The sequence below is a fragment of the Tamandua tetradactyla genome, chromosome 4 (genome assembly GCF_023851605.1).
Source record: "Tamandua tetradactyla isolate mTamTet1 chromosome 4, mTamTet1.pri, whole genome shotgun sequence".
Lineage (NCBI taxonomy): Eukaryota > Metazoa > Chordata > Mammalia > Pilosa > Myrmecophagidae > Tamandua > Tamandua tetradactyla.
The window spans coordinates 86,353,280-86,425,368 of NC_135330.1; the positions used below are offsets into that span (position 1 = coordinate 86,353,280).

Genomic DNA, 72,089 nt, shown 5'->3' on the forward strand with positions numbered 1-72,089 from the left:
AAGATGAGAATATGACATTTTCTGAAGGCTAAAAATTATATTAGTAAGAAACGAATACTTATTTTAGCCAAAATATAAGGTTCAACTGACTTTCACGTTCCTCTTGAAAATATTTCTCTTTATTTCCACTCCTAGCCATTTCTTGTTTCTCTGCTGTTGTATCTTAGACCTCAGCTATTTTGACTTGTCATCTCAATGTGTTCTCAGTCTCTCTTCAGTCAATTAATTCATATTTCTTTCACTCTAATACCTCTTCCAACAATCCATCTCTCTTTTAAAAAGTTTGTTCAATAAATCTTCCTAAAATATCAGTTTGGGGTATTACCTCCAGGTCCAAGAACATGAAATAGCTTACAATTATATGGAGAAAGGTGAAGTTATTCAGCGCTAAGTCTGGATTCAAAATTTCTTTATTGAGCATCTAGCTATATGCAAGTTCTAACCAGACTCATTTCTTTGACTGGTAATAGTGCTTTTACCTTAAGCTGGAGAGTTAATTTGTCCATATTCAAATCCTGCCTCAACTGAATAATCTAAGGCAAGCATTTATCTTCTAGATATTTCAGCCTCTATATTTTTACAATTGAAATAATAATAGCACTACTTAAATCACTAGATGTTGTTAGGATTAAAGAAGGTTTATGTAGATAAAATGCTTTATAGGTAAATGCAAGTAAAATGCTTTAGAGTGATTATAACAAGTACTTACACATATTGTTTACTTTTATCACTTTATTCCTTTTAATACAATTTTATTGAGATATATTTATACACTGTATAATCCATGCAAAATATGTAATCAATGGCTCATATTATCATCACATATTTTTGCATGCATCATTACAATTATAGAATGTTTTCATTACTCAAAAAAAGGAACAAAAATTAAAAACAATATATCTCAGACCCCTTGTTCTTGTTTGCAAGCTGCCAGAATGTGATATTCCTGAAACAGAACAGCTTTTAAAAGCAGAGTTTATTAAGTTGCAAGTTTGCAGTTCTGAGGCTGTGAAAATGTCCAAATTAAGGCAAGGCAAGGCTATGCAAATGTCCAAACTAAGGCATCCAAGGAAATATACCTTTGTTCAATTAAGATGATGATGTTCAGGGTTTCTCTCTCAACTAGGAAGGCACAATGGCAAACATGGTGATGTCTGCTAGTTTTATCTCTAAGCTTCTTGTGTCATGAAGCACCCCCAGGGACATTCTCCTTCTTCATCTCCAAAGTTCTTTGACTGTATGGGCTCTAAAGCTTTTCTAAAAATGGTTTCTTCTTAAAGAGCTCCAGTTAACAACCCCACTTTGGATGAGTGATGACACATCTCCATGGAAACTATCTAATCAGAAGTTACAACCTATAATTAGGTGGGTCACATCTCCATGACACAATCAAAAAGCTCTCACCCAGCAATATTGAATGAGGATCAAAGAACTTCACTTTTATGGGGCATACTAAAAGATTCAAACCAGCACATTCTACCCTTTGGATCCCAAAAAGAAATGTTCTTTCCAAATACAAAATAAAATTCATTCCATAACAATATCAGAAATCTTTAAACCATTTCAGTAACATACAAATAGAATACAAAAACAGAAACAGTTCAGAATCTCATTAAAGCCAACTACAGTCATGGTTTATCCTAAGGTAAAATTTTCCTCTGGCTCTCGATCTGTAAAACTATAACAAGTTGTTTGGTGCCAACATATTAAGGGGGGACAGTCATAGGATAAATATTCCCATTCCCATTAGGAGAAATTGGAAAGAACACAAGGTCACCAGAGTCAAGCAGTTTGAAAATTTGCAGGACAAACTCCATTACATTTCAAATTCTGAGAGTCATTTATCTTTGGGGCTTTAGAGAGTGGCAGCCCACCTTTTCTTAGAGCCTACACAGTGGCTTGCCATTTCTGAATGAAATCTTGGGGAACACTGAGGAGACCACCTTTTACTCAGCTCCACCCTTTCCAAGCATTGGGACCACATCTGGGCTCTCTGCCATTTCTGGGGCACAATCTCAACCTCTCCAAAACAATGGGGTGACAGCCAGGCTCTATCCAATCCCCAAGGAATGTGCTCCACCCTTTCCAAGGCCTGAGGTGGCAGAACTCTTCCACTGCAATGAGGTGGAAGACCTGCCCTCTGCCTTCAGGGCAAACTCACCATCTCTGAGTGCTTACCTGAGTCTGCTCTCTTGGCCTGGGATTTCTTGACTTCAGGCCTTAGCTTTGATAGTTCCACCTCTGAGGACATTTTACCTTCAATTTGTCCCTTTGCTGAGTCTTTTAGTCCATATTGGCAGCAGTTTCATTTATACATATCCCACAACACTCTTGTTGGCTTTTTATGTAGTAGGCAAGGATCATGCCCATCAGACTAAAGGAGTTTCCACAAATCCTACCTGGATAACTTTATTTTCAGTCCTGTTTTTTTTCTGAAATGGCTGACTGGTTCCACTTTTGGTTAAATCCTCACATGCAGCACTATTTTTGGGGGTCTTACTTTCTGGAAAGTCAGAATTTTCCAGAATATAAATTTCTCATTTCTTTGTACCCAAGATTACAGTTCTCAGCTTATCTCTTTGCTGTCACATTTCCCAATAAGCTGCAAGGAGAAACCAGGCTGCACTTTCCACATTTAATTTGGAAATTTTTTCTGCTAAATACCCAAGTTCATGGTTTTTAAGATCTGCCTTCCAGCCAAAACAACTAGTCAATTCTGCCAGATTATCTAGCATTTTAAAACAAGGATCACCTTCCTTCCAGTTTGGAACAATACATTCATCATTTCAGTCTAAAGCCTTATCAGAAGTCTTTTTAGAGTCCATATTTCTATCAAGAGTCTCTTCAAGGCATTCTAAGCCTTAACTATCAAGTTTGTCACAACTCCACCAGAATCTTCCCATTATCCATTTAAAAAACTATTCCAACATGTTTGGTATTTGAAATTGTCACCATACCCCACTCTCAGTACCAAAATCTGTTCTAAGTTTGCAAGCTGCCAGAATGCAGTATACCAGAAATGGAACCGTTTTTAAGATGGGAATTTATTAAGTTGCAAGCTTGAAGTTCTCAGGCTGTGAAAATATCCAAATTAAGGCAAGGCTATGAAAATGTCTAGTCAAAGTCATCCAGGGAAGGATAACTTGGTTCAAGAAGGCTGATGATGTTCAGGGTTTCTCTCCCAGCTGGAGAGGCACACGGTGAACATGGTGACATTTGCTAGGTTTTGCTCTAAGCTTCTTGTGTCATAAATACCCCAGCGGCATTTTCCTTCTTCATCTCCAAGGGTCACTGGCTGCATGGGCTCTAAAGCTTTTTCCAAAATGCTTCCATCTTAAACAGCTCCAGTAAGCAACCTCACCTTGAATGAGTAGAGATGCATCTCCATGGAAACCATCTAATCAAAAGTCACCACCCACAATTGGATGGGTCACATCTCTATGACACAATCAAAATATTCCCACTTAGTAATATTGAATAAGGATTAAAAACTTGGATTTTCTAGGGAACACAACAGATTCCAACTGGCACACTCTTATCCCCCCCTATTAATTTTTGATAATTTTTCTCACACACAATTCAATCCATCCTAAGGGTACAACCAATGACTCCTAGTATAATCACAGAGTTATGCACTCACCACTACATTTAATATGAAAGCATTCTCTTTTATTATGGAGAAAAATATCTCATATACCTTATATTCCCCTATTATTGACATTTACCTTTGCCATAGTGCTTTTGCTACCACTAATGCAAGAAAATTTCAATATTACTGTTAACTATAGATACTAATTTATACTAACTGTATATTTTCCAATGTACTACGTGTTCTAGTTTGCCAGCTGCCAGGATGCAATATACCAGAAATGGAACAGCTTTTAAAAGGGGGGATTTAATGAGTTGCTAGTTTACAGTTCAAAGGCTGAGAAAATGTCCGAATTACAAGTCTATAGAAATGTCCAATCTAAGACATCCATTCAGGGAAAGATACCTTGGTTCAAGAAGGCTGATTAAGTTCTGGGTTTCTCTCTCATCTGGAAAAGCACATGGTGAACACAGTCAGGGTTCCTCTCTCAGCTGGAAGGGCACATGGCGAACACAGTGTCATCTGCTAGCTTACTCTCCTGGCTTCCTGTTTCATGAAGCTCCCTGGGAGGCATTTTCCTTCTTCATCTCCAAAGGTCACTGGCTGGTGGACTCTGCTTATTGTGGCTATGTTGTTCTGCTCTCTCTGAATCTCTTTCTCCAAAATGTTTCCTTTTTTATAGGAATCCAGTAAACCAATCAAGACCCACTCAAATGGGTGGAGACATGTCATCCCCTAATCCAGTTTAACAACCATTCTTGACTAAATCACATCAACCAGGGAGATGATCTCATTACAGTTTCAAATATACAGTATTGAATAGGATTATTCTACCTTTAAGAAATGGGATTTATATTAAAACATGGCTTTTCTTAGGGGGCATACTTCCTTTCAAACAAACACACTACCCTATCAACACCTTATAATTGTGGCATGCATTTCTTCTAGTTTTCTAATATTTATATAATTAACTACCACCATTGCCTACTCCAGGTTTTGCTAAGTTATACAGTCCCAGCTTTTACCCTCTAGGTTTCCTTCTGATGACACTACTCTAGCCTTTCTAATACATTACTCTAGCCTTTCTCTTTCAACCATACTCATAAACAACTTTGTTAATTACACTTAGAGTATTGTGCTGTCATCACATAGCATTGTGTTATTCATTTCTGAGCCTTTACAATCAACCTTATTGAACACTCTTTATTCCTTAAGCATCAGTTGCCTAATCTCTGCCCTCATGTATCTCCTGATAACCTCTGCTCATTAAAATTAGTTCATATGAGTAAGACCACACTATATCTATCCTTCTGTTTCTGGCTTATTTTACCTAACATAATGTCCTCTAGATTCATTCATATTATTTCATGCCTGACACTTTCAATCAGTAATATTTGGGTTGTTTTTATTGATACATGGAGCCAAACAGTAATCCATTGTATGTAGACATCACAACTTGCCCTTCCACTCATCAATCTCTGGACCCTTGCGCCACCTCCATACATTAACAATCATGAATAATACCACCATATACATTGTTGCACAAATGTCTATTCATGTCTCTGCCTTCAGTTGTTCTGAGTACATACCAAGTAATATGGTTGCTAGATACAATGGCAATTTTGTACTTGATTCCTGAGGAACCACCACACTGCATTCCAGAGGGGATGCACAGTTCTACTTCCCTGTGAGTAGTGAATAGGTGTGCCTCTTTCTCTGCATATCCTCCAGCTCTTGTAGTTTTCTATTTATTGTTTTAAACACTTTTATCCACACACCATAAAATCATTCTAGGTGTACTATCAATGGCCCCTGGCATAATCATATAGTTATGCATTGACCATCACAAACTATATGAGAACATTTCCATGTCCTGAGAAATTTTAACTAGACAGCCACTAAGACTCAGTAGGTATAGTGTGAATTATGAAATCTATATTATACTGCAGTTTTTAGACCTTATAATACAATTAAAGAAGTTCTACTAATTACAGCTAGCCTTTTACTGTGAATTTTTAGTGGAGCACAGTAATTAAGTGTATGATAAGACATGTATTAACCAAGAATGTTGTTGCAAGACTCTTGATGCTCTTTGGCATAAGACACTTATCTTTACATCTTGTCAACTTCTCAGAAAACAGCTGCTGATACCACATTCCACAGAAGCCTCCACTTCACTCACCCATTTATGCTAGAAAATATTATTTATCAATTTCCAGTATTGATGATAATAGGTAAAAATTTTGAGCTTCTATGAGATTTTTTGATAACTTAATTGGCAGCAGTTAACATTTTTAAACATTTGAATTATTTGCAAACATCTTCCACAGAAATGGGGGGTATTTTTTAGCACTCACTCCAGGTATCAATAAAAGCAACCCAAACATTACTGAAAGGAAAGTTTGTATTCTAATTAACAATAAAGTGTTTCTCTTGTAATTACATAAAATTTATTTTAGAGAAAAAAATGTGTAATGTCAGTATCCTACAAATTATTCCTTAGGTGCACTTTCAAAATCACCATGTTTAGAATCCTTCAACTATTAGGTCCTCATTGTCATAAGAATGCATGTAAAAATGCTTTGCTGTATTAGTGAAATTATTCACATAGGTGCTTGGAAATAGCTCCTTCTGGGTAAGTAGATTCTGTTGTTATTAGACTGGCTTAATGGTGTATAAATTGGCTTTTTTGGTTCTGAAAGCAAGAATCAATGATCTATGTACAAACAGTTGTGGAAGCACTTTCATTATTCAGTTATGCACTTACAAAGTAATCTAATTTTTTATCAGTCTTTCTGATGTAGTTTTTCTGGGACTCTAAATATATTTTGTTGAAATAAGTTTCTATTACAGTTAAAAGAACTGAAATATGATTGGCTTTCTGATAGTTTTATTTTCTATCCTATGAACATGTTGTTACTGACTGGGAAGAATTTAGTGAATCGTGGCAAGTGATTACATCATAGTATTTTATTTTTATTTTTATTTATTTTATTTATTTTTTTTTAAAGAGGAAGTATTTATTTATTTTTTTTAACATGGGCAGGCACCGGGATCAAACCCAGGCTTTAAAGTCAGGAGCTTGTTTTCTAATCTTGTTTCTATAAATAAGCAAAAATTATAGTACTTTACATCAAAAGTTTCTTAGTTTTATTATGATGATTGTGTAAGTTATATGTAAAGTGCTTAGACTATTGTCTTGCACATGAGAAGCATTACATAAATATTAGCCATTATTAATGCAACCTTATTCATAGCACTGTCCATAAGGTGAGAGTAGTGAATAATAGTGTGACAATTGAAACTATTTTTTGTTGTTTGGCTACTTCTGTTAGTCTCTATAAAGAGTCACTATATGGATGGATATATAGGTAGGTAGGTGGGTAGATAAGATGATCAGATAGATGATAGATATTTCCCTCATTTAATCCATTTAATTTAATGGAGTTTTGTTGCATTTTTATATTAGAGATAAGAGAACTTATGCTTAATATTCCAAGATCAAACAGCCCACTTGTGACCAAGATGCAATTTCTACCAATTTTTTTCTAAGTCTAAAGCAAAGTACTTATCTTTTCTAAATATAAGGGAAACAGCAAAATTAGGTAACTTGTCTTCTGTCCTGGTTTTACTGTATCTCATTCACACTTTCTCAGGCAAGAACAGAAGACAGAACATTGAAAATGTGATTAACTCTTCTAATACCCAATAAATTTCATTGTACCCATGTCTAGAGGGTTTTAATGATTTAAATAGAACAAGAAATAGAGTTCTTAGGATTATTACTATCTTAGTATTTAATACATAAGTAAGAGAGTGAACCCCAATTTTTTTAAATTCTATTTCTGGATCTCTTTTGCAACACTAATATAATTCATTGGATGCTTTGTTTTGCATATTTCCAAGACATTTTTCAAGGTCAATTTCAAAATCTTTGTACTTTTAAAGTCAAGTTCAAATTCCTTTTACTTCTAGAAATATTTTGAGACCCCAGAAACAGTGTTTGATAGATTTTTCATAACTAAAACTCCAAATTATGGTAGCCTAAAATATACAGCAGTTATTGTTGTTTACTAATTATATTTTATCAGTGAGAGATAATATAGAGTAAGTAAGTCATATAACTATAACATAAACTTATTTATTTGGCTACTTTGTTCATTCATCAACTAATATTAATTGGGTGCTTACTAGAAGAAAGGCATTGTGATAGCTTGGTAAAGATAATGGCATTTAAATTATCATTGTTATCAATGTCAGCAGCATTAATCATAACAGACAAAATGTATAAATATCAACTCAACTGTCCATCAACTGATGAATGGATAAATGAAATTCATATGCCCATACAATGGGATATTATTTGGCTATATAAAGAAATGAAGTACTGATGCATGTTACAACATGGATGAAGCTTGGAAACATAGAAAGTGAAAGAAGTCTGACACAAAAGTCCACATATTATGATTCCATTTATTTTAAATATTCAGAAAATAGAGATTAAAATAGTTAGAAAGCAGATTAGCGGATGGTAAGGACTGGGGATGGGGGAAATCAGGTTGGAGATTGACTGCTAGGGTGTATGGGGCTTCTTTTGGAAGTGATGAAAATGTTCATAGATAATGATAATGGCTGCCCAAACTTGTGAATATTTTAAAATACTAAATGATACATATTTTAAAGTCTGAATCTTATAATATATTTTTTACCTCAAAGAAGTTTTTAAATTACCATTAAAGTGCAGTGGCATTTCTAAATAAAGAGGTGAATGAAAATGTTTCATAAATGGAAGAAATAAAATGAATAGTAGGAAGGAGTTAGAGGTATAAGTACAAGCAGCTGTTCTCTTTGAGTTTCACTGGAGAAGAAAGGCATATATGTAGGTCTGACTGGAGAAGGAAGGCATTTATGTAGGGTAGCTGTAAAGCATAACATTAAAATCAATTTCAAGTTAAAAAGAAATGAAGTTCTGATTTATGTGATGTCATATTGAGTGAAATAAGCCAGACACAAAAGGACAGATATTGTATGATGCCATTGATATGAAATAATTGGAATAAGTAAGCTCATAGAATCTTAATCAAGAATATATGTTTCTGGTGGCTAGATAGGGTGTAGAGATTGGGGAGTTAATGCTTAAATTGCACAGAATTTCTATTTGAGTTGATTGTAAAGTTTCAGTAATTGATGGTGGCAATGATGCCAAAATATAATGAATAGAATTAATAGCACTGAATTATATATGTGAATGTGGTTAAAAGGAAAAATTTATATTTTAGATGTTATTAGAATAAAAATGAAAAGTAGAAGCATAGGAGCAAAACAGAGGATTCTACTGCAATGATGGACTATAGGTAATAGTACAATTACAGAAATGCTCTTAAATAAATTATAACAAATGTACACAAATTAGAACACATGTCCCACACTAATGCAAGGTTTTAATGATGGGGTGGTACATGGGAGCTCTGTGTTTTATATATTTTATGTATGTTATTTCTGCAAACCTACAATTCTCTAACAAAAAAATATTAATCAAAAATAATTTGTATGTACCTTTCCTGGTAATGACCTATTTGGTGACAAGAGTGAAGAATTAAAAGCTCAGTATTTTGAAATCATTGCAGTATTCATGGGAAAAGAACAGAACCAAATCTAATTAATCTCATGTTTTCATTACACAGAAGTGTGAGGGCAGGAGCCTGAGAGATTTTTAAGTCCCAAGTGTAATGAGCAAAATAAAATGTCATCTCCTTCCAGAGACAAGGACAGAAACACCTGTACAACTCAGATAGGTTGACGAGTTACCAATTTAAATAAAATAATGGAAACATATTTTTGGAAAAATATATTTTGGAAAAATGTACAAGAGATTTGGAAATGAATCATTTTATTCTTCCTTTCTTGGGTATAAAATAATAAAATCTGCAAACTAAAGGTCCCCAAAATATTTTCTACTTAAAGGTGAAATAATTTCATTGATCACATTACTATCCATACACACACAAAGTATTTTTAATTTGTTTTTTTATTTATCATCACAATCAACTTTGTTTTTCTGTTTCATGAAAAGTAACATATACATAAAAGCAGTAAATTTCAAAAGCACATCACAACAATTAGCTGTATAACAAATTTCAGAGTTTGGAATGGTACACAATTTCAAAGTTTTAGCTTTTTACTATGAGCATCTCCAAGACACTGGAGATTAAAAGGAATATCAATATAATGATTCAGCAATCACACTCATTTGCTAAACACTACCTTCTCTGCATAAATCCACCATAAATTTTTATCTTTCTCCTACCCTTTAGGGATATTTGGGCTATGCCCATTCTGATTTCTTCATGTTGGAAGAGGCTGTCAGTAATATGTGATAAGAGGATGGAACTAGTTGATATTCTGGAGAGTTGGTCTTCTTCATTTTAGAATTTAACTGGTCTAAGGATGAATTGGGAGGTTTTAGGTTTCTGGAAAGTTGCTCTAGTTCATGGTACCTTTGTAGAATCTTATATATCACCCTGGGTGTTCTTTAAGAATGGTTTGGCTTGGGTTGGAAAGCTATGATAGGTAGCGATGTCTAACTTAAGCTTACATAAGAGTGACCATCAGAATAGCCTCTTGATTCTCTTTGGACTCTCAGTCACTGATACAATATTTGTTACACTTCTTTTCCTCCTTTTGCTCAGGATGGCATTGTTGATCCCATGGTGTCAGGGCCATGCTCATCCTTGGGAGTCATTTTCCATGCCACCAAGGAGACTTTCACCCCTAGATATCATGTCCCACATAATGGGGTAGACAATGATTTGTGGGTTGTGCTTAGAGAGGGAGACTACATCTGAGCAACAAAAGAAGTTCTCCATAAGTAACTCTTAGGTATATCTATAGGTAGGCTAGGCTTATCTACTACATACATAAGCTTTACAAGAGCAAGCCACATGGTCTATTGACTTGGGTGTCCCTAATGTTTGACACAGTATCTGGAGCTTCCCCAGTGGTAAAGTTTAATAGTTCCATATTTTTCTTCCATTCCTCAAGGGATTTTGCCAATACTTTTTGATGATCTGCTTAATATACTCTGGGATATATCCAGGCATTACATTAAGCTATACAGGATTAAAGGCTTTCATTCTTATTCTGGGCTCCCTGTCTTTGGATTTTTTAAATGATTTATCCAGACAGGTTGAGTTAAATCAAGTGCTATAGAAACTATAGATTCTGGACAAAATAAATTTTTCCTCCTTTGGTCTTAAATAATAGATGAAGTTCTAAAATACAATGTCGTCCTTACCCCTGTATTCTGAAATACCTTAATCTCAACCTGGTCTACTTCATTCTTATCTCTAAATATCAGATTAAACATGTGCAAAACAACCTTCCAAAATCCAGAAATAACAATTAGGACTCTGAACTAAATAACAATTATCACTCTGGACTAAATAAGGGCTTACAATCTAAGCCCTAGTTAACTTATATGTATTTTCTTGATGAGAACATACAATATTTTTTCTCTTTTGTTTCTGGCTTATTTTGCTTCACCAAATGCCCCACAGGTTCATTCACAATGTTGCATGCCTCACAAGTGCACTCCTTTTGTAGTTTGAAATCCAAGCACAATATTTGATCATGTGTATACACTCTTGTTCACCCATATACTTCTCAGTCAGTTCATCTTTCAATCACCTCCATCTATTGGTGATTGAATGTCCAAAGTCAGTATCATATGTATGCACTATCATTTGCCAATATACTTATCAGTCAATGCATCTTTCAGCCACCACCATCTGTTGGGCCACATGTATAACACCCAAAGTCAACAGTCCATTGACATTCTCAATTTTACACAACTGCATTGTTCCCAACAGAAAAGACAACCAACAACACACCCTGACCAGACAGAAAATCCAAATCCCCCTTAACTCTTGTTCCTCCCTGCACCATCTGCCCCTGGTATTTCTGTGGTATTGATGATGCTTTCCTGTTGAACATAGCCTATAGCATGTAACAGCAGTTTTCCTCCATACCCTCAAATTATACACTCTCTACAAGATTCATACTTTTGCAGTAGTTCATGCAAGGTCTTATCTATATTTGCAGTGTTAACCAATGGGACACATGAGTCTATACAGCCGCTCTCAATTATGTCCACCTTCAATATTTAATATTACTTATAGACCCACTAGTGAACCACCTTCACTTCTATCACATCTATTCTTCCCTTACAATTAAGTTCAACCTCATTAGTAAACCATTCACCCACCTCTAGCTTCTGTAGGTCCCCTATAATCTGTAACATAAACCTCTGATTTTACCTTTACCACAGGCATAACATTTAAATCACACAGTATCTATGCTTTTGTGTCTGCCTTCACCCAGCATTATGTTTTCAAGGTCCTTCCATCTTGTTATGTGCTTCAAGACATCATTTCATCTTACTGTTGCCTAAATATTCCATTGTATGTATATACCACATTTTGTTAATCACTTATCTGCTATGAACATCGGTATGCAAATGTTTGCATCACCACTTTCAGCTCTTCTTGGTATATACTGAGTAGTGAGTCAAAGGGTAACTGAGTCAAAGGGTAACTTGAGATTTATTTTTCTGAGGAACTGCCAGACTGACCTTCCATAGCAGCTGTACCATTATACCCTCCCACCAGCAGTGCAAGTGTTCCAATTTCTCCACATCCTCTTCAACATTTGTAGTTTCCTGTTTGCTTAATAGCAGCCATTCTAATAATATGTGTGAGGTTGCATCTCATTGTAGTCTTGATCTGCATTATTTTATTTAATTTAGATTCATAAGAAACCTTACTACTTTTATCATTGTACAAGTGTATACCTGACTTTTAGATTTTGTTTTCAGTTTTATCTCAAAAGTAATTGAGGTGCATATTACAAATATCACCTTGTGAAAATTCAATTCCATATGGATCACATGCCATATTTACTTAGGTCTAAAAGCTAAAATAAAATCATCATACACATTCTAAATCTCATATCAACAGAGAGAGTGTACACACATACACAATCACAGCACACACATTAACATAAATGCACACTTACAGAAGAAATGGAACCTTACATATTTCAGAAACACTTATCTCATTTCCTGTATCTTTTTAAAATGGAAATGTCAATGTAAAATCCAAAAGAATGCGAATGTAGGTGTAGAATTTCACCATTTCTATGTTTTTTTCAGCACTTCTATTTCACTGGTCAGGAAATGTGTCCTTTTGTACTAGACCACTTCTACAAATAGGTGATGAATATTGCAGCAAAGCAGTAATATCTTTATATAGAAAAACTCAATATAATATACTTCATATCTCACTAAGTAGTAAAGACAACATAGACACCAGTTACATTGTATATTTTTAATATTGTCTAAATGGTAAATAATAATAATAAAATAATATTTTTTCTAGAGCTCTCATGTAGATATTTTAATGCAATTGTGATTTTGTAGGTACAGAATAAATGTGATCATAGTTTTTTGACAATGTAAATACTTTCAAGCATGTCAGATCGTTGATCTCGCATCTTTGAGCTTTGTCTCTCTAACATGGGTGTCTTTATCAAAATATTTTGATAATGGAATGAGATTACAATTAATTCAATTAAACTCCCTAATGTAAAGAAGTGAAGGCCAAGAGAAATTGAGAACATGAGGAGTTGCATATCACATGAAAGGCATCCACATATAGGTCAAAGGTTCTCAATTCTGATCACAGGTAACTCATAAGTGTGAAGTGGCTAAGAATGCTTATTTGGGGACTAACACTTGTCTGGATAATAGTCTGAAGATAAAGAAGAAAATTCACAGGAACAAGTAATTTCTTGATTTAAAGATAATAGTTTGTGGATGTCCAGAGTGTTAAACATGGATATACCATTTTCTTGATTATCTTTGCCAGAATTTAGTCAGCAACAAAAAAGAATGGATGAGTAAAATTGTTCCTCTTTGATTGAATTTCTTTTCTTGGGAATAACTACTAACTCTGAGATCAAAGGGACCTTATTCATCATCCTCATGGTTGTTTATCTCATTGATATTCTGCCAAACTTGGACTGATCATTTTAATTAGAATGGATTCCCAGCTTCATACACTGATGTACCTTTTTCTCAGCCACCTCACCTTCTGTGACCTCTGTTATTTCCCAGAAATTGGACCCAAGATGCTACATGTCCAGCAGGATGTGCTCCATGTTCATGGCTGGGGTTTACCTGACGGGAAGGATGGATGCTCTGACACATACAATTTTAGCATTCCACTTATGTTTATGTTTCTGTGTGTCAAATGAGATTAATAATTTCTTCTGTGATTTACTTCCCCTTTACCTCCTTTCATGTTCTGATACACAGGTCAATGAACTGGTATTATTCACCATGTTTGGCTTCATTGAACTGAGTACCATTTCAGGTGATCTAGCGTCCTATTGTTATATCATCCTATCAGTTTTCAAGATCCGATCTGTTGAAGGAAGATTCAAAGCTTTCTCTACCTGCACTTCTTACTTGACTGCTGTTGCAATTTTCCATGGAACAGTGGTCTTCATGTATTTCCAACCCAGTTCTTCCTGCTCCATAGAACAAGACAAAATGACATCATTGTTTCACTTCCTTGTGATTCCCATGTTAAATTCTTTCATTTGTAACTTGCAGAATAAAGATGTGAAAGAGGTTTTGGAAAGGCTGAAAAATGAAAGCTAATATTAAATATGCATAATAAACATGTATGTATGTGAACAGATGTGCATGCATTTATTTGTGCTTGTTGATTTCATAAAATCATGTGAAAATACGTAAGAAATGAGTTGCTTCATATACTAATTCTTGAAAAGAGTGTACCAAATTGCAATCATCAAAATTTTGTGTTTCATTAAATGGTCATGCTTCATTATAAGTCCTGAATTTATATATATAAATATCTCATTGAATAAAATTTACCTGATATTTCTTGCCATGTCAAATTTTATTTGTTCAAACTTTCATTTGGGTGTTATCTCAATTATTGTAAAATGTAATGCATGTTTATTACATTTCTTTTGTACATTTAGGTGCTTAGTATTTCATGATGAATCCAGCTGTTCTTATATTAATGGATAATCTCATGGAAAAACAAGCAGCAATTAATTTAGCTTTCAAAAATTCACAAATTGCAAATCATCACAAAATAAAAAGACAGTGAAAATCTAAAACATAATGCTGACTTTTGTATGCAGAGAAAAATTTCCCTCAATGGAGTAATTTTGTTACAGGTTTAAAAGATAAGCAAAGATGCAAGTTAAGGAAATGAAAAGATTATGTACAGAAGAAATAGCAGTTAGAGAGGACTTGAGGAGGGCAACAAGTTGCCTGAAAGAAATCCAACATGCTTAGAATGTTTCTTAGAATAAATAAAAGCAAGAGCCTGAGGAAAGTAGTCCTTGAATAGTAATTTTTAACTCTTCCATCACTTCTGGCAAAGAGCTATCTTTCTCTTCCTCTTTCTCAATCTATGTTAAATGCTACTTTTTGTATTCATAAGCAATGATCTCCTCAAGGCATTTTTACAATGTTATTCTTTTTATTAAATCATTTTCTCCAATATGTGAATATTTTGTGCTTAATAATTAAGTTATTCATTCCCAATATACAAATAAGCTCCTTCGTGTTTTTGATACAAAGTGGGAAATCAGGTAAGTACTAAATTAAAAATGTTAATGTTAAGTGCTGATTAAATGTTAGTCAAAACTAAATATATATTGTAGCTTGTAAGTACATGTATTTCATGATTACTAGAAGTAATAAATGTATAAATGAATACATGTATACAATTTAGGAAAAAAGAACATTCATTGATGCACTTTCTTGATATTCATCTGCTTTTTCTGCTTCAGTTCTAGCAATGCTCAAGGACACTCCTACTTATATAGCTATAATTGTACAAGCTAAAGTCATTGAATGTCTTAGACTTGACAGCTAACATTGTAAAATTACCTGTGTGAAAACATTCTAGCATAGGAACAAAGCCCAAGGACTTCCTGTGTTTTACAAATCAGCATTTCTTTGTGAAACACTTGGACATGTTAGGAGAAAACATAGAAGAAGAAAAGGCCTATGGAAATGATTGGTTTAAAAAAAGCTTTAAAGTGTTCCTCCTCCACCATATTTTGTCAATTAACTGATGCTCTGTTGAAATTGTTGTTATGAGCAGCCTCATGGCAGAAAACTCTGTTTGAAGTTGAGAAATTGAAGTTCAAACAGTGGAAGATGTGAGAAGATTGACAATATTTTGGAATATCTAAACATGACATCTAATTAATTCATTTTGCTTCCTATGCCATTATATATTACCACTTCTAAAGGTCAATTTGATCTGCAGACTGGCTCCTTTATGCACCTCATGTGTGTAAAATAGGGGGAGAGATATTTTAAGCCTATAAATGTTTGACCATAAATGAATTGATTACTTTGATTGTGTTTTCTCTAAAGGATTTGAGTATGTGTATAAAACATCAAATAGAAAGACACCTAGTGTTGATTACCCTGCTTGACTACATTAGTGACAATTGAGAAGTACTAATGTTCAGTGACTCTGTAAGTAGGAGGTATACATTAAAGCCAGAAGCAGCAACTTTGTCTCCCTTAAGGGATTTCTTCTCAGTTCTCCATTAGTGCACCATTCTTTTTTCTACATGGGCAGGGAACAGGAACTGAACCTGGGTCTCAAGCATGGCAGATGAGAACTCTGCCTGCTGAGCCACTATGGCCCAATACACCATTTTTTCTCTAATACACCATTCTTATGTGTAGGGATTTCAGTGACAAGATTCAAGGAATACATGTAGGAATATGTCTATAAAACATTCATGTACAAAAAATTCACGGTAGAGTTATTTACAATAATATAAATCTGAAAACAACTGAAGTTTCTATCAATAAATTAGATCAGAGTTGGGATTTTTTGCATGTCATTAATACTATTTTAGAATTTGCAGGCACTAACTTTTCTGTCACAAGCATTCATGTTTCTTCCTGCATTGCAACAACCAGAACCAATATTAAATGAATTGGGGATGAATGTGTTCCCATAAATTTTTATGGTTGATATTTACAAATCACTGTTCTATATAAAACATAATGATTGATGTGGCTTATTGGACTACTATACAGCAGTGAGAATGAAAAATGATGACAACAAACAGTAACATGGAGAAATGCCACAAACATAAGCTTTAATGAAAGAAGCTAGATATAATTGTATATAAAACAATGATTTCACCACAAGGTTAAGAATATACAAACAAATGACTTAAATTGGATGTCAACTTGTGATTGGTGTGTGGATAATTTCTGAGATGCTTAGTGATGTCCTATCTTATGCTGTGGGTTATGGGTGCACAGAATTTTCATTTCTGAAAAATCACTTAATACATACTAATTATATGATTATTTTCTAAAATATTTCCAAAATCAAAGACTATTCATTATCATATTTAAGCAACTGTTTCCTTTCATTAATATTTTTTCAATGTGTGGTAGATTCTTATATGTAACAAGTATTCAAATATATTTGTAAATTTGATGTAGAGTACAAATTTCATAGAATATATCAACCAATGCTCATTCTTTATTTTATTCAAAATGTCCTGTCTTGTAAACCAATAATGTTTTCATCAACATATGGTCACTTCTACAGATTCATCATTATCAGTGAGACTAAAAGTAGTTTGTCACTAGTGTCATGCTGTGAACTCTGTTTCATAACAGTCCACACCTTAGGGACAGAAAACAATTCCCTGAAGAAGGTGGTCTTGTATATAGACAGTTGAATACATAATGTTCTTTTAGGGGCAATAGGGTCACCCAGAAAGCCTTAAACCTAGACATGTGTTTCTCATGTACTTGCCTTGATGTCTAAATTGCTCCTAAATACACTGATTTGCTCCAATCTTCAGTAAGCCAATTATGATATCCAGTTTGTAAACATGATGTAACTATGCAAGCATGGGTGTTAATGAGAAGAGCTAGACGGAAGTGAGGCAATGTGTTCTTAAGGGCAGTTGTGTTTAAGAAGCTTGGTCTGGGTCCAGAATAGAGTGCACCCCGAAGGGATTTACCATCCCTAGAGAAGGAGAAGCACCTAAAGGGAAATGAGATTGGAAAAGAATCAGAGGGTGAGTAAGGGTGACCACACTTCCTCCAAACATGCACTAGAGAAGTGCATAATGGAAGAAAAGCAGTTGGGTAATGCAAACGTATCAATTTCTTGTGGTTGCCACTGGACAATTATTTACCAGTTACTCAAGTAGTTTGAGTTTTGCCTCAACACTATTTCCAACAGGTATATATTTGGCAATTTAGTACCAGGATCATTAAACAAAGAATGGCAATGAAATGTGAAAATGCATTAAAATTGTCACCTAAATCACTATCTCAAAAGTAAAATTATACTAGTTTCACAGATCTTAGTCTGATAAGTTTCCTAGCATTATAGAGAGAACAATAAACAATTACAGTAACAAAACCATGTTCCTCTTTACTCCAAAGTCATATTTTGAAAGAAACAGGAAATGATCTTCAGTGTTGGTGTGCATAAAATTTCATATGTGTAATACCTTAATTGTGACTGTTTGTTTACATGCAAATTTTGCATTGATTGGTTCAGTGGCATTTAAATCAACTGCATTAAGATAGATTTTACAAGATGTGTGCTTGGCTTTTGTACATTATCTCAAAATATAAGTCTAGACTAGATGTTTAATGAACACATAGCAATCCTTGCTTGTGGCTATAAGGGAATGATTCCACATTATAAAATACCACACTAAATCTGAGCAATACAGAAGTCAGTATACCCTCTACACTACATTATACCCTCTGTAACTCCCCTAAGGGATTTCTTCTTAAGGGAGAAGAAAGATACCATCTTCAGAGGATACCATCTTCCTTATTTTTCATTTGCTCCCTGGAATGATGTAATTTAGTAGTCATCCACATCACTTAGTCTTCATACCAACTTTAATAATATTTCAGTGTCAGCTAAAATAAATTAAACTATTTACTTCCAATATAACAGCCTCCCTATTTGCTTCTTTCTACCCTTTATCACCTTTATTGCCTTGGTTTAAATATGTTACGTAGGTGACTTTTTGTTCACTTAGAAATCTAAAAATCTGTGGAACACTAATTTTGAATTCCCAAGCAATAATTTAATGTAAACTGATATTACCCTCACATTTGAAAAGTGAATTACTTTTTTTTTGCTCTGTTTCAATTTGGAAGCTCAAGTTCTTATCTTAAAATCTCTACCATTTTTTATCTGTTTCTTTTTTTTTCATGGGCAGGCACCAGGAACCGAACCTGGGTCCTCTGGCATGGCAGGCAAGCATCCTTGCCTGCTGAGCCACCGTGGCCCACCCTTTTATCTGTTTCTTAAAACCAAAACAATAAAAAAAACTAACAGGTAAGGCAATTTATGAGTTCCTGCTCATGTGTAAAGAAAAAAGAGAATTACTTTTTAATGTAGAATGTGTATACAGGAATTTATTGAAAGCAACTGCTTTGCTTTCCTCAAACATTTCATGCCTGTAAGATTATAAACATTGCCAACTATATTGGTATAATCAGGGTGTTACTAAAAATTCTGAATATATGAAATAATATATGAAATGTAGAATAGACTCTGGAGACATATTAGAAAATATGTGAGAAATACCTAACATTTGTCATGAACTCCAATTTGGTCTCTACTTAAGTCCATTTTATAAGGGCTTATTTTAAAGAGACACCTAGAAACAATAAATTATGTATGCATAATTTTACTCATCAGTCTTGTTTATAATATGAAGCATTGTACATATACCATAGCATGGATGAAGTAAATTACTTGCATTCAATAGACAGGAATACAATGCCTCTATTCATAATATTTTATACATATGTGTGTTTTATTTTCACCTGTTGGTTAAAAATTTTAAATCTGATAGCATGTATTAGAAAACATGGTTATCTCTAGGAAATGTGATTAAAGGTAGGTTTGTCTATCTATATAAAAAACTTCCTGTGTTGTCTCAATTGATTTAATTGGAACATGTATATGTGTATGGGCGCATTTGTAATATGGAATTTAAACAATGCCTATATTGAGATTGGTGAAGAAGAAATAATAAATGTTGCTTGACTAAAGATGATGTTATTTTCTTCTATAACCTCAAATACCTCAAGTTTCAATAGAATAAGTTATATTATTTATAGAACATCTCAATGACTGTTCAAATCCTTTCCCAATTCAGTGTACTCTATTAGAAGAAATTATTAAATATATTCATGAGTATACAAATTAAACATACTCATGTTATCTGAAATTGACACCACTGCCCATCTTTCACATATATGTGCAGGAAAAATACATTCTTTGCATTTTTTTCTGCCTTTTCTTTTGAGGATACTCAATGGTCTTTACACATGAGTGGGAACTCATAAATTGCCTTACTTGTTAGTTTTTTATTGTTTTGGTTTTAAGAAACAGAAAAAAATGGAAGAGATTTTAAGATAACTTGAACTTCCAATTGAAACAAATCCCAGTTAATGTCTTGTATGCTACCAATGACCTGTTAATTGTATGTCCTCAAGATAATTAGCCTTATTAGACCTCAGTTTCCTCTTCTATTTAAGAGATTAAAAATGTATCTAAAGTGAAGAAAACTACAAAAAACTGTTAAAAGAAATCACAGAAGACCTAAATAGATGGAAGGACATACTGTGTTCATGGATTTGAAGACTAAATATAGTTAAGATGTCAATCCTACCTAAATTGATTTACAGATTCAATGCAATACCAATCAAAACCCCAACAACTTATTTTTCAGAAATAGAAAAACCAATAAGCAAATTTATCTGGAAGGGCAGGGTGCCCCGAATTGCTAAAAACATCTTGAGGAAAAAAAACGAAGCTGGAGGTCTCGCGCTGCCTGACTTTAAGGCATATTATGAAGCCACAGTGGTCAAAACAGCATGGTATTGGCATAAAGATAGATATATCGACCAATGGAATCGAATAGAGTGCTCAGATATAGACCCTCTCATCTATGGACATTTGATCTTTGATAAGGCAGTCAAGCCAACTCACCTGGGACAGAACAGTCTCTTCAATAAATGGTGCCTAGAGAACTGGATATCCATATGCAAAAGAATGAAAGAAGACCAATCTCTCACACCCTATACAAAAGTTAACTCAAAATGGATCAAAGATCTAAACATTAGGTCTAAGACCATAAAACAGTTAGAGGAAAATGTTGGGAGATATCTTACGGATCTTACAACTGGAGGCGGTTTTATGGACCTTAAACCTAAAGCAAGAGCACTGAAGAAGGAAATAAATAAATGGGAGCTCCTCAAAATTAAACACTTTTGTGCATCAAAGAACTTCATCAAGAAAGTAGAAAGACAGCCTACACAATGGGAGACAATATTTGGAAATGATATATCAGATAAAGGTCTAGTATCCAGAATTTATAAAGAGATTGTTCATCTCAACAACAAAAAGACAGCCAACCCAATTACAAAATGGGAAAAAGACTTGAACAGACACCTATCAGAAGAGGAAATACAAATGGCCAAAAGGCACATGAAGAGATGGTCAATGTCCCTGGCCATTAGAGAAATGCAAATCAAAACCACAATGAGATATCATCTCACACCCACCAGAATGGCCATTATCAACAAAACAGAAAATGACAAGTGCTGGAGAGGATGCGGAGAAAGAGGCACACTTATCCACTGCTGGTGGGAATGTCAAATGGTGCAACCACTGTGGAAGGCAGTTTGGCGGTTCCTCAAAAAGCTGAATATAGAATTGCCATAAGATCCAGCAATACCATTGCTGGGTATCTACTCAAAGGACTTAAGGGCAAAGACACAAACGGACATTTGCACACCAATGTTTATAGCAGCGTTATTTACACTTGCAAAGAGATGGAAACAGCCGAAATCTCCATCAACAGAAGAGTGGCTAAACAAACTGTGGTATATACATACGATGAAATACTATGCAGCTTTAAGACAGGATAAACTTATGAAGCATGTAATAACATGGATGGACCTAGAGAACATTATGCTGAGTGAGTCTAGCCAAAAACTAAAGGACAAATACTGTATGGTCCCACTGATGTGAACAGACATTCGAGAATAAATTTGGAATATGTCATTGGTAACAGAGTCCAGCAGGAGGTAGAAACAGGGTAAGATAATGGGCAATTGGAGTTGAAGGGATACAGACTGTGTAACAGGACTAGATAAAAAAACCTCAAAAATGGACAGCACAATAATACCTAATTGTAAAGTAATCATGTTAAAACACTGAATGAAGCTGCATCTGAGCTATAGGTTTTTGTTTTGTTTTGTTTTGATTTTACTATTATTACTTTTATTTTTTTCTCTATATTAACATTCTATATCTTTTTCGGTTATGTTGCTAGTTCTTCTAAACCGATGCAAATGTACTAAGAAATGATGATCATGCATCTATGTGAGGATGTTAAGAATTACTGATTGCATATGTAGAATGGTATGATTTATAAATGTTGGGTTAATTTCTTTTTTTCCGTTAATTAAAAAAAAAAAGAGAAAGGATAATTGGAGCTGAAGGGATACAGACTGTACAACGGGACTGGATATAAAAACTCAGAAATGGACAGCACAATACTACCCAATTGTAATGCAATTATGTTAAAACACTTAATGAAGCTGCATGTGAGGTATAGGTTTTTTGTTTTGTTTTTTTTTCTTTCTATTATTGTTTTAATTCTTATTCTGTTGTCTTTTTATTTCTTTTTCTAAATCGATGCAAATGTACTAAGAAATGATGAATATGCAACTATGTGATGTTATTAAGAATTACTGATTGTACATGTAGAATGGAATGATTTCTAATTGTTTTGTTAATTCTTTTTTTAATTAATAATAATTAAAAAAAATGTATCTAAAGTGGGCCATGCTGGATCAATGGAAGAATTCTCACCTGCTATGTCAAGGACATGGGTTCAATTCCCAGTGCCTGCCCATGCAAAAAAAAAAACTATATATATATATATATATACACATTTAACTCTTCAGGGTATGTGACATTATTTAAAAACTCAAAAAAATGCTGGTTATTTTCACAGGAACAAACATTTCAAAGACAGTTTCCAAGATTATACAGAGCACCTAACAATGAACTCCCTACTGCTAGCTGCCAGAATACAATACAAAAGAAATGGAATGGCTTTTCAAAAGGGGAATTTAATAAGTTTCAAGTTAACAGTTTTTAGACCATGAATATATCCCAATTAAAGCAAGTTTATAGAAGTGTCTAGTCTAAGGTATCCAGGAAAAGATACCTTGATTCAAGAAGGCTGATGAAGTTCAGATTTTCTCTCTCAATTGGAAAGGCACATGGCAAACACACTCATGGTTTCTCTCTCAGCTGGAAGGGCACATCGGAAACACAGTATCATCTGTTAGCTTCCTCTCCAGCTCCCTGGCAGGCATTTTTCTTCTTCATCTCCAAAAGTCACTGGCTGGTGGATTTTCTACTTTGTGGTGCTGTGGCATTCTCTGCTCTCTCAGAATCTCAAGTGGAACAGCACATGGAGAACACAGTTAGAGTTTCTCTCTCATCTGGACGGGCACATGATGAGCATGGCGTTGTCTGCAAGCTTCTTCTCCTGGCTTCCTGTTTCATGAAGCTCCCTGGGATGCATTTTCCTTCTTCATCTCCAAAGGACACTGACTGGTGGACTCTGCTTCTTGTGGCTATTCTGCTTTGCTCTCCCTGAATTTCTTATTCTCCAAAGTGTTCCCTCTTTTATAGGACTCCAGAAACTAATCAAGACCCACCCAAATGGGTGGAGACACATTTCCCCCAATCCAGTTTAACAACCATGCTTGATTGTGTTACATCTCCAGGAAGATGATCTAATCACAATTTCAACCATAGAATAGTGAATAGGGATTATTCTGCCTTTACAAAATGGGATTTTGATTAAAACATGGCTTCCTAATGTCCATACACCCTTTCAAACAAGCACACAGAATATCTACTGTTTTGTGCTATAAGAGTGGGAAAATAACTCTTTCTACATATCTGCCTCCTAAATTGAAGGCAGAACTCTGATTTTATCTTTTAAAGAAGATTTAAGTAAGTGAGATTTTAACAAGCTTTATAATTTTCATTTAATAACTCTCACTAAAGCTTGCCCTCCCTGTTTTTTATAAACTTCTTAGGAAACAAAATGGTTAATATGTCTAAATACTACATAAAAATTCCATTTGAAGATAAGGAAATGGCCAGATTTGCCTTTAATCAAATAGAATAAAATGCTTAATCACATTTAATTAATTATTAAAATATTCACTGATGGTTAAGCATGAAAATTCCGCATTTACTATTTCAAAATGGATTATTCATTATTGATTTCATTCAATGATAGAGTTTCAGTAGATAAGGAAATAAATAGGGTTTTGAAAATTACTGCACAATTGCTACACAACTGCTATCACAAAATGAGGAGTTAAACAATTTCTTTGTTTACATTCAGTCAACAAACATGCAAAATTACATAAAAACCAATAAACTTAAGACATAAAGATTTAAATTTTTTTAAAACAGCATAAAATTCAACATGAAACATAGAATATAGTAAAATGATTTATACTGCTTTTATTCTTTACATTGTAAAAGAAATTAATATAGGTACTTAAAAAATAAACTATGCAATAAGATATATGCATACTATGTAACATTAATTGACAAATACCAAATTATTATAATTTCTCATTATATTCCTTAGGAGTCAGTATTCTTGAAATATAAAATATCTTGCAAGTCATTATGAAAACATTAATACCAAGTGGAAATAGGGCAAAGTGCTTGAATGGAAATCTCATAGAAAATGATTTAACATATCATTGAGGGCAGGCCGTGGAGGCTCAGGAGACAGAATTCTCACTTGCCATGTCAGACACCTGGGCTTGATTTCTGGTGCCTGTCCATGCAAATATATATATATATAATTGAAAAGTTAATACTTCAATTTTATTTGAAAAGTTAATACTTCAATTTCTCAAATTCTTCCCTTTATTTTTTATCTTCTGTTCCAAATTTTCAAGTTATCACATAAATGATCTATTCTTTTGGGTAAAATCAACATTAGAATTTTTCCAAAACCTTATGTTACTCCAAATATATTGTTATAGTGAATATGGGTCCTTATATATTTTTCTTGGTGAATCATGCACTTTGAATATACCACTTTAACTGCAGATACAATATGAGAAAGTACACAATTATAGTGAATGGGATTTATGGTTCAGTCATTAAGTCTCTCCCTCATGCCCTACCTAATGCTGAAGCATCCCTTCAATTCTGTCATATCACCGAAGTCACTAACTGCTAAGAGAACATTCCATTGATGAGGAAAATTTCCTTTGAAACAACCTTCCCAAAGGAACATCATCTTAGTGACTATGAACATCAACAACCAAGGAAACATACAATGCTGCTTATATTATAAGAATTGTAGGGAAAGCCTTAGGTTTACACTTTGAAATGGATCCATGTAACTTCACTTACCTAGATCTTAAAGGGTGACCATCAACAACAGCACCATTTTCTCCATCATATCTGGTTTACAAATGCTACAAAGTAACAATTGTATCTATGATTTATATAATGGGTAAAGGCTGAAGAATCTTGATGCTTATTTAAGTGGTCAGATCTAGAGAGATTTATTCACTCTGGAGAGATAATAAGTAGCAAAAGTATCTCTTCCTTGCATTTAGATTTCTTGCAATCTAAAGTTGTTTTGGTGTCCATTGTTTCATCTCTATGTCTTATTTTCCATTCTTCAGTATGTGATAATGTTTCAGGGAATCTAAACAGTTCATTCTCCTTACATCTTGATGTCTGTCTTCTTGTTAGACTTTGCTAAGTGGAGGAATTGGAGGTGGGGGTGGGAAGGAAAGAGAAAGGGAGGACTGTAAAGATGTGGAGAAAAGAGAGGAATGGATTCCTTTTAGTTTTCCAATGACCATTTAGGTGAATCCAGCAGAAATAGACACATGGTGTTGGCTAACAGCTTTTCATTACTTCACTATTCTCTTCAGAGGTTGGAACAGTAGAATTTGTTGTTCAAAGTCCCTATTGGATATGCCACCAGAGGTGTGAAAACTGCTGAGTCCTAACCCACCCTGTGTGGCTCAGGCACCCTGAGAGCCAGGACTCTTACTCAAGGAGTTAACTGCTGAGTGCAGAGCTTCCTCTAAGCTCTGAGATTCTGATAACAATATCTCTTTCTCTTTTGTCACCCAATGTCAAATATAATAGCTGTTTCTTGCAGGTAACAATCCTTCAATTAATACACAGTATCTCCTTTGTGCTGTTTCAGCTTCTCTACATCTAAAATTTCATGTATTGAATCCCACTAAGGATTTGTTTTAGTAAGAGGATCCTAAATGATATCATACTCATGAAAATGTGTACAATTTTAAGCCAATTCATAATCCTTGAAAGTCAATATAGTGCCCTCAGTTCATACATTGTCTGATACATATACCATTTATTCCATTGATGAGGAAAATTTCCTTTGAAACAACCTCCCTAACAGAGCTTCTCCTTGGTGAATGAATATCAACAACCAAGGAAACATACAAGGTTGTTTATATTATAGGAGTTGAAGGAAAAGCATTATTCACCAGTATTTATTCATTAACCATTTAATAAAATAAAAACGAAAGAAAACAATGATATGTTAATGGTAATGAAAGAATAAAAGGAAAATAGCCCCAGGCCACAAAGACTTCATTTAAATAGACATTAAGTAAGTACCTCCTCTGGTCCAGTGAGCTGTCATATGTCAAATACATTCTCAAAATGTAATCTCAATATAATGTTGTGAGGTTGGCAATATTATCCAACATATAAACTTCAGGAAACTGAAATTGAAAGTGATAAATTATGTAACAAAAGAAAAAATTAGGATCAAAATCATGGTTTCATGGACTCAAGCTCATTATAATTCTCACATCATTACTGGCATAAGGAGAGAATTTTTTTTTCAAAAAGTAAATGAAATGTAGAAACTGACATGAAACAGAAAAACAATTAAAGTGTCAATTCATGCATATTAATAGTGACTGAATGGAGAGGTGTGATTTAGGCATGCAGAGAAAGGGTGAAGAAAGGGGAGTTGAAGAAAAGCAGATGTTTGCAAAGAGTGTATGCAGAGGAGAGGTCATCCATTTATGAGCTATAGGAGGAATTTGATTCACTATGACTAGATCATAGTAATTATGAAGACCAGAAGAAAAAATAAGTGACAAGATAATCGGAAATATTGCTAATGATAATAATAATTATACAAATGAATGCAACTATGTTACATGGAAAATAGAAGCATGCTTTTGAAAAGAATCCTAGTTTCCATGGTGGATACAGAAAGAAAGTGTAGTTGTCATGGGTTATTTATTAGATTCATAAATGTTTTGCAGCATATTAAATGCCTGTTTCTTAGCAGTGCCCTTTCTCATTTCCTCTTAGACAAAACACATCAAAGAAAGCAAAATGTGGGATGAACATTTTGAAATACACTCAGTCCTACTGTTTGTAGGCATGGAGTCATGAAGGATTCCACTTAGGACAGTGAGTGATAGCTTAACAGATTTCCTGAGGGAAGAAAGCAGGTGGAGTCAGTGAAACCTGCCAGTGAAAAGAAAGGAACTGCCCCAGCTCTTTCTGAGAGCTGTGGTATTATATGAAAAAACATGCTAGGAGGGGAGAGTTATCAAGCAGGGACAGGTCTTGACTACATGACTGTTTATCATTTCTGATGGGTGTGGTGCCTTCTGATGGGTGCCACACCAGCATGCCTGGGGATTTTTTTTTTCATGTTCATAGCAGCTTTTTTCACAATCATCAAAAGATGAGAACAAACCAAACGCCCATCAACAGATGAGTGGATCAACAAAATGCGGTACACACATAGGATGGAGCACCATACAGCAACAAGACAAAATGATGTCCTGAAGCACATGACAAGGTGGATGAGCCTTGAGGACATAATGCTGAGTGAAACCAGTCAGACACAAAAGGATAGACACTGCATGATAAAACTTTTATGACCAGCATAAAGCATCATCAGAGGCTTACTATACAGAATATAGAGGACTTAGGGATACATAGAAGCTGGAGATGGGTGAACCCTTAGCTAATGAGGCTGAACTTCAAAGTAAGGAAATAGGCAGGAGTGAAGGGAGCTCCCTAGTGGGTCTATAAGTAATATTACCACATTGAAGATGAACAAGATTTGTATAGGCCTGCATGTCCCACTGATTAACATCAGAAATATGAATTAGTTCTTGCAAGTGGTACTTCAAAGATATGGTTCCTGTACAAAGAATGTTTAAGTCCAGGGTTCAGGGGGAAAACTGCTATTGCATGCTATGAGCTTTGTCCAAAAGGAAACCATCAGCACTACCACAGCAACAACAAGAGGAGGCTTAGATATCCTATTTGGTGAGGTGTGTTTATTGGTTTTCTTTCTCTTGGGACAATGAAATTATCTGAAATTCAGAGTTTTTATGGACTATGGACTTTGAGCCCTATGCATGAAACCCAATGAATGCAGGTGGCTGAATAATGCACTGACAGAGAAGTAGATTTGTGAACGATGGTGCATACTTATGAATGAAGGTTGTGCTGCTACAAAAAGGAACAAAGTTGTGAGGCATGCAATGATGTGAATGAACATGTGGGATGCCTGGGGATCTTGCTGCCACCTCTGGTTCTGCAAAAGAAGCTGAAGGCGCCCCTGGCTAAAAAAAGTTCCTTTTATATGGGAAGTTTTTTTTCTGAGTCCTGACACTCTTGAAAATTGAAAAAGCATAAAATAACTGAATCAAAAAGACTCATTCAGAGCTATCTAGCAACTTACTGCTCACTCCATTCCAACACTGCAATCCACTTACTCAGCCCTCCATCACACTCCACTAGGAAATCTAGCTACTGTTAAAAATTTTCTCTAAAGTAGTATTTTGAAGACTGCCATTTTTCCTGAGAGCTGCTTTCACAACCTTCTTCCTCAAGCTATAGATCAGGGGATTCAGCATGGGAATCACTGCAGTATAGAACATTTTGACCACTTTATCAGTTTCCAGACTATAGACAGATCTGGTCTGGCAATAAATGAAAAGAATTTTTCCATGAAAGATAACAATGGCTGTAAGATGGGAGAGGCAGGTGGAAAAGGCTTTGCACCTTCCATCTGCAGAGTGCATCCTCAGGATTGCAATGAGAATAAACAAATAGGAGGTGAGAATTATCATGATGGTGTTGATCTCATTGAAAGTGGCCACAATAAACAGCATCTATTCATTCCTAGACACAGCAGAGTAGGCAAGAGATAAGAGAGAAGGCAAATCACAGAACTGGTTAATCACATTTGATCTATAGCATGGGATCTGAAGAGCTAAATACATGTGAAGCAGAGAATACATTATTCCATGCAGATGCCAGACTGTCATGAGCTCCTGCAACATGACAACCATGTACAACAGTGGATTATAGATGGTCACAAAATAGGCATAGGCTATCATAGCAAGCAGCATGAACTCAGTGATTACACATGACCAAAGTGAGAAACACTGTAAAGTGCATCCGAGGAAGGAAATAGTTTTTGGCTTTGTCTAAGATATTGGCCAGCATCGTAGGCACAATGATCATGGAGTTTCAGAAATCCACAGGGGACAAGTGGCTAAGGAAAAATGTATCGGGGTGTGAAGCTGAGAGCTGTCTTGGATCACTGTGGTCATGCCCAGTTGCCACAGTGTGACTCCATGGCTGAGAAGGAACATAAGAAAGAGGGAGATGTTCAACTCAGGGAGGTCTGATAATCCCAGGAGAACGAAGTCTGACACAGTGCTGCAGTTTCCCTGCTGTGTCCCCACTTTATTTGGGACTGGGAAAAAGAAAAGAAAACAAAACTAAACTAAACTAAAATTCCTTCTCCATTATAGAATTAAAAATTCAACTTTGTTCTCTCCTAAACTCAGATATGAGAATAATTAAGTGAAATAATTTTGGCAACAAAGAAATAGGACACAGCTTTTATGAAGTTTAGGAGTAATTCAGAAATAGTGGAATACAAATGAACAAGGCTCACAGTTCACACAAAATCATTACAAAACAATTATAGCTACAGAAGTCTATAAGACTCTTTAAATTATCTTTGGGATAATATCACTAGAAAGAAGGTTAAATTGTATTTAATTTGCTTTATTGTGCCATGGTTTAAATTTCATGTTTCCCCAAAAGTCCTTCAAATAATTATCCAAACCTGGGATCCTAGAAAGTAAAGTTTACAATATAAAATACTGTTCCTTCCGTTTTCCTTTGAAGTAATGGGATAAATGTATTTTTTTAATTACTAAATCAAAAGTTTTCATTTTGTGTTGATATCTGTAATTTTTACACTCTATCGGTATTTTTCTAAGACATTACCATAATGATTTTGTTAACTATGCTCTTGAATATTGGCCAGGGTTTAAGGAATTGGATACTCTTAAATATTATACTGCTCCCATGACACTTCTTGTAAAAATGGCCCTGAAGCCCTAAAATTACATTATTCATAAATTGATTTCATTTCTTTCACTCTATCACAAGAACTGACCAAAGATGCAAATAAGAAATGAATAACAAAAATGCCTACTAACACACTACAGCATTACTTATGATATTAAACTTAAAAGTAATGTATCACTATTAAATTAATTCTGAAGAGTTTTTAATAACCTGAAAAATGATTGTGGTAACAGTTCACATTAAAAAATAGCAGACCAGTTTGCACAGAGAGAATATTATGCCAACATTTATAGATTGCATTGTATATCTAATCATCATAGCATCTTTGAAATGTACATGTTTTATCTCCATTTTTCAAAAGGGGAATATATAAACTTGCCTGTTTTTTCACTAAATATGAGTATTCATGGAATGGAGTGGAGAAGGTGAGAACTCTTTCTTCAATGAGAGGTAGATTACTTCAAGTCTTAGAACACAAAAAATGCAGATAGTGGATAAGGGCCCACTTCTTCCTGACTCTTGATTAGTACATGCATGACTGTTGATACCAAATGAATTATTATGAGGGAAAGAGTATCTGGACTAGAATCCAACACAACCAAATATTCCCCCACTCTCAGTTGATTTAGAAGAGGTAAAGGAAACAAGCATCGAGAAATCCCTACCTGAAAACAGACAATGATTCCAATGATAAGGTTTTCTTAATAGGAAAATTGAGTTATTTAACTTTCCTTGAGTTCAAGGTAGTACATAAGATTGAAAACCTTTTCTTGTTTTCAAGGGTAAAAGCTAAAAATCAGATTAATACATACACATGAAGCAGCGGTTCTCACTGAGGAGGGACTTTACCCCTCAAAGGTAATTGGCAACATCTGCAGACTTTTTGGTTATGCCAATTGGGTAACATTCTGCTGGCATCTGCTGGATAGAGGCTATAGGTACGGCTAAACACCCTACAGTGTGTGTACAAGGCAGCCACACACAACAAAGAATTATCTGGCACAAAACGTCACAATATGACCAAGTATAAAAAGCCCCACATTCAAAAAGTATTTCACAATGTGTTACCCAAGGCCAAATGATTCCTCTCTCTTCTGCTTTTGAGGATGTTCACATGTCTGGGTCTTTCCATGAGCAGTCCTGGGCTTCTCTTATTGCCACCTTCACTCTGAAGGGGACTGCTAAGAGAACCTCCATGATTTTTCAACTAGATTCCATAGTGGAGTTAGTATAAGAGAACAACAACAACAAAAACAACAAAGTAAACAAATAATGCATGCTTTCCATTTTGTTACTACTATTTCTTTTTCTCATAATAATAGATGCCACTGGATCTGCTCTGCAGACTAATATTTTTCAATTTCTTATCTAGATTATTTCATAATACTCAAAGAGAAAAAGATATTTCCAGGAAGAAGACCTCAAATACATGTTTTTGTCATATGATTATCTGAGGTGCTTTGATTAAAGAAAACAACAAGATGAAAATATTCAAGTGGTTGTGTTTTGAGTTTAGAACTTTATCTTTGTTTCTGTTCCTCTCATGTGGCAATTCATCATAGCAGTTTCTGAGTGGATAAAAGAAATATCTTGAATTTGTTAAGTGAGAGAGAGAAATTTTAAAATGTGCTAGGTGGGAAAGGAAAACTAAAATCATTCCCCAACCTAAGGGCATCTTCCAATTAATTTTAGGAAAACAGTTATAATTTTATGAATTTAGACATTAATTCATCATGCCTAATTATATCCATGAAATTCCTGAAATTTTTGTTATATCTGGAGCGCAAAGACTCTGGTGTGAACACTATTGGTTTAAGTAGACATTTTATAGTCAGCAAAGGACTAAGTCTAGGAGGAATCTTTGAAGCATTCCCATTTAATAGCCTCTGGTATTGAAAATTCCCACTAGGAATCTTTCTGGATTTCTCATATTTCTTTCTGCTGGGGATTGAATTAGATCCACCAAAAAAGCATGTTCAAGTATCAACCCTTTGTCCTGTGGGTGTGAACCAATTTGTAATAGGAACTTTGAAAATGTTATCAATTAAGTAATGACCAAAGTGAATGAGGGTGGATCTTAATCCAATGCAGCTGAAGTATTTTTAAGCAAAGGAAATTGGACACAGAAGAAAAATCCAACAGAAAGGGCAACCAGCCAAAGGATGACAGAATCTTCAGGGAGAGGTAATTGCCTTGTTTACATCTTGATTTTGAACTTCACTTACCCTCAAAACCATGAGCCAATAAATTCTTGTTGTTTAAGCTAACCCATTGGATGGTATTTATTTTAGCAGCCAGGAAACTAAGACATTATCCATGAAAAGGAATGGCATTAGTCATATGTTTTAATGTATATGGTAATGTTTTGAAAGGAAACATAAAATAGAGTGGTGGTAATATTTAATCCTTTAATTTGTTTTTCTCAGTTAATCCCCAAACTATTGGCCACATGATGCATCCCTCTTGGAGGAGAGCATTCCTAGAGAGAAAAACTGTAAGAACAGTTCTAAAAGCTATTGTTTGCAAACTTGCATCATCTAGGCAGCCCACTCACTCCCAAGCTGTCTTGCTATTTATTTTAGACCTAAGGAACTTTGGAGTGTTCAAGTAAAAAAGAAATGTGAGTTTGGGCGGGCTTAGTGACTTAGTGGTAGAATTCTCACCTGCCCAGGTTCGATTCCTGATCCTTGCCCATGCAAAAGAAAAAAAAGTGAGTGAAAATGTAATTAAAGCACAAATGAAAATACAATTTTAATAAAATTTATATTTGTGATGTTTAATGAAATTGACAATATTTTGACATTTCCAAATGTATTCACTGCATTGTTTTAAGAAAGTGCCTTTAATTGAAAACATAAATATCCTTAATTGTCATATTATAAACCTTGGAAAATTACTGTGCTGGTTTGAAATGATGTATGGACCCTAGAAAAGCCATGTTTTAATCCTAATCCCATTTTGTAAAAGTAGTCATTTCTTCTAATCCCTATTCCATGTTGTATCTTTGAAACTGTAATTAGATCATCTCCCTGGAGATGTGATTTAATCAAGAGTAGCTGTTAAACTGGATTAGGTGGAGGAATGTCTCTACTGGGTGGGTCTTGATAAGTTTCTGAAGTCCTATAAAAGAGGAAACATTTTGAAGAATGGAGATTCAGAGAGAGCAGAGAAGAATGACATAGCCACAAGAGAGCCCATCAGCCAGTGACCTTTGTAGATGAAGAAGGAAAACACCTCCCAAGGGCTTCATGAAACAGGAAGCCAGAAGAAGCTAGCAGATGACTCCATGTTCACCATGTGCCCTTCCACTTGACAGAGGAACCCTGACTGTGTTCACCATGTGGCTTTTCTGGGATACATAACAGTTTCAAACCAGCACACAACTGATAAGTGGTATGGGATGTTTCTGGTGTTTTTTTAATTATTATTATTTTTTTGCATGTGCAGGCACCGGGAATCCATCCCAGGTGTCCAGCATGCCAGATGAGAATTATGTCTCTGAGCCACCATCACATTGCCTCTTTTTTATTTTTATACTTCATTTTATTTATTTTTGAGTAAACAAATTTTCAAAAATGTATTGTGGTGATGATAACACAACCATATGATGATACTGTGAACCAAAAATGATAAACTTTGGATGACTGCATGGTATATAAACATATATCAATAAAATTGCATTAAGGAATGGATCAGTAGCTATCTAGTATCACTGACCCATGCATTACAGAAAATAGTTCCTGCTCAATATTTAGAAAATTGTTATCATCTTCAGAATGCATCACACTCCATTCTTCACAGTTGAAAGCACAAAGTGGCTGGAGCTCTGAGCCATCATTGATCTGCAAGGAAAACCCCCTCTTTTGAGAATAGGTCTTACTGCACTGAATAGAACTATGGTATGGTGTCAGAGCCTATCATAAATTTTCACAATCAGAAGGCTTTCATCTCCCCACTACTTTCAGGCTTATCACTTTCTTTGTACATTCCAGTCACACTTTTTTTTTATGTGCCATAGAGCAGACTAGCAGTAGACCAGATTATATCCCACCATTCATAGGTCCCAGTTTCCATCTGTGGTTCCAAAAGCCCACCACCACATAGAACATTTTGCTCTTTGCTTATCAAGGAAGAAATTCCAGATTGAATATATCCTTGAGGAAATATTCTTTGAGCCCATTTTTTATTTAGTCAATATTTATAGATTGTTGTCTAAAAAACCACTATTGTAGGTAACATCTTTTAAGACGTTTATGTATTCAGTGCCATACTTGAAAATGAATCAAAATACTGCAAGAGAAAGAAATAGTTTCTCCCTATTGAAGAGAAAACAATTTATTACTAAAACAATTAGTAATAAATTTATTTGTATTTATTTCTTATGAATTCTCTGAGTATCTATATTGGGGATATCCTGTAATAAAGTGTTACACAATAGGTAATGTGATATTTGTGGCATTTTAATTTATAGACTCAGATTCATGGACAATGCAGACTTCAGTGATGTAAAAACAGAATTTATTAGGAAAATAATTAGAAGATTATTAGAAATAAGACATAGTTACATCTCCAGAAGGGATAGCATTAACACCTGGAGAGGAGCTCTGGGGAATCTCAGAGACAGCATTCAGAGTCTGGCTGATAAAAATCCAGAATAGAGCATTCTCTTCCTAGATGAGATCCACTCTCTCATTCTGATGAGATTCTCCCTCCTTCTTTGTCTAACAGCTTGCATGCAGTTTATATGGTACCTTTACACAATAGTAGCTGAATTCCAATTAGCTTACATTACAGGGCCAGTTTGGTCTTCTGAGAACTTGCTAGGGACCCAGAGAAGCTTCCTGGTACCCTGATAACTTTATCAAAATACATTTCCTTCTGGAAGGATAGCCAGCCCCTCCAGCTGGAGTGCATATTTTAACAATTTTTCCAAGATCATGCAATGGCAACATTAGTTGAACAGAGCAGACTCTACAAATTTGGTTTTCCCTTTCATAAAGAAGGAAAGGATCAAATAATGCATAGACTGTTAAGGAGTAAATCTATTACAGGGATAAATCACAGTATCAAAGTGCTACAAGGTAAGGTAGAACATGCTGAGGGTCTTAAAATAAGCACATATAAATATCTAGTGGTGTTCAGAGTTACCACATGAAAATTGAAGGGTAATCCATGTATAATCATACAGCATTACTATTTGAGCCAAGCTTCTTTGTGTGAGTAAAATTTGAAAAACTAAACTACAATGTGCACATATGTACACAGAAAACAAGAAAAAAGACTCAGTGAATTGTATTTATTTTCTTTTGCAAAAAAGGATTATAATATATCAATGGCTTATCCAATATTGGGATGCAAGGTTATGAAATATAGGAGATAAAGTTAAAGATGAATATGTCACTGAAGTAAGTGCATAAAATTTCAACATTAAAATAATAAATGTACATAATATAAATGATATGAAAGTAACCTGACTCAGGTACTAGGCTCTGGCCCCATTCTTTTGTTGAAGACTTATTATCTGCAGATGTGGGAAACATTCACATTAAATTGACTTTTCCATCAATTCTAACCATACAAGGATTGAACACTGTTGAAAGGTTACCATATGCAATTTTATCCCTTCCTAAGAAAGTAATTTCAGGCTAATCATTTTTCTAAGGGCACTTTTGACATCTTTATTCCTTAGACTGTAAATCAGAGGGTTCAACATAGGTACAATCGATGTATAGAACACAGAGGTCACTTTGTCAATATCCAGTGAGTGATCTGTGCTGGGGCACAAATAAATGAAGATTAGGGTACCATGGTATATAGTGACTACGATCAGGTGGGAAGCACAAGTGGAGAAGCCTTTCCTTCTTCCCTCTGTAGATCCTGTCCTGAAGATAGCTGTGATGATGTAGACATAAGAAAGAAGAACCATTAGAAGACAAACAGCTTCAACAAAACTAGCAGAGACTACCAAAATCATGTCATGCATGTAAGTGTCAGTACAGGACAGAGAGAATAATGGAGAGATATCACAAAAGAAGTGGTTAACTTCTTTGGAGCAGAAAGACAGAAGAAAGGTGTTAGCAGTGTGAATAATTGAGCTCATGGTGCCCCCTAAAAATGCTCCAATTGCAAGCTGGCAACAAATCCTCTTAGACATAATAACAGTATAAAGCAGCGGGTTGCATATTGCTATGTATCAGTCATAAGCCATGACAGCCAAAAGGAAAACTCTGTATCAACCAAAGAACAGAAAAAAATATAACTGTGCAGCACACCCATTGTAAGAAATGGTTTTCTTATCATAAACCAAGTCCACAAGTAATTTGGGTGCAATGACAGAAGAATAACATGCATCTATGAAGGACAGTATGCAGAGGAAAAAATACATAGGTGTGTGCAAGTAGGAACTGGTTATGATTAAAAAAATCATCCCAAGATTCCCCATTATGGTCACAGAGTAGATGGAAAAAAAACACAGCAAAAAGAAGACTCTGAAGTTCTTGGTGGTCACTAAATCCAAGAAGAAAGAATTCAGTCTTCACAGTGGCATTCTCCTCCTCCATCTCTTTGCAATATTCCTAGATATATGGAGTAATGACAGAGTGATGATGATGATGTTAGTTAATAACCTGAACACAAACAAAAAAAAAGGTTAAAAGAAATAGAGCAGTAGTTCTAAAATTCATTTGGACATCTTAGTAGCACATTGGAATATAGTGCACTGCATAGGTTTTCAAATATTTTAGCAGTGGAATCCTTCATTTATAAAATAACTGCTAAATTTAATATCCCCTATTCCTTAAAGTTATTGGTTTTCATGGTAAATGGCACCATCATGAAGCCACCTGCTAAACTCTAAAACTGGGTGTCTTCCACAAATTTTCAGCATTCTTTTTCATTATATCTAATGAACAACAATTCCACAATTAAAATATCCCATCTCTGTCCAATTGTACCATTCCCAATACCACATTAGTCGATACCTCCTCCACTTCATTCCTAGACTGTTGTCCTAGTCTCTTTACCATATTTCCCATGTCCAATCTCTTTGGAAACAGTTCATTTTGCCATCTCCTCCCATGCTACAGTCCCACAAACTCCCTCTAACACATTGAAATCTTGTCTCCATCAGCACTGTTGGAGCTAAGGGAAAGTTTCGACCTCTGAAATTAAGTAACCTCACAGGTTTAGGGATTGGATAGTAGACAGATGACTTTGTACAAAGGAAAAGGTGCTCCATTTCTCAATTAGTTTCAGCTCTTTGAAAGAGAACAGCTCATCCAGCATAACACAACAGAATTTGAGCTATCAACCAGTCTCCCAGAGTGGCTGCTTTTTCAGAGTGCTGCTGTATGAGCCTTGGCCCTCAGAGCCCTTGCATATGCAGGTTCTTCTGACAAAACATCTTCCAAATTTAATTATTCTCAAACAACAGTTTAAGCACTATCTTTTTAATGAAGTCTTAACTGAAAAAACTATAAGTAATCCCTTCATTATTCTCTATCAGAATATCCTATACATTCTCTACATAGCACTTACTAAATTTGTGATTCTTTTATTATGGTCTGTTATGTGTTTATTTTGTCTCCCTACTTAGACTGTAGAACTTGTGAGAGTATAAATGACATATTTTATTTTCTATAACTGTATGAACAATGCCTTGTATAATATCAAATGATAGTAGATTGTCAACTAGTAAAAATTAAAGAACTAAGTTATAATCCCTGATATATAAACACTGAGTTTGTGTATATGAATAATTAATGACAAAATCATATACAAAAATAGAATGCTGATTTAAAGTTTCTGCAGCAACTAGCCCAGGAATTTAAACCACAGCTTTTACACCAATCAGTTCAAAAAAGGAAGTATTTGGCTAATGACTTCCCATTTCCCTAATTAAATATCAGGTGAAGTATTAGGGATTGAGGACCAGAAGTTCTGTATTTCTCACCTTCAGATGTGACTTTGCCTCTGAGGAACAATGAATTTTTTTGGATTATTTTGAAATTCATTGATTAAAATAGAAAAAACAACAAGAAATATTTTGAATGGAATAGACAAGTAACTGAATCTTGTCATTAAACTCAGTATATGTGAAATAAAAATTAATCTGTAAATTTCAGTTTCTTCATCTATAATATGAGAACAATAGTACTTTCTCCTATGGGCAGGTTCTTTATACTCACAAACTGTTCCAAAGTGGCAGCATAGTAATTTTGAATCAGTCCAGATATGTATTTTATTTTTCCATGCTGTGGATATAACTAGAGAAATCTTTATGCTTGTCAATTTGTTATATTCAACCCAGCATATCATACATCAGTGATATTCAGGAATGTTTCTAAGCCCTCTGTAGTGAAAAATTATAGGTCTTTGAAATTGGTTCATCTAGCCATCCATTGGTATTTAGGACCCTGTGAATTGTGTATAATTGATGGCAATGCAGATGATACTTGTCCATAAACATACACCCTTCCCAGTAGAGAACAACTGATTTCTCACCCTCCTATGGAAAAAGCTAATATTCGTAAATGTTTTGTATTTTCCTGATCTGTAAAAGTGTGGTTCTTTGAATTCTCCTTTGTACCAGGTGTAACAGCTTAATTCATTAATGAATTCAGTACAATTTTTGATACATGTTGTTTGCTTTACATTTGCATGTCACCATTTTAAAATTTTACTCTTTTCTTCTCTCTCATATTTATTTTTTAATACTTCATAGTTATTTCCCTCAATTATTGAACAGCTACTTTAATGCTCCCTATTCTTTTTAAGAACTCATCATCTTGTCTCACTTTCAGAAATGTATTTCTATGTTACAGATGACACAATAGGGTAGCAAATACATACATCCTTGGCTTTCTAATCAAGTCAACTAAACGTTTGTTAATTCCTCTGTGATACCCTTCCTTCCACCTGCTTGCTTTTTTGGGGGGAAAGATATTACTCCATCCTCTGAGGATAGTTCCCCCAAATGTGTATACAATGCCAGCTATTTGCTTTAATTCAAAAACTTATGTTATTACTCTTTCTTATATTTTCAGCACATAACAATATTTGTCATTTCTATCTTTAAAAATATTCCCCTTTATCTACTGTATTCTATTTTCCTTTTGAATGGAATACTTTATTGCAATGTTCCCTTAGCGGGATATACACAGCTTTCCACCTTCCCATTTCAGCCTACTGAGAGATGACTTTTGTTTTGTCAATTTAATTAAAGCCCTTTTTATTCACCACTTCAAATTGTTCCATAACCGCCAAAGCTAAAGAGTATTATTTCATAGACAGTGCACTTCACTTGATTTTTCCTTTCAATATAATAGTTTTGACATCTCCTTTTGTCTTAAATTCCCACCTTTCTTGGCATCTAAACTCCTTTCTTGATTTAATTCCCACAGTTCTATATGACCCTAGTCTACCTCAAAGGACTGTTGTACTTTCTTAGAGAGTCGTTATTGACTTGCTTCTCTTCTCACCATATACAACATCTCTAGTTAATTTTGTCTTTTCTTAAATGACCAAATGCACAATGAAAACTTTCATATTTCTATTCCAAAATCATGACATCCAGCTCATACTTATTCCCTATAGGGAGTCAGTACATATCTAAGTGACAATACCCATTTGGATGTCAAATAGGTACTATGTAAATTTTAGCATGTCCAAAATAAGATTTAAACATGTAGAAAGATTCAACTCCCTAACACTTTTTCTATTCTGTTATCCCTATTTTGAAATATGTCTCTATCACCTACATTGATGATATTATTACTGGACAATGTGCACGGATTTTTTGCCTGATGCACTCAATAACCAATTTCTGAGACACCAAGGTTTCAAAGAGAGAAAGAGTTAATTACTACATGTGTAGTAGAAGAACAGACATCCTAATGGCCTAAAATCTATCTCCCAGAGTAGAGGATTTGAGGTTTTTAAGGATTCTAAAGGGGGGGGGATGAGATCACTTCAGATAGTAAATTCAAAGAAGATAAGAAAACAGTGTTAATAGGAAGTTCAAGGCAGAAAACAAAACATTGTTAAACAATGTTAACACAAGTTGAAAGGAAGAGGGGCAGAGCTATCTGTCTTTCAATAGCAGAGCTTAGCAGAACAGAAAATAAACATTGTTAATTTAAATTAACATAAATTGAAAGGAAGGGAGGCAGAGCTATAGAGCTAGTCATCCTTCAATAGCAGAGCCTAGTAAATATGGTTTACAAATGTGAGGGGCTGAGGCTAGTTAATGGTTGTCTTCATTAGCATATGGTCTACAAGAAAATGACCAGGTAAGGGGCATAACAGCTTCTACAGTCACAAAGTCACCAGACAAGAGATAAGGGCTTTTACAGTCCTTTAAGATATCCACACAGCTCAATTATAGCTTAGGACTTTCAGGTATACCCCTCTGTCTGCTCCAATATCCCAGAAAGCAAAAGGAAAAACTGTATAATGATTCAGTAATCAAAATCATCCTTTAAATCCTTATTTCTCAGTTACAGTACAAATAACTAACTTTCCCTAATGAAAGCTTGCCAAGAACCATTGACTCAATCTTGCAAATACAGCAACTATCCAAACTTTCTTTACTATCACTATCATTCTTTTATTTAACACCTGTTTGCTTTTTTCCTCATTTGAAGCTCTTAATTGGTCTCATTCCCTGGAGCCCCTATCTCCATTCATGTAGTGAAATATATCCATGTACCACTGTCTAAGTAAGAACTGTATAAAATAGATTTTTTTATTATGTCACCTTCTTAACCACTTCAATGATTCTGTCTCCTCCAAGCTCAGAATTTAAATACCATTTAAATTTAAATTTAACATTTAAAATAAATTTAACATTTATTTATATTTAGTTCCATTTTTATCTGTCATTGTTATCCAAGAACTTGATCTAACAATACCAAATCTTAGCATCATGCCCTTATCCCAATTTGTTGCAGACTTATAATAAATCTAAATGTTCTTATTAAAATTGTCTACAAATTTAGAGTAAATAGCATATATGAATTTTGTTATCTGAGCACAGAGAATGAAATATACTACAATATTTAATGATCAAGAATTTTTTAATTCTCAAAATTCATTTTTATACCTTTTTTCTGTTTCTGCTAGATAAATTTGGTGAATTTTAGGTAAGTTAGCCAAATGATTGCATTGAGTTGCAAAGCTCTGATATAAAAGAGCCAGGGTGGAAAGACAAAAATTCTATATTATTGGAATAATAACGATCTTCAATAAGCATTGCCTACACAGAATGTAGAACTGAGACAGAGATACCAGAATGTAAAAAGAAGATTAATTAGGTGTCATTATTTCTTAGAAGTTGAATACAATGCATTTGATATATAAATATTAGTATAAACTAAGTTAAATTGTCATTTAAGGTATATGGGCAAGAAAAGACAGGTTTAGTTCTTTCAATACAATAGCAGTGACTTATAATGTGTTGATTAAAAGCATAGACCCTACAGACAGAGTACTTGGATTTACATCCCAGTTGTGCACTCGCTCTCTTTATGACTTTGAGCAAATCATTAATAGCACTATTGCTCATTTTCAGATGTGAAAATTGAATATTACTCTAGGTTTAGCATCATGATCAGGATTAAAAGAACTATTACATATGAATTATTTTGAAGAATGGTTGTCACATACCAAAAACTCAATAGATATTAGTTATTATTGAACAGTTGGGCAAAGTTTGAGCTTCACCAGACATTATTAATTATTTTAGTATCAACCAGTACACCATTTGATCTCTGTTAAAAAGGGGGGCTAATTGGAGGTAGTTCCATGGTAGAATTCTCACCTGCCATGTGGAAAAACCGGGTTCAATTCCTGGTGCATGCACTTCACAAAAACAAACAAACAAACAAAAAACAAGCAAAACAAAAAAACAAACAAATTAAACTCAATGAATGATGCTGAAATAATGGGATACTCATTTGGAAAAAAATAATGAAAAGTGACCCTGCCATACAGCATACCAAAAAAAGGGCCAATTGGGAAAAGAAATCATGATTGAGCTCTCATTGTCTTTTGGATTTCTGCTTTCTTGAGATATAGATGATTTCCTCTTTAGAAAATATCAACAGTCCATTTGTTTCTGTCTACAAACATGGGAGTAAAGTCTGTAAACTGGTGAAGGAATGGGTCAATGACCACTGCCATGAAAGTGAGAAATAAAATTATATCCAGTGTTCAGAAAGTAAAGGGTAGAAAGAAATACATCTTTGTTGTGCACTTCTATATTTTTGTAACTGTGAAGAACAACCCTCAAGAAAGTAAATATCAAAAAAAGGCTCATCTTTAGCACCAGTACTCAAATAAGTGAGAGGTCTGGGACATCGGACAAGGCCATCTCTCCCCTGAAGGTGGCTTTCCACTAAAGTCTTATTGCTAATCACAGAATTGAACACTGGAAAGAAATCAATTAGATAATTTATATTGAGGAGTACTTGGAATGATCTTCAAGGGAGTTATAATCTTTAAGACTGAAAGAATTTAGCAGAATGCAGAAAAGTTGTATGAGATGCTGGATAGAACAATGAAAGGAAACAAAGAAAAAGCCTACTAATGCTCTCCTATACAATTGTCAGCTTGTAAGAGAAATTCTGAAAGCAGTTAATAAGATGATATATTTCTGCAGAAAGTTTGCTATATTGAATCCTATCATTGCTTTTAAAATATTTTTTCTATTCTGTTAAGGCCAGGCCCCCTCCTCAACCCCAGTTTAGTTACTTGTGTGTCACCTGTTGGCATCAATACATTACCTTGGGGCAGAACAAATAATATTATATTATTTATGGTATTATTTACAACTAAAGAGAATGGCATTTGCATTTGGATTCCTAATCAGAGACCATTAATTCTGACAGTCACCCTATGAATACAATTTGCTAAATATGCTTCTTTGTTTTCCTTGTTTTTGTTACAAAGAACTTGAGGATTTATGGCTTTTCTTAGCCCAGGCATGCTTCCTTTCAGAACATCAGTTTCCTCTGTGTAAAATGAGTGAATATGAGAAGATGAGCCATTGGAATGAAATCCAGCTCTAATATTCTAAGATTCTGTCAGATTATTTACCAGTTTAATACCTTTCTTTCATCCACTTTCTTACTACACTGTCAACAGCCTCAGTTCCTGCTGTAGTTGGACAATCAAATTTGTCACTGAGAGTCAAAATTAAAAAATAAATTCATTGCAAAATTTATCAGAAATCATTTGGGGCATGTATTCTGTGTTCATGTAAAAAAATTTGCCTCCCATAGGAAGGCTATAGTTCCTTAGGAAAATGCAAGACCTTTTTATCTTTTGTTCTGAGACTGTTGAGAGTATATCCATAATCCCACATCAGATCTTGAGGCCCTGAACTCTGATATGCAAATCCCAAAGGGCAAAGATGTGTGAACAATTAAAAGTTCTATTCAGAGGTTGAATAAACACAAAACGAAAACATGTAATGTGTTTTTTTACATTTTGAGAATGCCCAAGAGAAATATATCTTGGCTTAATTGGATTATAATATTTGTTACCTAATTTGGTTTAACCATCTCAAAACAATTGAGTATGCAAATTTTGTTATATTCCATATGAAGAGATGGTGGTATAAACTGGTGGAAAACAAGAAAATTATATAACTAAAAATTGAGAGAGAAAAAGATTCTGGTATTCAACCTGTTTACAGGGAACAAATTGTGATGGAAACTAAAGACACTGTTATGTGCTATGATATATTTTTATCTGTGTTCAAATTGATTTATGGTAACCTTAGGTCAGAACAGGTCAAGGAATCTTCATTCAACCAATATGTATATGACATTCACATTTGGTGAAACCCTGTCCTAAGTATAAAAAAAAGGTGGATAATGTGAGCTAGATATGATTGATTTTTCAAGTACAGAATACTGAATAAAAGAAGGGGAGAAAAAAACAATTACATGGAGACAGAAAAACAACAGGTCAGACTTGGAGATGTGAAAATTAAATTTAGAGAGACTAGATTGCCTAGTGAATATATATATATATATATATATATATATATATATATATATATATATGGCTGAAAAGACATAGTTGTTTTAAACTAAAATAGACTCAAGGGACATGAACTTTATTCACTGATAAAGAAGATATTTACAATTAGTTGTGTTTGTCATCTTATGGTTCCAATTTCCTTTTTAAATAACTTAAGCAAAAATGGGAATTTATTGTTGCTCTAATTAAAAATTCTGGACATATAAAAGTTAACATAGAATCCAATTGTACAAAAGTATAAAATCAAGCACATGTCTTTCAATGGCTCTTACTATCATTTCTTCCTTGATGACTTAATTCTCAGGCAGATTCTCTCCTCTTCTTAGCTGTTGATTTTGCTGTAGTCTTCCCTGAGGATTCTGCCTTGGCAGAAAGATTTTCTTTTTAAATACTTCCAGCAAAATTGAGCTAACTGACTCACTAGCCTAATTGTACTTGCCAGAAACCAATCACTGTGATCTTGGAGATAATTGTTGATACTTGCCTAAACCCAGAGCCAATGCAGAGACAGAGCCCTGTAGTGAAAATGGGAGAGGTGCAGGTCCCTTCAGGAAAGCTGAGATTCTGTTTGTAAGGAAGTTGGAAATGCAAATTGTTCCCTAAAGTTTGTAAGGAAAGGGTGATCATGATTAAAAAACCCAAGAAGGAACAGATGTATTCCTTCTTTGACAAATTCTCAGTGTTCATTCATATTCTCAAGAAAGCAAAGTCTTTACCTATGAAGAGATATTTGAAAGCTTTTTGTGAAACATAATGTAATGCACACTGTCTTTTTTCCTAAGAGCATACTAATGAAATAAGGAGTCTTTATACTTAGTACTCCCATATCTCAGAAGGATCAAGAGGTACGTGTAGCAGGCAGGCCTTCCCCTCTTTCTAGTTCAGCTGTGCTCCCTGTGGAAAATCCCCAGACCCCCTCTCCTGACCTTCAGGAATGGGCAAAACTGCAGGCAAGTGAGATAAGACACATTCCTGGGCTAGAAACCCCCTCCCCTAGCCTTCAGGGACTGGTGAAGCTGCAAGTAGGCAAGATAAGACATTCTGGGGTGGGGACCCCTCCCTTAATGGTTCAGCTTTGGGCCATTCTCAACTTAAATCAGCCAATTGTTTACCTTGTCTTTAACATGTCAAAGAGTCTATAAAACTAAGGTTGCCTTTTGTTTGGGGCTCAGACTTTCAGAGGTTACTCACTGAGCCCTATGACCATAGCAAATAAAACCTGCTTCCCAAAACAATGGATCCTTAGTCTCAGCCTGTTCTAACTTCATGGAACATTCCTGGAAGCCTGCGGCCTCCTTCCTGGTTTTTGCACTACACAGGTAGTTATCCACACTAATGAGATACTGTGTTTTCCCGAAGTTCTAAGGACAAGGGCAGTGTAGATTCTAGATACCCCAAATACATCATTTATTCAAGTAATCAGGAATGAAAGTAAAATACAGAACACAAAGTAAAGTTTAAAACAATAGTAATAATAACAGATAATTATTTAATCAATTACAATAAACCATATGCAGCATTAATAAGTTACCATGCAAACTCTTTAATTGTCATGACAATTTATGATATTTAGAATATTATCTCCATTTTAGATATGAGAAAATTTATAAACTTGATAATTATACATTACAGAAGAAAAGGTAGAAAAAGAAGATAGCAACCAAAATATGACTACAAATTATACCCGTGTCAGTTTACTAAAGCTGCCAATAAATATACCAGAAGTGGATTGGATTTTTAAGAGGATTTATTAAGTTACAAGTTACAATTTCAAGGCTGTGAAAATGTCCAAATTAAGGCATTAACAGATGGATCCCATCTTTCAAGAATTTTCTCCATATCTAGGACTGATTTTAAATAAATGGGAACAATGGGTGTTCCTGAAGTTATGTTTTCTGCTCTACTTCATCAAAAATAATAAATGTGGGTTATTTTCTTGCCTCAGAGCTAAAGAGGAAAGTTTTCTTTCAAATACTCTAGGCAGATAGTAGGGAAGTAGGTTGTGGTAACACAATAGAAAGGTCAAAAGAAGATATTTCCTTTTTGAACAAGATAGTTAACATGTCCATAACTTTCCATGAACAGATTAAGTTCACATTGATTCAACCTTCAGAATTAAGGTGACATTTAGAAAGCATCTCTATGTTCATTTAAGATTCCATAAAGGAAACTGGTGTGAATGAAAGAGGAAAGGGGGAAGAAAGAGGGAAGACATAAGGAAAATATATATCCCTTTTAAAAATCTGTATTCTTTCTCATGCTAAAAGATGTCATCCAAAGTTTGGTGTTCAGATTAAATTATCCTGATTCCCACTGATAATATTGCAAATTCCAAAAGAGTATTTAATGCCATAAGTATATGAGAATAGGGTTTCTGTTAAAATTTCTCTAATTAGAAAAGCTGAATTTGACATACATTTAAAAATAATTTTGGGGATGGTGCATGGTCTGGGAACTGAACTTGAGTCTCCCACATGGAGGGTGAGTAATCTACCACTGAATAAAAATAATTTTTTTCAGAAAATATATTAATTCCCATTTCTAGGTAACCAAATGCTGTAAACAACTTGATGTATAGACATTTCCCCTTGGTCCTGAAGATGCCAGGATGTGTACAAAAAAGCTAAAACTTTATACCATAATTAAACTCCAGGGAACTGTGTGTGTTAAAGTCTCAAAACAATTATTATTCTCTGTAAGTAAATAATTATAAATGAAACTATCTCTATGGAGGGTACAAGATGCAAACAATTAATTTCTATGACACAGTATCAGGAATTTGTTTTTTAAAGTATAACTTGGGAAATGATTGTTTGAAACCACATATGTCAAAAAAAACACATATGCCACCTTCTATATTCTTGGTATATTATAGACATCTACATTCCAGTATTATGCATGTGACCCACAGCTCATATTACCATATTACCATTCTTAAATTACATAATTATTTCTTCTCAGCATTCCCTTTCTTATAGTATTACAAAATCTCCTATCTTCCTGCAGGCTATAGAGTCTGAAACTACAGCAGAATTTCTACAAATACCAGAAATTCAATTAGCCTCCTTGTCAGAAATTAATAGCTTACACAATTGGTACTTATGTGCTCAAATCTGTCCTAAATATTATCCAAGTATCTGCTCATTTAATATTCTTAATATCCCACCCAAAGATCTTAAATATTATGCAAGATTAAGTAGTTTAATCATCACAACATATAAACACGATATCATTGTTCATTGTTTATTCACCTATAGGAGATGACTAAGCATAGAAAGGTACAACTTGGTCAAAGTAGAAGTCTAATCATCAAGCTTTTGTTTTTTCCAGTCATATGACCTGGGGCCAGTGCTGGAGCTGCATTTTTCCTAAATAATCTCCCCCATCCTGGTAGCCATTAAATGAGACCACCTCAAATATCTGTTCTAGATGTGTTCTTATTTAAAATATCAATAAAGCTCAGCCACTTCCAAATTATGTTTGTGTATGCCTGGGTATCAACAAAGTATTTTCAAGGTGTATGTGAACAAAAGTAGTTTCAAGTAAAACAGTTCACATATTCTTTATTATCATGTAATGCATTCCTAAAATTGATCTTTAAAGAGAGTGCAAATAACATTGAGGAGCTATAGTAGTTCTCCTTTCCACCTATCCTTTCAAAACTTACCAAAAAGGGGGTGGCGTGATGGTGGCTTAGCAGGCAGAATTCTCTCCTGCCATGCTGGAGACCCAGGTTTGATTCCCGGTGCCTATCCATGTTAAAAAAAAATAACTTATTGAAAAAAAGGTATAATTAACTTATATATGGTAATAACCCCAATGAGCCAAAATCTGTGGCCCAAAACAAAGGGATAATTGGAACACTGTTTTGCAAGAGGATTTTAAAATTTTTAATTCTTCAATCAAAGCAACTCAAATTCATGACTAGGCTTTTCCTTATTTTGCCCATATATATTATTTAAGTTCAAAATGTGTCATTAAACTTGTAGTGTTTGGTCAAAGATATCCTGGTTTGTCAAAGGTTCACAATGTCTAATCCACCTTTTTAGCTTTATGTCTTTAGTTGGCACCTGAACCTAAGAGTGAATCTCTTTCCAGACACCTCTCCCTCTCCCAGAAGTATTATGCTATTACTGGTTACTCAGTGCTTGTACTGTTTAGCTGCCCAGTGTTCTTAGCTGTCTAATGGGACCCAGGACATTTGTAATTTTGCAGAATATCTATCTTTATGTGCTACAAGAGTAAGAGCAAATATCTTTCCAGATTTCTGTCTCCAAAGTTGAAGGCCAAAAAATATTATTATATTTTTTATGAGGATACAAGTAAATGAAATTATAGCAAGCTTTTTAAATTGTCATTTAATAGGTATCAACTGAAGTCATGTTTTTAAAATACAAACTTCTGAGAAACAAAGACAGTGACTACCTCTACATGATTGCATAAAAGCTCTATTTAAAGATAATGGATATCAGATAGCTATAGAATGTACTAAAGGCTAAAAGTTTTTCTTTTTCAATTTAAACTAATGATAAAAAATAAATATATAAATCCTATACTGCATAACAGCTATGGTAGCTATCACAGGTAATTTGAAAAGTAAAGTTAGAGAATGGAAGAACATTGAAAAGTGTTTTTGCCGATATATTATGTAGCTAATGATGTCATCCACTAATGTTAAAATATTGTTCAGAGAATTTAAACTGTATGAATCTCCATTTCCTCAGAATATAAATTAAGAGGATTCTGTCTTCCTTCACAAAACTGAAATCATCTTTTGTTAAATTATGGGAGAATATAAGTATTTATTATTTCAAAAGTTTTTTCATATTGATTCCAATCAAGATTAATATAATTTTTCTCCTTTGGCCCAAGTATGTTAAATATATTTATTTATTTTTCTTTGGTTTGTTTTGTTTTTACTATTATTATTACTTTTATTTTTTTCTCTATATTAACACTCTATATCTTTTTCTGTTGTGTTGCTAGTTCTTCTAAACTGATGCAAATGTACTAAGAAATGATGATCATGCATCTATGTGATGATGTTAAGAATTACTGATTGCATATGTAGAATATATTTATTTTTGAATGAAATTTCAAATGAAGTCAAAAGCATATTGGAAAAATTATTATTTTTGTATGGGCAAAATGAAAAACCAACAACTTTATATAGCTTCAATGAAATAACTTGGAAAGATAATATGAAAAGATAAACCTGATGTTATAAAATTAGATATCTAGATCTATGAAAGTCAGAATAAATATTTACTATATTTAGTAATTAGAGTTCATTTAAAACAACATTGATGTCCAAAGAAGACAATTAGCTATTAATACTTATGACAACACCACTCAGTTGTTTTATGAACACTGCCTAGAGGCTCCTGAAGGAGAGAGTTGAGGTTATGCCTTTGTACAACCTGCCACAGTGAATTAATGCATATTTATACTGATTGTCATGTCTTGGAAAGGAAGAACAAAGCAAGGACATAAGCATATCTCTGTTTTTCTTCTCAACATTCTGAGAACTAGCCAATTATTTCTAAACCTCTTTTATATCCTACATCCTCCACACTGGAATTCTTTATTGAAATAATTTAAAATACTAGTTACATCTAATTCAAATGTACACATCTTCAAGCACCTGTCAGGATATTTTGTATGTATATGGCATAAAATAGTAGCTCAAAATATTTGTCAATCATTGACTTAATTAAACATTCTTACCTCCTAAATGTGGTTCAAACTCTTTCCCCTGCATGAAAATTCATTCTTGCTCTTCTGTTTCTCTTAATATCTTGCTCATTCTTGAAGGCCAAGATAAAAAGACTTGTCAATTATGAAGCAACTCCTCCTATATCACACGTGGACTCAAACACTTCCTCTCTGACAACCTTATTATGATATTCACTATACAGTACTTTGTAAAAATAGTTATTTTATGTTTGCCACAGTAATACAACTGGATTTTAAGAGATTTGAAGGTGAAAACTCCCTTAACTATCATGTATTTTGCTAATGTTACAATAATAATTTGGTTGTTTATCAGCACCTACAACCTTCTAGTACAAGGAAAGAAAGGATGTCAGAAATAACATTTATCAAACATACAATATAACATAAGTTATCTACATTTTATTTTGTGCCATACCCCCTCATAAAGTAAGTCATATCTCAGTTTTCTATGTAACAACTAAGGCCAAGGTAAAAAAAATTGTTTGGCTTCTAAAACAGAGGCAAGTATAATCATTTTTACCTAAAATTTATGTTCTTTTGTTTTTGCATGGGCAAGTACTGGAACTGAACCCGGGTCTCCAGCATGGCAGGCAAGAGCTCTGCCTGCTAAGCCATCATGGCCCACCCAGTTTATGATCTTTTTATTGCAAAATGTATCTTCTTTTTGAAAATCTAAAGAGATCTTTAAGAATGAATTATTCATGCATCCTACACTCACAAACTCAGAGGTGTTATGAAATAACTGAAGATGAAGTCTGCCTATGCATGCATTCAGTATGAAAAACAGTTTCTGTGCTCTCTTATACTGCCTGTGCCATTAACAACCCTATTTCTCAGGCTGTGGATAAGAGGACTCAACATGGGGATCACCACTGTGTAAAACAGAGGTTGTTTTGAGCTGTGGAGTTTGGAGTGGAATACACAGTAAAGAAAGAGGGTTGTGTGATGGAAAGTGGTGATGACAAGCAGGTGTGAGGCACAGGTGGAGAAGGCTTTCCCATGCTCACTAACTGAGTATATCCTCAGGATCATGACAATGATGAACAGGTAAGAGGTGAGAATGATGAGTAGCATGCTCCCCTCATCAAAGGTGGCAAAAATGAAGAGCTGCAATTGGTTAAGATAAGGATTAGAGCAGAAGAGAGAGAGCAGTGAGGACTCACAGAAGTAACTGTGTTGAAACCATGAAAACAAAATTTGAAAGTAGCACTTGTGAGTCTCAAGGAATATGCTACTCCCCATGTGTGTGGTTCATCTACCAGCATGCCACAGGGTTTCTGTGAAAAGGCATTTGCATAGAGTACAGGATGTCAAATAGACACAAAGTGGTCATGAGCCACCATAGCTGATAAAAAGGATTTAGTCACTACAAATGTACTAAAGAAAGACAGACATACTACATGGATCTGTCTTCTACAATTAGGTTCACCAGCATCTTGGGAGCAATGCTGGAGGAAAAGCAAAACCCACAAAGGTGAGATGGCTGAGGAAAAAGTACATAAGTGTGTGCATTTTGGGGTTAATTTTGATCACAATCATTCCTGATTTTCCTAAAAATCCCTATATATGACCAGAAATACCAGAAAAAGAGGTACCTAATGTTCTAGGTAATCTGAGAAGCCCAAGAGGGCAAATGTGGTCCCAGTGTTACATTTCTCTTTGCCAGAAAAATATTTCCTATTGATGCAATTTGAAAATCAGACTTCAAAATAAAATATTAAGGAGTGTGATGAATATGTGAGACATTATTAACTATTCCCATTATTAACTATTAACTATTTAAGGTGAGACAAAATAGATGTCTATTATAATCCTAATAGATGCTTATACAAGATGCTATCTTGTATAAGATAGAATATCTAAAGTTTCAGAAACTAGTTATTTTACTTTCTCAATAATTGTGAAACTTAACTCTGTTCATGTTCCAAAATGTAATTTTAAAGACTTGAAAATAGAGTAACTCTTAAATCTAACAGTTTTGATGGTAGCATATAATCAAATTCTAATGTAAAACATGCCAATGTCACTGAACACATGAAATCTGGAAGAAAATGAATGAGCTACTCATGCCATCCTACACAAACTAAAGTGGAAACATCTAATGAAATTTCTGTAGTTATACATAATTCTTACACGATATTGATATGTGTATATATTGTGATTATAAAGAAAAAATAGCCCTTTTATATGATTTACATTCAGACTTTTAATGGCAGTTTATCACTTTCACCCCATTCTTCATTTTGGTCAATAAAGTCAGACATCAAGGTTAGTACTCCTTTACATTTTTCAAAAAAAGATATCTATCAAACTGCTTTATTCTGCAGTTTAACAAATGGAAGTCTAAGAGGCCATGATTTTCCCAATGACATAAAGATATAAGATAATCAACCTACCTACTACAACTCAGATCCCATAACTCTCAGACATTTACCCCTCTCTCTATGCCAGACTCTTTACAGAGTGATATTAACACATTCATTTTGTAAAGAATATATTTAAAAATTTTTCTAATATTCATAATTTTTGACCATTTAGAGGACAAACTTTAGACCATAAAACTATGAAATTTTTTCAATGAAAATGTTTAGTGTCACAGAGAGTTTCTAAAGATGAAACATAGTGGAATGAAATTTAGAGAAATAGCCCTATTCAGGACTAAATATGGTAAAAACATTATATTTTGAGAGTCTTAAAAGCTTTTCTAAACTGCTCAATCTTCTTTCCCTTCAAAATTTCTAGAAGAGGCATTCTATACCTGAATTGTGCTCATACTCACCCCTAAGTGAGAAAAAGTCCCTTATTTCCTTGATTCTGATAGATTTCAATGTTTCTGCTGTCTGAATTCAATTTATGACTAAAGCACGATTTGCCATCATGGTTTCTTTTCTCCCCATGATTTCTGGTATATGAATTTTGAAAAGTTTTTCTTTGAACACAAGAAATGTAGTATTTTTGCATCTTCTTTTGTTGCCTTAACATTTTTCAATGTTTTAAAATCTTATTTAGAGCAAGTTCTGTTTACCTTGCTCCTACAGAAGGCTCATTTTATTTATTTCATGTGAATTTTATTTAAATACCTGAATATTCTCCCTTGTAAAACTTTCAAAGAATTCACAGAAGCAAGAAGATTAAATATAACTGAAAATTCTCAGGTAAAAACCATTGTCTTTTTCCCCACTCCCCAGAAACAATTGTTGAGAAATTAAGCTAAACTGAGCCAGAACCTCTACGCAAATCTCAGTAGTAAAAGTCTGCTTCTTTTCCCCCAAATGCCCTGATATGCATTGTCTACAGTGGCTGGAAGTTTCCCCAAGTAATTTTTCCCATGAAGAACTGCTGGAATCAAAGGTATCTTCTGGAAACCTTACATGTGAAAAGAATATCCATAATTTATCAGAATATGCAAACAAAAGGCAGCCCACTTTCTGCAGGAAATACTAACATTCCTTTATCTACTTTAACTCCCTGTGACACCAAGACCATAGAAAAAATGTGCTGCCTTATTCTCTGGAAGCCCCAAAGCTAGCAACTAAGATTAACTACTGCCTTTGACTGTAATTCAGGTTTCTTGGAAACCCTTAATGAGGACATGTGAAGTTTTAGAAACATTTTAGATGAAACATAGCTAAATGGTTAGAAATTTTCTCCTTATGCTCTGTGATCTTCTCAAAGTCTCCAAACATTATAATGTAATTCCTTATAATAAGGAATCATGACAGAAGATATCTTTTTAATTTCCTCTGAAATATTGTTCAAGTGTCTTTCATGTTTCTGTCCTCTGCAAGGCATAATCACACATTTGGTGGAAGTGACCACATTGGAGTAGTGGGAGGAACCATCTTCAGATCGTTCTGCAGTTATCTTCTGCCAAGGGTGTGATGCACTCAACATCTCTACATGTACATTGAGGATAGGATGACAAATATTGAGAATTTGATTTCTCATTTTCCCTAGAAGAAGCTGCATCTTAAGTTAGAGCAACTATTATCAGGTTTCTAATGTTATTATCAACATCTCAAATTAGTGATAAACATATAGTTTGTCTCCTGTTGAAAACATTACCTCCTCTTTGCTTCTGATTTATCAGACATTTTCACCAAGTCATTCTGAATGCTACATTCCCTTAATATCCCATATTTCCATCAAATTCTTGAATCTGTTTTCTCTCTTACTACTGATATTTCCTCAGATCATATTTTATCTATTTTACACTTATATTATTCTATAGCTTCCTAATTGGACTTCCTGTCTGTAGACATTTCCTATTATATCTGCCCATCAGACTGTCAGTAAAATAATTATTTACAAAACAAATAATCTTATATTTTTATATATATTATTTATATATTTACTTAAATGTGCATAAATATCTCCGGAAGGATATACTGGAGATTTTGTACATGTCTAAGAGAAAGTAGTTGCTGTGAATGCATTACTTGTTCCCTCCAAAATTAAATTACAGTCAATTAAATTAACATAAATAAATGAAAACAAATTATTCCCCAGCACATAAATGTGAGTGACTCCCAGTCATTTACATATATATCCTACATTCAAAAATGGCATTTAAGTACTTCTCTATTGGTATTATCCTCTCCACATTTCTGTAAAAACATTTGGTTCATACCTACCAAGGACTGTATGAATATATATTCTTAGTTTGTTAGGGCTGATATAACTACTACACAGTGGTTGGCCTTAACAACAAGAATTTGTTATCTCATGGTGTGGTGAGCTAAACTATTTAATCGGGTTTGGACATGTACTTGGTCTTTGCTCACATTCTGATAAGCATGGGCCCATTGTATGCAGGATCTCTTCAATATGATACTTCTGTAAAGATGTGGCTCAAGTAAATCAGATTGGGCTTTTATCAGGATTACAGGAGTCTTATAAATGCAGAATGAAATTCAAATGCAAAGAAAGAAAGCAACAGGGAACAGCCAGAAGCTAGAGATAAAGGGACCCTGGTAGAGAAAGGAGTAATCACCTCCATGAGGATTGTCATGTGGAAGATAAGCTAAGGACCCACATTCAGTGGCATTCAGCTCCAGAAGGCCACAGTCTCTAAGGAGAAAGCATTTCCTTGCTATGCTTTCACATGACACCTCAAATGAAAAATGACACCTCAATTTTGTACTTCCCCTAAACTCAAAACTGTGAGCTGAAAAGTTCCCATTCTTTAAGTCACCCCATTCCATGTTATTTGTTTTAGCACCTGGTGCTAAAAGATATTAAAACCCCTGGTTTTCAAGGCTATCAGTCCAAAAGGAAGGCATCAACAGGTAACATGTCCTCCTGGATTTCTGGTGATGACAACCTTCAATAAATGAAAATCTAACAGGTAACATGTTCTCCTGGATTTATAGTGATGACAACCTTCAATAAATGAAAATCTCTCTCTTAGGCTTCTCCTGGTTTCCTCTGACTTCTCTGATCTGAATTTCTTCCATTTATAAGGCTTCAAGTCATAGAGATTAAGGGCTATCTTTATAAATTTTGGTCATGCCTAAATAGGATCTCTTAAAAATGCTGTTCATAACTGAATTCTCACCCTGATATACCTGAATTTATTCAAAGAAACTATTTCAAAGTGGTTACACATACAGAAATGCACATTGAAGCTCTACCATGTCTTTTGTGAGGTACATATTTCAAGACCCTATTCCACATATATACACTTTGGGCAATGTCTTATCAACCTGATTGACTTTATCAACCAAAAACTGCTGAGAGGTGGTATGATGGTGGCTCAGTGCCAGAATTCTCACCTGCCATGCCAGAGACCTGGGTTTGATTCCCAGTGTCTGCCCATACAAAAAGACAAACAGCAAAAACAACAAAAAAACTGCTGACATCTGAATCACTGCAAAAAATCTTTTCTAGCTCTTTCAGGCCAAGTTCGTATCTTTGATAGTCATTATTTCTGTTCATTGTCTGTTGTTTTCTTATTTCTCAGACAACAGTGAGTTGTACTTATTGTATACATTTACCTGTTCTTTTCTCCATCTTGACTATGGGTTGCTGGAGATCAAGAACTATTTCTCTTTCATCTGTATATTCTCCTCACCCATTTCAATGTCTACCCAAGAGTACATGTTATTAAGTTTTATTGAATTAGAATTCTCAGCCTTATTTTCTTCATCTGAAATGTTTGCAATTATTGTGATGCTGTTCACACTAGGGGTGAAAACATGTTCATTGTTTTAGCCCATTTATTAATTGCTGCACTTAGGCCTGAAAGTATACTCCTATGTTACCTTCTAGTCTTCTTCCCTTTCTTCCATCCTACACTGGCCTTCCACCTTTGTTATAAGAATCCAATAATTATGAATTGGAAAGAATTCATGCCTTGGGTGAACTGTGAAAATTTAATTTAAAATATATAATAAAATCTGGGTGCAATAGTTCTTTTATCCTGACAATCTTGAAATCATACCATACTTAATTGATTTTAAGATATATGTTGATCTATAATCATGTCTCTGAGACATGATCTATTTTATAATAGATAGTAAAACAAATCATTATGTCAAAGCTTAATTCACAAGCTCATTTATTGTGGATGCATTTAATCATGGTAACTCTTATAAGAGTTTAACCATGAAATGGTAACGGACAAAGAGAAGAAGGTGCACAGTGAGTAGCATCTCAGAGATAGTGGTTCTGACACTTGGACAGAGTGTTCCAATCTGTCCAATTAGGATTCTTATGGGTTTTCTAAGGACTGGCTTGAGAATATATTGCTATTCATTCCTTCTGATGTCATGTTTTTCAAAATAAATGTTATTGATAAAGTTTGCGACCTCAGAGTTTAAGTGGATTTGTCTAAAATCATAGCTAGTGACATGGGCAAACATGTAAGAGAGCCTATAGTTTTGTTACTGTTGTTCTTTATTTTGCATATTCCTCAGCTAAATATTATCCCTTACTGAACAACAACAATGAAAATCAAAATAAACAAACTAGGGAAAACCTTTGGATATTACAACATACCTTGGAGATATTGTGGGTTTGTTCCTGATACCACCTTGAAGCAGTCACAATAAAGTGAACTAAATGAAATTTTTGGTTTCCATTGCATATAAAAGTTATGCTTACATGTATTAGTAAGTGAGTAAAAGCATTATATCTAAAAAGCAATCTACATACCTGTTCTGGTTTGTTAGTTGCCAGAATGCAGTATGCCAGAAATGGAATGGCTTTTTAAAAAGGGGGAATTTAATAGATTACAAGTTTACAGTTCTAAGGCCATGAAAGTGTCCCAGTTAAAGCAAGTCTGTAGAAATGTCTGCTCTAAGGTATACAGGGAAAGATACCTTGCTTCAAGAAGTCTGATGAACTTCAGGGTATCTCTCTCAACTGGAAAGGTACATGGCAAACATGGCATCATCTGCTAGCTTCCTCTCCAGCTCCCTGGGAGGTGTTTTCCTTCTTCATCTTCAAAAGTTGCTGGCTGGTGGACTCTCTGCTTCTTGGTTCTGTTCATTCTGTCATCTTTCTCTGTTCTCTCAGAATCTCCAAAGGTCACTGGCTGGTGGACTGTGTGCTCTGTGGTTCTGTAGTTTTTAAACTTTCTCCAAAATATTTCCTTTTATAGAATTCCAGTAAACTAATCAAGACCCCAGTAGAATGGGTGGAGACATGTCTCCATGTCTTGATTAGATAATCAAGTTTAGTACCGACAAATGATTGGGTCACATCTCCATGGAGGTAACCTAATCATGTTTCCAACCTATAGTTCTGATAGGGATTAGAAGAAACAGTTGCTCCAATAAGATTAATTAGAATTAAAACGTGGCTTTTCTAGGATACATAAATCCTTTCAAATGAACATAATACCTTATATAAAATGTGGCACTGACCTGAATTGAGCACAAGCTTTTGGAAAAATAGTACAGATTGATTTCCTTGATACATAGTTTTTCACAAACCTTCAGTTGAATAAAACACACAATATTTGCAAAGCACAATAAATCAAAGTGCAATAAAATGAGGTATTTTTGTACCTATGTTAGGAATTTAATGTGGTTTGCTCTAAGCCTATAATATTCTGAAATTCCTGTAGTCCTTACATTAGCAAAGGTGGTTTTGATTAAAATATAAATGGCATTAAAGTAATTCCAAATGAATTAAACAACTGGGTGCATTGTAGCAAAACTTCAGAATACATGTCATTTTAACCATGCAGTCTCTTTCCTCAGTTCCTAAACAATTTTATTTTTACTGAAACATTTAAGTCAGTTTTTGAATTCTGAATATCACTTTTTGATGGTTAGTGATTTTTCTTTTCAAAATGGAATTTTAATCAGAAATGAAGAAAACCTAAGATGGTTGATACAATTGCCTTCTTGTATTGCCATCAATAAAGAAGATGAAATTTTGTGGAAAATATTTTAAAGTAATTCTCCAGTGTGTTCCAATTCAAGGTAATGTTTAATCTTTTTCTATTTTGAAAATATCCACCTCTCACCAACGCTTATTGTATCCAACTAGTCACAATGCTGTTTTATGTAACAATTTGATGATTAATAAAAAAAACAAAGGTATGTTTTTCTTGCCTTGCATAATACCAATATATTTCATTGTTCTGGTATAGAAAATTTTGTACTTTGAGTGTGAAATGACATTGTAAAATTATTTATCTTTTCTTTTTATAGAAAATGAGGTAGGGGCTCTGTGACATATTGAAGGGCCTGGGGAAAGGTATAATATTGGGAATATAGTTTATTTAAGGACAGATATTAAGGAATCTTTTATAAAACCATAGAAGGAAAAGATTCTCAATAAATAGTGTCATGAAAAGTAGTAAACAATATGTGAAGAAGAATCAACTCATTTGGAAGCAATCAGTCATTCAGAAAACATACAAAATCAAGTAAAAAATCAATGTTTAAGACATTAATGTTTGAGTTCAAAAAAGTGTAAAAATTTAATGTAAGATGTAGACTAAGGCACAATTTATTTTCTTTCCATTCATTCTTTAAATCATTAAAAAAATACATAAGAAGTAATCTATACATCAAATGGTTTGCCTTATACATAATATTAAATTGCATATACCAAACTGTGATAATTTCTTCAAATATATTCTTTAGGAGCTAATGTTCTTCAAATATGAAATTCTTTGAAATCATTATGATAACATTAATACTGAGTGGAAAAATGGCAAAGTGCTTCAAAAGAAATTTCACAGAGAAAAATTTTAAACATCATTAATAATGAAATGTGTTTCCACTTGTCAAATTTTTCTTTTTCTCTGTGCCTAATTTTCAGGTTGACAATATATTCTCAGCATTGGAATTCTTTCTGAGTCCCTATTATATGCTAATTCAAAGTAAAAACTTATAGGCTAATAATCTTGCATAAGTATTTTCTTCCATTACTTAAATGGAAAACTTAAGGAAGAGTATCATACATTATAAACTTTGTTTATAGGATCCCTTGTTTGGATTATTATCAGTAGCAACATTTCTGACTCTCTTTTCACTGTGTCTTTTAATTCTAGTCTTTATACTTAATCTATGGCCTACCCATAGTGCATTAAATTCTTCCTAAAGCTTATAGGTATACCACCTACCATTGCTCATATTCTTTCCAAGTGTCTGTTCCTGCTGAACTACCCTACCTTCACCCTTTACCAATATGCCTTAACTACAGCTGGCCACTCAGTACAATTAATATGCACCAATTGATGGTTTAACTTTACTTCTATTTTGTTTCAAGTCAGTTTCTACATTACATTTACTTTTATAAAAGAAGATTCTCTCCTTCTACCAATAATTATGTGAGAAATTCAATGAGCTTGTGTTCAGGAAATCATTGGTTGGTGTTTTGACCATGATTTTCTTATTTGATTAGTAATTTAAACTCTCCAATCCTCAATGGCCTTATGTTTAGATACTGGATAATACTTACAACCTTGCAATGTTATATTGAAATTAAATTTTGACAACATATTTGACATATGACAATTCACTGACCAAAGGTAGAATTTAGTTAAGGACTATTTAAGTGAAATAATTGAAGCTTACTTGTCATTTTCTCCTTCACTAATATCAGCATTTTATAGTTTTTCTTCATTTTATTTTATTAAATGGATGAATGAAAAAATATTGGTCAATAAGTGGCATGTGTATCAGACTTAATATATGAACTTAGAGCACTATATTTATATTTAAGAATTGTGTATTGGCTTATAATTTTCATGAGTATTATATCATTTAGGGTCTACTCACTGAAAAAAATCCCTGAAGAGATTTAATACATGACATTTTAGGTGTTTTAAGGCTGCAACAGCCTAACAAGAGTTCTCTATGTTAATTTAAGGATTATTAACTGAGGGTAAAAATTTTGGTTGGGAGATCAAAGGAAAGAGGTGTTGTTATCAGAATGTCAGAGCTTGGAGGAAGATCTCCAGGAAGCTGCTAAGTCCTTTGAGGAAGGCTCGTGGTTTTCAAGGTTTCTGAGCCCTGAGGATGGGTCAGTCCTCAGCAGTGTTCAGACCTCTCATAGAATATACAACTCCACTGGAACACCAGTCTGCTGCTCCTATCTCAGGAGAGAGTGGTAAAAGGAAGTCCTGGAGATGAAACAAGAAGCAATAAACACAACTTTAAAGGGACTTGTAATCTGCAATGCAAGGTTCTGGCTTACTTAGCATCTCGTGGGGATGTCTGTTGGGCTCTGCCTGTGTCTAGGCATCTGCTCTTTCTGTTGGCACTCCAAGCATTTACAAACATTTGTGTCTCCATCAGCTTTGAAGCAACTATTCTCAAAGCATCTGCATCTGAGGTTGCTCCAAAATGTTTCCCCTTTTAAGAACTCCAGTAAGCTAATCAGGACCCACCTTGAAAGAATGGAGTTGCATCTCCAGCAAATCAAAAAGTCAAACCCACAATTGGGTGTGCCACATCTCCATGGATGTATCTAAGTAAAAGTCCACACCCACAACTGAGCATGTCACATCTCCATGGAAAAATCCAGTTTCCTAGCCTAAGCAACAGATCTGTCATTACAAGATTGAATCAGGATTAAAACATGGATTTACAATTGGGGTACATAATAGTTTCAAACTGGCACAATGTAATTAGTTGAGATGTGGCCAAAATGAACAAGGGTGGCTGAAATCCAACCTGGCTGAAATCCTTGTAAGGAGAGGAAATTTGACAAAGAAGAGAAAACTAACAGAAATTCCCAGGGCCAAGTGTTGCTGATGGCTGGCCTCAGAATAAAACAGTCTTTGGGGAGAGGATATTGCTTTGCTCATGCCTTGATTTTGAATTTCTTCTAGCTACAAAACCATGATCAAGTATATTCTGCCTGTTTAAGCCAACCCATGATATGTTTGCTATTTTAACTGATGGAAAACTAAGACATTTTCCAGGGGAAAGAATGGCATTAGACATACATTTTAGCAGATGTGATGATGTTTACAAATCAGGTAAATAATACCATGCTGCTAATGTTTATTTACCATTCTTTTCTTTCTAGTGTATCCCTGAACTATTGCCACAGGCTGACTCTATCCTGAAGGAGAGAGGAAAAACTATAAGAGAGGAAAAACTCTAAGAATAACTCTAAAAATCACTCTTTGCATTGATGGCTTATATCATCAAGGCAATTCAATCACACCAAAGCTACCATGCCTGTCTCTTTATTTAAATTGAAAGAGTTATGAGGTCTTTTTTTAAGATGGATTCAAATTAAAAAGAAATTTCAGTGGAGTTGATTTCAAGTTCATTATATTTAAATTGAATAATCAAAATGTGAAACCACATCCTTTTCATGCAAATGTATGTAATGCACATAAGGTAATATAATTTTTTAAAAATAGTTTTATTGTGAAATATAACATAAATACAAAAAGCAATAATTTTCAAAGTATGTTTTAACAAGTAGTTACAGAGCAGATATCAAAATTTGATATGTGTTACCATCCCACATTTTCAGGTTTTCCTACAATTTTAATGAAAAGTTTAAAGATATTGGAGACTGAAAAGAATTTCAATATAATCATTCAGCAATCATGCTCATTTGTTAAATCTACATTCTCTACATAACTCCAGCATCACTTTTGATCTTCCTCCCACTTTTTAGGGGTGTTTGGATTATGTCCACTCTAAATTTTTCATGTTGGAAGTGGCTGTTGATAAGATGGTGCTGTGGCAATATGACAACCCTGAAAGAAAGCATTTGATCATAAGAAATAAAGAGTGTGAGTCATAAAATCATTTGGAGAAGTGGAATTGAAATATGAGTTGAAGGAAAAATATAAATCAACCTGTTTAAATTATGCTGTTTGTTTATATTAAAATGAATTATGGTATGTGTTGGGAATCACATGCCATATATATGCTGTTTGAAGCTTACATGAAGTATAGTGTATGTCAAAATAAGTTTTGGAGTGTATGCCCTTTCAAAAATCAGTTAGAGTCATATAGCCAAATATCTGAAGAAAATGGTCTTATTTTATCAGAACTGCTATGAAAAATACCATAGAGTATTTGATAACAGGAGTTCATTCACTCATAGTTTTGGAGACTGTCTTAAATCAAGGTGTAAGCAAGTCCCTGTTTTTCCCAAAAGCTGTATTTTTCTGATAATTCCAGTCCTCTGGCACATAGTGATCACTTTCTCTGGCTTCTCTTCCTTCTGGCCTCTACTTCTCTATCTAATTTCCTTTCTTTTGATTCAGTCATATTGAACTAAGGGCCACCTCATTTAGTTTGATCATACCTTACCTAATAATTGAATCTTCAAAGGTCCTATTTATAAATGGTGTCATACCCATAGGACTAGGGGTTAGAACTTGAATATGTTTTTTGTGGATGACATGATTCAATCCCTGAAAAACTACTAATATAAATCACATTGTACATAGAAGCCAAGGATGTATCATAAAGAATCTGGAAAATCACAATTTGAAAATAAAAGAATAAGAGGTTGATGTTAGCACATAGTGTAAAATGTGCTTGCTGATGTATTTGGAGTCTGACATGAATACCATCATTCAATTACCAATTGTTTTTACACCATTAAAAAGTAACATAAATTGTATGGGCTTCAATTTCCTAAGAGTGAAAGCAAAGTGGGAGTTAATGTTAGTTCTATCACACATTGGGATCTTCATTTACCAAAGCAGGAGAGAAGCAAGAGAAATTACTCTGTAGTTTTCACTACATAAATCACATACATAGATGTAAATGATAGGATTACTATCATTAGTTCAACTCAGGGTTAGTACTAGTTTTCTATTTTCAAACAAACTTAAACTGTATTAGTATCAGATGTGTAATAAAATATAAATTATTTATAAAAACCTGGTGAAACAAGTTAATTCAATAGAAAAGACATTCTTTTATTAGACAATATCTAAAGCAATATTTACTTTTTCAATTTAAATATTTGTTGGTGCTAATGACTGCTTGTTTTTTTTATTTAATTTTCAGTAAATATTTGAAGAATATTAATCCTTAAAACCTTGGAAACTCCAATCACTTTTTTTAAATGTTGGATAAGAGTTCTATGGAGAAGGATTTAGAGATTATAACAAGTTTAGGAAAAAAACATCATAATGATTGATAATTTGTAATGGCTTGAGGGGTGGATGGCAGAATGATAACACAAACACAAATTGGGCACTTACTATATTTGCTGTTTTAATTCCCTAGCTGCTAAACATGATACCATGCAATGCGTTGCCTGGAACAAAAGTAATTTAGTGGCTCATGGTTTCGAGGTTAAGAGATGTCCCAAATCAGGAAGCCTGTAGTGGCCTCTTTTGGCTTTAACCTCTTCAGGTTTCACTGATCTTCAGTTTCTGACTGAACTCTGTGAATTTTTTTTCTGTTTGTTTTTTAATCTGGCCATAAAAGTTTCCGTAATCTGGATTAAAGCCCCACCTGATTCATTTGAGCTTTACTTTATGTAAAGTAATACCTTGAATATGTCTTATTTAAAATGGTCCACACTATGAACCATGGATTAAGTTTAAGAACATGTTTTTTTGGGGTACATAAACCCAAGCCACCACAGTTTGACCTCTTGACTCTAAAAGGCATGTTCTTTCCACATGCAAAATACATTCTTCCCATCATAATATCCCAAAAGCCTTGAGTCATCTCAAAAACAATGCTAAGTACAAAGTGCCATCAATATTGCCTATGAGTGTCATCTCTTCTGGGGCACAATCTCCACTGACTGTGAACATGAAAATCAAGTAAATGAACCATCTGCTTCCAATATACAACAAAAGGGAAGGTAGAGGATAAAATGAGAGATAAAATGAGGGAATCACAGGCCCCAGACAATTCGGGGCAAACTTCATTAGATTTTAAGGTCTGAGAACCATCAAAGAATTGATGTCTGTCCTCAGGGCCTGATGCAGAGGCGTCTCTAGCCTTTGTAAATGCTTACACAGTGGCCAGGTTCTCCCTGAACAATAACATGAAGTCCCCACTCTTTCTAATCCTTGAGATTGCAACACAGGCTCCATCTTCTCTAAGCATTGATGTGGCAGCACTCTCCATGAAAAGTAGGGAACAAGGCTTGCCCCCCCAAAATTAGGACATATGGCCTGATCTTCCAAGCACAAGGGTGAACCTAAACTTCCCACACACATAGGTGGGTGCACACTCTTGACCTGATGAGATCTCATCTGTTCAGGCCTTAGCTTCCACGGTTCCATATTTGAGGTCATTATTCATTCAATTTGTTCCTTTTCTGGCCCTTGCATTACGGGTTGGCAGTGATTCTGCTCATACAAATTATGCAACAACCTTGCTGGCTTTGTATGCAGTTCACAGAAATCTAAACCAACAACAGTGAACCTTCCATAGATCTTCCCTGCATTTCCAATCTTGGCTTCAACTGAACTGGCTGATTGGTTTCATGTTCAGTCAAACAGTCACACCTGCTTTATGCATGCAAGAATTATTTTTATTTCAGGATGCATGGCCTGGGAAATGAACCCAGATCCCCCAAATGAAAGGTGAGCATTCAACCACTGAACCACCCATGCACCCACATACAAGACTTTTTGAGGTCCAATCTACCATTTCTATGCTTTTGGTGTTGACTATTGCAGTTTATTTTACTGGTACACTGGAGTTCTTTTGTAAAACGCATTCAGGATACAGTCAATATCTTTTGCAATGCAAAAATTACATTTATGCTTAACTAATCTGTACTCTTAACTCTTTCACACACATACACATGTGTGCATAATTACATATTATTCACTCAATAAAAATTTTTGTATCATTTATTCACTATTATCTTCTCACTTCCCTAATTTTGTTCATGCTATTCTCCTTTAAAAAAACTTCTTCCTCACTGAAATGTATCTCACAAAATCTTGCCCATTCTCTTAGGCCAAGTCAATAGGCATATCTTAGGAAGATATAATTAAAATTTTCCTTCTCCTAAACCTTCTCATGATACTGTTATTTCTACTTTAAACAATAACCACTTTCTCAGATGACCTACAATTGCCACTGGTATTGTGGTCTTTGAAGGCAAGGACTATGCATTACTTTTACAGTAATTTATACTTTTATAAGAGAAATTTGTGGTTTTATTGAGAAACAACTATATTGACAGCACCTTCAAAGAAGAGGAATAAATGAATTTCTATTTAGATTATACAAGGTGCCCCACATGACATTTTAATTTTCTTTTAATTCTCACAATCAGATTATTCACAAGGTCGTGTTATTGTAATTTTGTAGATGAAAAAGTAAAAAATGATAGAAATTAAGTTTACTGATTTTCTCCAGCAAGTAAGAAAGAAAGCCAAGTAACGTCTAGGTAAACCAAAATTAATGTTAATTGTAAAACATTAACTCTTTATTGATTTCTACAGATATTCTTTTATATTCTTATTTTGAAAGTTCTACTGTCTACAGATATTCTTAAAGGCATCTTTTTTGGACACAATTTATTTATAAGACAGGAACGAACATTACAGTATAATATGCTTAATGAAAAAATACTTTAGTGCCCATTATCTTAAAGACCGTTTCCTTGACATCCTTATTCTTGAAACTGTAGATCAGGGGATTTAACATGGGAATCACCACTGTGTAAAACACAGAAGCCACTTTGACTGTGTGCTTGGAGTTTTTGGAGTGAGGCACACAGTAGAGGAAGAGGATGGTACCATGGAAGATGGTGATGGCAGTCGGGTGTGTTGCACAGGTAGAGAAGGCTTTGTGGCATCCACTGGCTGAATGCATCTTCAGGATGGTAACAACAATGAACACATAGGTGACAAGAATGATGATTAGTGTGTTCACCTCATTGAATGTGGCAAATATGAAAAGGAGCAACTGGTTAAGATAAGCATCAGAACAGGAGAGAGAAAGCAGGGAGGAGAACTCACAGAAAAAGTGATTTATTGTGTTGAAACCATGAAAACATAAGTTGAAAGCAGAGCATGTAAGTATCAAGGAACATGCTACACCCCACGTATATGATCCAACCACCAGCAGGATGCAGAGTTTCTGGGACATGGCAACAGTGTATAGCAGAGGGTTGCAGATAGCCACAAAGTGGTCATAGGCCATGACAGCTAATAAAAAGAATTCAGTCACCACAAAGGTGCAAAAGAAAAAGAATTGTAGTACACATCCTAAAAGTGAAATGGATCTGTCTTCTACAACTAGGTTCACCAGCATCTTAGGAGCAGTGGTGGAAGAATAGCAGAAATCCACAAATGAGAGATGACTGAGGAAAAAGTACATGGGTGTGTGCAGTTTGGGGTTAATTCTGATGATCATGATCATTCCAAGATTTCCTACAAAGGTAGTACTGTAGATAGCCAGAAATACCAAGAAGAGAGGGACTTGCAGTTCTGGATAGTCTGAGAAGCCCAAGAGGGTGAATTTGGCACCACTTTTATTTCCCTCTGACAATAGCATGTTTTCTATTTGTTAAAATCGAAATGTTGATCATGAAAATAAAAGAAAAAAACACACTAAAGAGAGCCAGCACATAGGAAACTTGATTAACTATCCCTTGCTGATACCAGAAGATGACAAATCATTTTCATCTTTCAGAATCTCTGTTTTTATTATCCAAAATATGCTGAATGTCTACAATTTTAAAACATAGTCATTTTTTATTTTCCTTAAAGTAATACAAATACTAGTTCTGAACTATTTAAATTCTTACCTGTTATTTTTAATATGTAAAAGTATAGGAAAATGAGTTGTAACTTATTTGATGATAATTTTTAATGAAATCATCATATAACACTTTCAGATCTTGAGCATTGTCAGTTCATAAGAGATAAGTATAGCATAAGTCAATGACTAATTATACCATCTCTGCAGTGAGTAACAAAGAATGGTGATTTTTAAACTAATTTATCAGAGATACACATAAAACATAGAAAATGAATACACTTAATACATTTTTCTTTTCTGTCTTTATTGTTAAATCCCTCTAACCCCTTATTGTTTTTCTATCTGATGCAGCATATTTGATATCAAATATGTTTTATTAATTTTTCCAGAGAAATTTCTCTTCAAATCAGGGATTATTTTTTTAACTTTTTTTATTAATTAAAAAAATTGACAAACAAAACATTTAGATACCATTCCATTCTACATATACAATCAGTAATTCTTAATATCATCACATAGTTGCATATTCATCATTTCTTAGTACATTTGCATAGATTTAGAAAAAGAAATAAAAGACAACAGAAAAATAAATAAAATGATAATAGAGGAAAAAAAAACTATACGTACCATAACCCTTATGCCTCGCTTTCATTTACCACTATTTCAAACTAAATTTATTTTAACATTTGTTCCCCCTATTATTTATTTTTATTCCATATGTTCTACTCTTCTGTTGATATAGTAGCTAAGAGGAGCTTCGGACATAAGGTTTTCACATTCACAGAGTCTCATTGTGAAAGCTATATCATTGTTCAATCATCATCAAGAAACATGGCTACTGGAACACAGCACTACATTTTCAGGCAATTCCTTCCAGCCTCTCCACTACATCTTGAACAACAAGGTGATATCTACTTAATGCATAAGAATAACCTCCAGGATAACCTCTCGACTCTGTTTGCAATCTCTCAGCCATTGACACTTTGTCTCATTTTACTCTTCCCCCTTTTGGTTGAGAAGGATCTCTCAATCCCTTGATGTTAATTCTCAGCTCATTCTAGGGTTTTTCTCAATCCTCTGATGCTGAGTTTCAGCTCATTCCAGGATCTTCCACATTGCCAGGAAGGTCCACACCCCTGGGAGTCATGTCCCACGCAGAGAGGGGGAGGGTGGTGAGACTGCTCATCATATTGGCTGGAGAGAGGGGCCACATCTGAGCAACAAAAGAGGCTCTCTTGGGGGTGACTCTTAGGCCTAATTTTAAGTAGACTTGACCTATCCTTTGTGGGGTTAAGTTTCATGTGAACAACCCCCAAGACTGGGGGCTCAGCCTATAGCTTTGGTTGTCCACACTGCTTGTGAGAATATCAAGAATTCAACTTGGGGAAGTTGAATTTCTCCCCACTCTCACAATTCCCCGAAGGGGGCTTGCAAATACATTTCCAGTTACTGATCATATCACTCTGGGATTCATCGGGGCATCACTCTGGACAAACCAACAAAATCTCATGACCTTCTTGAGATTCCAAGTACTTATGGCATTCAATCAAACTATCTACATGAGTTATATTAGGAAATGCTCTAGTCAAAATCTAAATTTTGTAACAAGCATTTTTTGCTTTAGTCTCACACATGAGGTGACATTTTAAAGTATTAATTATCATCTATTTTCAGCACCCTGCAGTAATTACGTTCCTTTGTTCTTCCTTATGCCAAAACATTTTTAAAATTTGTACATTGTACATTTCACTATTATTATACATTCTAGGCATTCCTAGATTATACCATCTCAATCTTTATCATCTATCTTTCTTTCTGATTTCATTTATGTCCCCAGCCCTCATCCCTCTATCATTCTCACATGCAGCTGCATTCACTGTTTTAACATAATTACATTACAGTTAGGTAGTATTGTGCTGTCCATTTCTGAGTTTTTATATCCACTCTTGTTGCACAGTCTGTATCCCTTCAGCTCCAATTACCCACTATCTTACCCTATTTCTATCTCCTGATGGTCTCTGTTACCAATGACATATTTCAAGTTTATTCACTAATGCAAAATCAGGGATTCTTAACTTCCTATTCTTCCTCAATATTTAAGAAATAATAAAATTAAAACATGAAAATCTAGACTAATTTATTCATTATGCAGGCAACAAAACAGAAGCTAGAAGTCTTGATTTGCCCAATGACTCGTAGATAAAACTAGTCCCTGAATAAGTGACTAGGCTCTTGATACTAGTCAAACTCCCAGACATGTGTCTCCTTCCCTATAATAGACTCAAATTAATATTAAATTGTTTTATGTGACCAAATTTCCTTTGTTGATAAGCAGACTTTTTAATTTTGAGCAAACTAGAGGCTCAAAAACTCTGTTAAATATTCCAGTGAAACTGTGACCTGCACAGAGACCAGCATCAAGTTGAAACACATAAGAATGGAATTGAGCAAAATTTCATATCCAGAAATACTGTCATAAAGACATTTTGACTTGGCAACTTTTATTTTCCAGGTCTCTTTCTCTTCTTCCCATTCAAGATGCCTAGAATACTCATTCTGTTCCTGTGTTACATATTAAGGAGGGGGAAAATGTTAAGTTAATGCTGCACCATGGAGACATTTCATGGGAAGCCAGTAATAAAGAATGAAATATGTTCCTAGCACCTGCCAGATCCCACCACACCAGGAAACTCTTTCTTTGTCAGTTCTGGTGAGGTTATTTTTGTTGCTAATTTTCTGATGTCTCAGCAATAAGATATCAGGTCACATGCAAGACTGAGACACTCAATAACTCCTTATGTTCATATACTCACAAAGCTTAAAATCAAAGATAACCTCAAAAGGCAATCCATCACACAACTGGACATTGAAATTGCTGTGTTTTGTTTTTCTTAACATCATGCTTCATTTATCTAAGACATATAAGAATTAATTTTTGACCAATGTATATGTTTCATATACTGGCTTATTTTTGTCTCAACTGCTGGTATTAAATTGACAGTAATATTCACTATATCTCTGCACCTAGGAAATACATTAGTTAAAACCTTCTTCCCTATAATTTCTTCATATTTTAATGCTCACTTTGCTACCAGAAGGCAGTATTTGTTCCTGGCTTTATAATCTTAATTAAAGCTAGTTTCTTTTTAATTTTTTCATGTGAGAGTTCATTTGATATCTGATTATTCAATTCTCCTCAAATACATTTCTGCCTTGATACTCCTTTAAAAACTACTGAAGCAAAGCTCTCAGGCATCTTCTATTCCTCCAACCCATATACCTGTTGGCAATAGCACAGTTTATTAGGAGCACAGCTGAACCAGCACTTCTATGCAAAACTCTGTTTAGAGTCCACTTTCTGTTCCTTGCATGTTCAGATATGAAACTCTTGTAATGATTGAGTATCCTCAAAAATTGTCTTATTCTAGTGAATGAGTTCTTCCTAACCCAAGTTTTGTTCTAGAGACCCTATATTGAAATTAATAAGAGTGCATATTTAGAATATTAAAACAAACCTGCTGATGGCAAAGGCAGGATCTCTCTTGGTCTGGAAATCTTGGTTGGGATTGAGGCATGCAATGCTAGATCTGTAGCCACAAATTTTAGGATATGAACCCTAGAGACATTCTATTGCCCTATTCTCCAGAGACCACAAAGTAAACAATTAAAATTAATCACCTTTCTCTGATGTAATTTGTATGTACTAGAAAAGTTTGAGGAAAATGTAGCAGTATAAAGGGCATTGAATGTGAGACAATTTATATTTTTAATGTCATTTCCATTAAGCAATGATCACTTGTAAACCCTCCCACAATTATAAAAATGCATGTAGTCATAGGAGTCATCATTATCAAACACTATGTGCCAGGCATAGTACTCTTTCTCCATACCACCCATATTGGAGAAGTCTAAAGAGTCAGCTTTCAGGCACTCATGAATTATTAAGAGTTAAAGCAGATAAGTGAAACCACTGCCCTCCCCACCTACATGGGACATGACTTCCAGGAATGAAAGTCTCCCTGGAGGTGTGGGAGATGAGCCCCAGGTATAAGCTTGGTCCTCATACCATAGGATAGACAATGTCATACTGAGGGAAAGGGGAGGGGAAAGTGCAACAAATAAAGTATCAGTGTCTGAGAGATTTCAAATAGAATCAAAAGGCTACACTGGAGTTCACTTTTATGCAAGCTTCAGTTACACATTGCTACCTATCATAACTTGCTAAAACCCAACCAAAATGATTCCAGCCAATCCTAAAGAATATGTAGGGCACTACATAAGATTCTACAAGGGTTCCATGCACCAAGGTTAACTCTCCAAAACCTACAACCTCCAGATGGATCTCTGGACCAGACAAGTCCTGAAATGCAGAGGGGCCAGCCCTTTTGAAACATCAACTAGTTCTATCCCCCATCCCATATTATTGAGACCTCCTTCCAATGTGAAAATGTTAGAATGGCCATAGCCCAAACACCCCTAAAGAATGGGAGAAAGATAAAAGGTGATGATATAGTTATACACAAAAGTTCAGGTATAACAAATGAGTATGAGTGCTGAATCATTATACTGATATTTCCTTTGGCCTCCAGTACCTTAGAGTAGCTACAAATAGAAACCTAAAATTGTCAAATTGTAACTGAAATCTGTTCTACAACTAATTGTTGAGATGTACTTTGAAATTTATTGCCTATACGTGTGTGTGTGTGTGTGTGTGTGTGTGTGTGTGTTGTTTAAAGAGAAGAAGGAGTATAATGGAGAAGATAGGATTTAACAAGTGAGCATGACTGCTAATTCATTATTTGGATATTTCTCTTGATCTCCTGTGTCTTGGAGCAGCTGGAAGAAAAAATAGTTGTTAAATGTACTTGGAAATTTATTGCCTTTTTGTATATATATTATATTTCACACAAAAAAGTTTTAAAAATAAAGACAAAAAAGAGTTAAAGCAGAGGTTTTTATGATAATAAATAT

At 34.5% G+C, this 72,089-nt stretch overlaps 1 protein-coding gene and 3 pseudogenes across 1 annotated transcript; 1 reads left to right on the forward strand and 3 right to left on the reverse strand.

The window, feature by feature from the left end:
- The first annotated feature begins 13,535 nt into the window (after nt 1–13,535).
- On the forward strand, nt 13,536–14,309 carry LOC143679120 (olfactory receptor 5W2-like; annotated as a pseudogene).
- Nucleotides 14,310–28,619: 14,310 nt separating this feature from the next.
- LOC143680332 (olfactory receptor 5L1-like) lies at nt 28,620–33,986 on the reverse strand (annotated as a pseudogene).
- A 1,844-nt stretch (nt 33,987–35,830) lies between these two features.
- On the reverse strand, nt 35,831–36,764 carry LOC143679121 (olfactory receptor 5AP2-like; annotated as a pseudogene).
- A 29,205-nt stretch (nt 36,765–65,969) lies between these two features.
- LOC143679122 (olfactory receptor 5D18-like) lies at nt 65,970–66,911 on the reverse strand. The gene has a single exon (XM_077155797.1). It carries the CDS (start codon nt 66,909–66,911, stop codon nt 65,970–65,972), a length of 942 nt encoding a protein of 313 aa, XP_077011912.1.
- Nucleotides 66,912–72,089: the final 5,178 nt, after the last annotated feature.

Coding starts and splice junctions, on each gene's coding strand:
- LOC143679122 (XM_077155797.1), bottom strand. CDS start 66,911: ATGCTATTGTCAGAGGGAAATAAAAGTGGTGCCAAATTCACCCTCTTG.